A 72,089-nucleotide genomic window follows, 5' to 3' on the forward strand; every position below is an offset into this window, starting at 1 on the left:
CATAGTGTAGCTTATCGCACCCGAAACCATGAGGCCTCGGGTAGGGCCATTGTGTCTTGGACACATGTCTACATCGTACATGCAAACGAACATCATTTCCGTGCAGGCAGAAATTGCTTTCATCACTGAAGACCACGGTGCGGCATTCCATCTTCCAAGTGATTCTCTGACGAACCCAGTCGAGCCGCTGTGTGTTTGCCCATAGTCCCACTGCTAATAACCGTTTTGCAACAGTTCGTGTTGACACGTCTGGACCCACAGTCTAGTCTGTGCTGTGGTAGCTGTAAGATCTGCCATTGCTGTCCTTACGACGATCCTGGCGGGTTGTCTGTGCTGCATGGACATCCAAAACCTCGTCTGTGGGTGTAAGAATGTTCACGTGACCACTGATCCCAGCATCGTCGCACAACTGACGGAGCACGTCCAGCTTGTGCGACACTTCTCCTGAAGGACCATCCTGCCACTTGGAAGGCCGCAATTTGTCACCTTTCAAACTCGCTCAGTTGGCTGTAGGAAGCACGAGCCCGTCTCCGTAGCATGATCGGCTGTTTGCTTTATACTTGATGACAACTTCCAGTCTCGCAGGCATACGTTCAGTCAGGTGCTGGAAGATTTCTTGGGGAATGGCAGCCCGTTCTTCACGGGTTTCTGCACTGAGGAGCGGTATCGAGTCGCTCGGTGAGGCCTAGCACGAAGTTGGCGTTCCAAAACATCCCAAAGGTGATCTATAGGATTCAAGTCATGACTCTGTGCAGGCCAGTCCTTTACAGTGATGTTCTTGTCGTCTAACCACTCCGCCACAGGCCGTGCATTATGAACCGGTGATCGATCGTGTTGAAAGATGCAATCACCATCCCCAAATGTTCTTCAACAGTGGAAAGCAAGAAGGTACGTAAAATATCAATATAGGCCTTTGCAGTGATAATGCCACGGAAAACACCAAGGGGTGAAAGACCCTTCCATAAAAAACATGACCACACCGAAACAGCACCGCCTCCGAATTTTACTGTTGGCACTACACACGCTGCCAGATGACATTCGCCGTGCATTCGCCATACCAACATCCTGCCATTGGATCGCCACATTGTGTACCGTGACTCGTCACTCCACACAACGTTTTTCCACTGTTCAATTGGCCAATGTTTACGCTGCTTACACCAAGCGAGGCGACGCTTGGCATTTACTGGCGTGATGTTTGGCTTATGAGCAGCCTCTCGACCATGAAATCCAAGTTTTCTCATCTCCCGCCAAACTGTCGTAGACTTGCAGTGGATCCTGGTGCAGTTTGGAACTCCTGTGTTATGGTTTGGATAGATGTCTGCCATTTACACAGTACGACCGTCTCTAACTGTCGGTGGTCTCTGACAGTCAACAGACGAGGTCGGCCAGTACGCTTTTGTGCTGCACGTCTCCCTTCACGTTTCCACTTGACTATCACATCGGAAACAGTGGACCTAGGGATGTTTATGACCGTGAAAATCTCGCTTACAGACGTATGACACAAGTGGCACCCAGTCACCTGACCATCTTCGAAGTCCATGAGTTAAGCGGAGCGTCTCATTCTGTTCTCTCACGATGTCTAATGACTACCGAGGTAGCCGATACGGAGTACCTGGTAGTAGGTGGCAGCACATTGTACCTTATATGAAAAACGTATATTTTTGGGGGTATCCGGATACTTTTGAACACATAGTGTATAATTCTCGTACACCTTTGGTGTTTCTGGAGGGGACACTAAAGAACGCTCAGTACGTGATGAATGTTGTTAGACCCATTTTTCTGCCGTCTGCAACAGGATGGTGATTTCTTGCTCCGCCAGGATAATGCCCGCCCACACACTGCTGTGGAACTCAAAGTGCGCTGAAAGACGGGCAACAACTTCCCTGGCCAGTACGATTTCCGGATTTGGCTCCAATCGAGCGCGTACGGGATACTTTGGGTCGAGAAGTGATTCGCACGACTCGCCAACCAACAACATTTACAGAACTACGTGAACAGATCGAGCAGTTGTGGCATAACGTAGCCCAGGACAGTATTCGCCATCTGTACGATCGACTGGGTGCCACAGTCAGCGCCTGCATTGCTGCTCGTTGACGCTACGCCACGTATTTAATAATAGGTGTGCTGCAGCATGTGTCGATCGATATCTGGTACCTCACATCCGCTTGTGCTATTGATGTGTAAATGTAATCATTTCATGTACTATATATGCGCTGTTCAATAATAAATCTTGAGTGAACTGGAGACCTGCAGAAGTGTGTACTGATTTTTTTTCTGGCAGTGTATAATACACAAAGGGATGTCGTTGCTAGCAAAAAGCTCAAAAAGTTCTTTCGAGTTACTTCGCATTTTTACGCGATACTCTAATAAATTTTCGGAAGGACATAGACCACATATTTTACGAGCCGTGGTAGGGGAACAAGGGGGAAACAAATGGTAGCACCAAAATTTTTTCTTTAACAGGGTAGCTTTATTGGAGTGAACAGTAGACAATGACATTTAAACAACCACTTTCCACAAATATGGCTTCACAGGTAAGATTAAATTTATGATAGCAATTTTTTTAAAACAAAGCTTTCAACACATATCCCTTAATGCCTTTAGTAAAACAATAAGTGATAGGCCGAACGAGAAAGTGCAATCCACCCCAACATTTCCATAGATCATAGACATAGGTTGCACAACTTAACCCCAAGAATTTGCCAAGATAAAATTTCCCCAAAACGTAAAAGATAAATCATTACACTAAAATGCTGCATCAGTTATCAATATAAAAATTCACACGACGCCCAAGGCTAGATTTTAACATTTCTGACATCGCAGCAGTAGGCAAGATAAAATTAACTCACTTAACAAAATACAATTACACCAAAAGTCAAATGCAAGTTAAAATTTAACACACACGGCGACAACCGCCAGCTTACAATAGTTCAAAACATTATTCAATCTCATAGGTGCGCAGATGTCATCACCAAAGGGAGTGTGCGAACCAACTTGAAGCAACTATGACATGGCACAGACCAAATTACAGATTCGGCAGTCTATGCAGAGAAGTCGGCAAGAAACGGTAAACAAGTCAGGAAACGATCACCGTCGCCCACATACACACTCACGCACGGGCACAGAGGAGCCAACCTTAATCCAGGGAGATAGGACAGGCAGCATGCAAAAAAACAATTCGTCACGGGGCCCACGGAACCACTGGACGGGGACTATCAAAATTCACTCATCTTAACTTTACGCATGACGCCCGAGCGAGGAAACGGGAAATCGTAAGGGCACAGGCCAGCAAACCCCCAGAAAAACACACAGAATCCCATAAATTCCAAAACATAATTTAATCAATTATCCCCTAAAATCCCGAAACTTGGCACAAGCGAAATTACAGGCCACAGGATCCAAAGGCACTCTGCAGAAGAATAAGGAGGGAAATGTTAAACAAAGTTCTGCAACGGCATGATAAACGCCAAGGAAAACACACTGCCGGCCGGAGTGGCCGTGCGGTTCTAGGCGCTACGGTCTGGAACCGAGCGACCGCTACGGTCGCAGGTTCGAATCCTGCCTCGGGCATGGATGTGTGTGATGTCCTTAGGTTAGTTAGGTTTAATTAGTTCTAAGTTCTAGGTGACTGATGACCTCAGAAGTTAAGTCGCATAGTGCTCAGAGCCATTTTTTGAAAACACACTAAGTAAGGTACATCACCCCACAGAATGCCGAGAAACACGAACACGGGTTTGCCCACGATTCCGAACACAATCATAACAACGAAGATAATCTTCTTAGCCATAGCACGCTGAAACACTCAAACAGCACCAAACTTCCGAGGACGGAAAGGTACTCCCCTGTAAACAATATCCGAGAGCAGCACAGCCACAAGCTCCTGCCAAGGCGCGGTCCAGGGAAATCGCCGCAAGAAAGATGATCCAGCACGAGTATCGTCACCCAAGCCTCAGCAAGCGCAGTCAGACAGGGCAGGAAAGTTGGTGATCAGGCGACGACTCCGACCACCGACCCAGGGAGCAGCAAGTAACACCAGCCGCGGCCAGCGACAGCGCGGAAGGACCCACCGTCTGACGCAAAGGGCAATGCACGCGCCCAAAACTTCACTGCCCGCGGACACGCCAACGGGCCGACACGGCACCACCCGCCGCCAGGAGGCGCCCCGCAATGGAGAAAGAAACACCACTCGGAGGGCCAACGATCGAGAATCGATCGGGAATACCGCCGCCACGGCACATTTTATATGAAACATAATTATGTATGTAATACGTAAAGGAGAAACATTGCTACCAAAAAATCGAAAGTTCTTGACCTATTTATCTGAAATTTTCACACGGTGCTCTTATGAAATTCGGATAGACATAGACAGTATATTAGAACATATATTTTTATACAACAATGTACAGATTTTCTGTTAAAACCGACTGCGAGAACGAAAATGCTGTGCTATGAAAGTATGTGGTTTCGTTTTAACTTATATGGCAGGGCATTTACATCATTAGACAGATTCTTTCTTACACAAATATTTTTTATATACAATTCTGAACAAAAACCGTATACTGAACAATATGCTATTACAGTTGCTTCCTGACAGTCAGTTTTAAGAGGAAAGAGGAAATTTGTATTTATGGCTTATCGACTTATGACTAGAATACTGCTATGGAATACGTATGATCCGAAACTTCGTAATCTGACCAGCCACAGATTAAAACTTAGCGTTCTGCCTTACGGTCATGGGGGAAGCCTCGTCAGAGGGGTCCACAGCATGAGCGTCTAGGGAAGTGATTGCAATGGTGGTTTCCCGTTGCCTTCCACTGGTGATGATCAAATGATAATGAAGACAACACAACACCCAGTCCCTGAGCGGAGAAAATCTCCGACCCAGCCAGGAATCGAACCCAGGCCCCTTGGCGTGACAGACCGCCGCGCTGATCACTCAGCTATTGGGGCAGACTCACAAATTAAAAATATGAGAAATACTGTCACTGGAGCTAGTACCTTCAGATACCCAACAGATGGAGAGATCTTTCCTGCACCTCTTAGACTAATGATCCCTTCCGAGTTACCCATTCATTTTAAGTGATTTCATTTCTCAATCATGATTTCATTTGCGATGACAGTAACCAAGGCTTAAGGTCAAAGAGAGAGAGGGTAAGAGGAGATGGACAGAGAAACGAGTGAGGAGGAGATAGAGAGAGACTGGGGGGGGGGGGGGGGTAGAGGAGGAGATGGACGGTTAGACAGAAAAGGAGGAGGAGAAGATGGTCTAAGAGGGGAGAAGAGGATGAGATGGACAAAGAAATTGAGCAGGAGTAGATGGAAACAGAGACGGGGGAGAAGAAGATTAAGATATATACACAATTCCCATACATTCTTTTGCAACTGCGAAGCATCGCCGGTTTCGATAGTTGTTCACAAACAGTGCACACATTGCATTAAAAATATCAAAATAATCGTTAAATGTATGTATATGCGAGTGATGTCTGTTCTGTTGGGGATGTGCGATAGATCAAACATCACTCATGGTGATGCGGCTGGTACATACATGTAAATACGAAATGTAGGAAGGGAAAGAAAAGGTAAAGGATGGGTGCGAAATCGTGAAGACTATCCGCACAGGGCGTTGTGGTAGTGCAATAGCAAACGTGGAAAACGTGTGCCACATCGACATTTGAACCTGGATTTACTGCTTCTGAGGAGCAGTTGCTTTAACCGCTTCGGTCATCAGGACACTGTACCTGACCGACTGATCACACGCTCCAATGCAGCGTCCCCTGTTCATTAATCTCACTACTCTCAAATTCTGATTCCCGCAAGAGTTTGGACGATGTTTGTGCGTTCTCCCGAAACGAACGTTGAGGAGCGTCCGCTCTTTTTCAGAAATGTACAAACACAAACACACACGCGCGCATTAACGTTAATAAAACCAATAAACTGTAGAAATGGATTCCTGCTGACTGTAAATGGAGGATAAAAGGTCCTAGGAACATGTGTCCGGAAATGCATCGTTGTCACGGTAGATGGTTCTGACGAATGAAAGTTCCTCTGACCACTTGCTCTGGGTTCTTTGTGTGTTGCACTCTGTGTGATTGACGCAGTATAGTGTAAGCAGCAGAATGGTCCGGCCTTCATGTCGAGAACAGGTCGAAATGGTGTTTGTGTACCACCAAGCAGATATAAACGGTCAAAATGCAGCATGTCGATACCAAAACAAGTACACTAACAGGCACCAACCACATCACACAACATGTCAAGGGGTTTATGTGATCATGGGTCCCTTCAGACAAACTAACGTGCAGGGAGGCGGCAGACACTGCGTACATCAGATCAGGAGGACCAGGTTCTACAGGATATTGAGATGAAGCATAATGCAGACTCCAGGCGAGTGGCCCACCAACATTGTGTAAGCTAAAGTACCATTACGTATACCTTGTATGACAACCGCCACCATCCCTGTTGAATCCTCGTTAGCCGCTTTTACGTCGTCACGTTGTCTCTGTAGAGCTGTACCATGGCAAGCTAGGAGAGGATGTTGGTTGGTGGCCGCTATCCTCGTTCTATAACACAAACTGCACCCAATTATTAACTGGGTTCTTTATTCATAAACAAAGAGCTACTTAACTTAAGCTTCTACGTTCTGTGGTCCCCTTCATGGCGGATTTTGTACTTCAACAGCAGTGAGGATCATGTTCGCTACAGGCTGCCTGATTCTAAGCTAGAGACTGTGACTGCAGCTCCGTCTCGGTGACATGCTAGAACTTACACGGCGTACAGACTAGAGGTGGGCAAAGTCGTTCGTCCTTGGGAACTAGTTCACTGGTGATCGCTCTTTTTTGCGACCCGTCCATTTTTACTCGCTCACCATTCATGGTGCTTGGTACATGGTTCTTATGAAAAACTAAAAATTAGTGGCATAGGTGACTGAAGATGGAAGGCGCCAAGAGGGAGACTTGCCTCCCCCCTGGAGTACAGAGTTATTATTCATAACAGAATTCTCACACATTTGTAATTTTCGTGATGCTGCAAAATATCTCGTTTAGCCAACTGTAGCGTTTATGTGGCTGATCGCAGTGAAATAATATAAGATGGCGCACGAAAAACCGGCCCCGAGTACAAACTGCTCGCCAATTACGCACGATTTGTTGACGGCTACGAGCAGGATAGATAAACATGTAATAATTAGGAAGTGAAGAAATAACAAATAAGCTAATGCAAACAACTTCGAAACAATAGATGACGATTGGTAAGCGACAATGAGCAGTCTAGTACTTGGGGCCGATTTTTCGTGCGCCACCCTGTGTCACTGAAATAATATTGTAGGAGTTATCATAATCTCTTTACAGAATGTGACACCACACACTCGATTACGAAGCGCGGGCTTCATTCGGTTGTAAGTCGGTATGCTTTCCATAACAATGAACATGCTCCTTTACCTTAGACGTTGAATAGAATACGAAAAGAACCAGAAGTTCAGAGTTCAAAAAAGGTTTGAAACAGATCTAGAATGGGCGTGCGAAGCGTACGAAACAAACAACAACAACTCGATACTGAACTATGAGCAGTCGGCAGTCGAAATGCGAAGAGTGGCCACGCGAAGAAGGACGAGTCCGGCCGAGCGAGACCGAGACCGAGACAGACGGGAAAGGGACCGAGGCTGGAACGAGACCGGCTGACGTGCCATTGCGGGAACGAGACCGACCGTTTCGTGTTCCCCGGAACTATAAGTAGAAAGCCGTGACCGAAGTGAACTACGAAAGACCATTCCTTAGAATTCGTTCCTCGTTCGTTCCGTTCATCTTAGTGAACTGTTCCTTTGGACCCGTTAGTTCGCGAACGACCCATCTCTAGTACAGACTTATACTATTTCGAGCTAACTGGAACTAACTGAACTAAGTGGTCCTCCAGTCCGCGGAGGCGACCCTAAATACTGGTGGCCGACAGGGAGTTGGCGGCGCGTTTCCAGCAAGTCTGTCGCTGGCCTCGGTCGATCTTCTTGTGACCTCTATGCTGCATGGTGTGCTGGCGCCAGCTTAACGACAGTGCAATTACTATCCAACGGAGGCTTCTTTGAACATCTGTTGTGACATGGATGCAGTGCAGGTCTGTTTTGTGTTCTGGGATTATTTGTTGTTGTTGCACGTACACTGTCCATTTCCAGACACATGTTCACAGAACATTTTTTCCTCCGTTTCCAGTCATGAATCTGTATCTGTCCCTGCAGTTTGTCAGTTTTATTAGTTTTCACCTTCTCTGGAGGACATCTAACATCTCCGTCAGTTAGTAATGAGCCGAACAACTGCTTGCGTAAGGGTTGGATGGGGACGAAAGCGTTATTGACTTGCTCAACTTGTGAAGCTCCTTCTCTCGAATAAATCATCCAATTTTTCTGAAACTAATCGTTTGTTTGTCTGTACATATACTTCACGCATACCGAATTCCATCCCATTTGGAATATCCCTCTGCGGTGTGTCGTTTCTTTGTCTTACAGTGTGTTTACAGTTTCGGTCGCCTCTGACGTGAACCTCCTTCCCATCCTGCCCACACGCCAACCGGCTCCGTGCGCTCAGCTACGCATGTTCCCAGAGCCGCAGCCAGATGGAGTGCAGCCAGAAGGACGCAGTGTGGCCGCTGAGCGCCGTGGAGAGCGGCCTGAGGCTTCTGGGTCTCTGGTCCCCGTCCCAGGACCGGCGGCTCCCCCAGCTGCTGGCGCTGTGCTGCGTGCTGGCCGCCCACGCCTTCCTGCTGCTCACTAATAATGGCAGTCTCGTCATGGACACGCCGTCGGACCTGCCGCAGCTCTCCTTCACCGCCTACAACTCTCTCACCGTCATCGGTCTCACGGCAAAGGTCGGCCGCTGGAGCACTGCTACCTGCTACACGCCGATCACCTCTGAAGCAAAACTCTGCATTGGCGCCTAGAATTTTCTGCACTCTTTTCAGTTCTGTCAGTCTGGTCTTAGAGAACTATACTTTGATGCACGTGTTCTTACTCTGAGTGTCAAGTAAAGCACCAACAAGAAAGTACACTAAAGAGCCAAAGAAACTGGTACACCTGCTTAATGTAGTGTAGGGCACCCGCGAGCACGCAGAAGTGCCGCAACACGACATGGCATGGACTCGACTAACGTCTGAAGTAGTGCTGGAGGGAACTGACACCATTAATCCTGTAAGGCTGTCCATAAATCCGTAAGAGTACGACAGAGTGGAGATCTCTTCTGAACAGCACGTTGCAAGGAAACCCATATATCTCAATAATTTTCATCCAAAGTGCACTCCTGGAAATGGAAAAAAGAACACATTGACACCGGTGTGTCTGACCCACCATACTTGCTCCGGACACTGCGAGAGGGCTGTACAAGCAATGATCACACGCACGGCACAGCGGACACACCAGGAACCGCGGTGTTGGCCGTCGAATGGCGCTAGCTGCGCAGCATTTGTGCACCGCCGCCGTCAGTGTCAGCCAGTTTGCCGTGGCATACGGAGCTCCATCGCAGTCTTTAACACTGGTAGCATGCCGCGACAGCGTGGACGTGAACCGTATGTGCAGTTGACGGACTTTGAGCGAGGGCGTATAGTGGGCATGCGGGAGGCCGGGTGGACGTACCGCCGAATTGCTCAACACGTGGGGCGTGAGGTCTCCACAGTACATCGATGTTGTCGCCAGTGGTCGGCGGAAGGTGCACGCGCCCGTCGACCTGGGACCGGACCGCAGCGACGCACGGATGCACGCCAAGACCGTAGGATCCTACGCAGTGCCGTAGGGGACCGCACCGCCACTTCCCAGCAAATTAGGGACACTGTTGCTCCTGGGGTATCGGCGAGGACCATTCGCAACCGTCTCCATGAAGCTGGGCTACGGTCCCGCACACCGTTAGGCCGTCTTCCGCTCACACCCCAACATCGTGCAGCCCGCCTCCAGTGGTGTCGCGACAGGCGTGAATGGAGGTACGAATGGAGACGTGTTGTCTTCAGCGATGAGAGTCGCTTCTGCCTTGGTGCCAATGATGGTCGTATGCGTGTCTGGCGCCGTGCAGGTGAGCGCCACAATCAGGACTGCATACGACCGAGGCACACAGGGCCAACACCCGGCATCATGGTGTGGGGAGCGATCTCCTACACTGGCCGTACACCACTGGTGATCGTCGAGGGGACACTGAATAGTGCACGGTACATCCAAACCGTCATCGAACCCATCGTTCTACCATTCCTAGACCGGCAAGGGAACTTGCTGTTCCAACAGGACAATGCACGTCCGCATGTATCCCGTGCCACCCAACGTGCTCTAGAAGGTGTAAGTCAACTACCCTGGCCAGCAAGATCTCCGGATCTGTCCCCCATTGAGCATGTTTGGGACTGGATGAAGCGTCGTCTCACGCGGTCTGCACGTCCAGCACGAACACTGGTCCAACTGAGGCGCCAGGTGGAAATGGCATGGCAAGCCGTTCCACAGGACTACATCCAGCATCTCTACGATCGTCTCCATGGGAGAATAGCAGCCTGCATTGCTGCGAAAGGTGGATATACACTGTACTAGTGCCGACATTGTGCATGCTCTGTTGCCTGTGTCTATGTGCCTGTGGTTCTGTCAGTGTGATCATGTGATGTATCTGACCCCAGGAATGTGTCAATAAAGTTTCCCCTTCCTGGGACAATGAATTCACGGTGTTCTTATTTCAATTTCCAGGAGTGTAGTTTGGTGGCCAGCGGAAGTGCTTAAACTGTTCCTCGAGACACTCTGTAGCAATTCCGGAAGTGTGGGTTGTCGCATTGTCCTGCTGTAATTGCCCAAGTCCTTCGGAATGCACAATGGAAATGAACGGATGCAGGTGATCAGACAGGATGCTTACGTACATGTCACCTGTCAGAGTTGCATCTAGACATATCAGGGGTCCAATATCACTCCAACAGCATACTCCCAACACCATGACATCGCTTCCACCAGCTGGAACAGTCCTATGTTGATATGTAGGTCCATGGATTTATGAGGTTTTCTCCATACCCGTACACGTCCATTCGCTCGATACAGTTTGAAACGAGACTCGTTCGACCAGGTAACATGTTTCCAATCCTCAACAGTCCAGTGTCAGTGTTGATGGGTCCAGGCTAGGCGTAAAAATTTGTGTCGTGCAGTCATCGCGGGTACACCAGTGGGCCTTCGGCTCCGAAAGTCCATATCGATGATATTTCATTGAAAGTTTCGCACGCTGACTCTTGCTAATGGCTCATGATTGAAATCTGGAGCAATTTGCGGAACCATTGTACTCCTGTCACGTTGAACGATTCTCTTCAGTCGTCGTTGGTTTCGTTCTGGCAGGGTCTTTTTCCGGCCGCAGCGATGTCGGAGATTTGATGTTTTACCCGATTCCTGATATTCACGATACGCTCGTGAAATGGTCGAACAGGAAAGTCCTAACTTCATCGCTATCTCGGAGATTCTGTGACAAATTGCTCGTGCGCCGACTATAACACCGCGTTCAGACTCACTTAAATCTGGATAACCTGCCATTGTAGTAGCAGTAACCGATCTAACAACTGCGCTAAACACTTGTTGTCTTATATGGGGGTTGCCGACCGTAACGCCGTATTCTGCCTGTTTTCGTAGCTATGTATTTGAATACGCATGCCTATACTAATTCCTCTGACGCTTCAGTGTATACGATTTCTCTTTCCTTTTCACTCACTTATTTACAGACAAATGTCTCGGAAGTGTGCGAAAGACTTAACGCTTGTGATAAAAATGAGAAACGTAAGTCACCCAAAGTAGACATCACGCAATATCCCGCAATATCACGCAATACCTCCGCTATCGGGTGGAGAAATGTAGGGTCCCCCTGAATAGGTCAGGCGTGCACTACACGCCGGAAGCGGCTACAAGGGTAGCGGAGTACGTGTGGAGTGCACATGGGGGTTTTTTAGGTTAGAGAATCCCCTCCCTAGGCCCGACAAGACGCCCCCTGAGACGCGGCAAGATAGGAGTAGGCAAAATGCAACAGGGAATAACAATATTAATGTGCTAATAGTAAACTGCAGGAGCGTCTATAGAAAGGTCCCAGAACTGCTCTCATTAATAAACGATCAGAACGCCCATATAGTACTAGGGACAGAAAGTTGGCTGAAACCAGACGTAAACAGTAACGAAATCCTAAACTCAGATTGGAATGTATACCGCAGAGACAGGCTGAACAGTGAAGGGGGAGGCGTGTTTATAGCGGTAAGAAGTGCAATAGTATCGAAGGAAATTGACGGAGATCCGAAATGTGAAATGATTTGGGTGAAGGTCGCGGTTAAAGCAGGCTCAGACATGGTAATTGGATGTCTCTATAGGCCCCCTGGCTCAGCAGCTGTTGTGGCTGAGCACCTGAAGGATAATTTGGAAAATATTTCGAGTAGATTTCCCCACCATGTTATAGTTCTGGGTGGAGATTTTAATTTGCCGGATATAGACTGGGAGACTCAGACGTTCATAACGGGTGGCAGGGACAAAGAATCCAGTGAAATTTTTTTAAGTGCTTTATCGGAAAACTACCTTGAGCAGTTAAACAGAGAACCGACTCGTGGCGATAACATATTAGACCTTCTGGTGACAAACAGACCCGAACTATTTGAAAAAGTTAACGCAGAACAGGGAATCAGTGATCATAAAGCGGTTACGGCATCGATGATTTCAGCCGTAAATAGGAATATTAAAAAGGGTAGGAAGATTTTTCTGTTTAGAAAAAGTGACAAAAAGCGGATTTCAGAGTACCTGTTGGGTCAACACAAAAGTTTTGTCTCAAGTACTGATAGTGTTGAGGATCAGTGGACAAAGTTCAAAACCATCGTACAATATGCGTTAGATGAGTATGTGCCAAGCAAGATCGTAAGAGATGGAAAAGAGCCACCGTGGTTCAACAACCGAGTTAGAAAACTGCTGCGGAAGCAAAGGGAACTACACAGCAAACATAAACATAGCCAAAGCCTTGCAGACAAACAAAAATTACGCGAAGCGAAATGTAGTGTGAAGAGAGCTATGCGAGAGGCGTTCAATGAATTTGAAAGTAAAGTTCTATGTACTGACTTGGCAGAAAATCCTAAGAAATTTTGGTCTTATGTCAAAGCGGTAGGTGGATCAAAACAAAATGTCCAGACACTCTGTGACCAAAATGGTACTGAAACAGAGGATGACAGACTAAAGGCCGAGATACTAAATGTCTTTTTCCAAAGTTGTTTCACAGAGGAAGATTGCACTGTAGTTCCTTCTCTAGATTGTCGCACAGATGACAAAAGGGTAGATATCGAAATAGACGACAGAGGGATAGAGAAGCAATTAAAATCGCTCAAAAGAGGAAAGGCCTCTGGACCTGATGGGATACCAGTTCAATTTTACACAGAGTACGCAGCGGTGTACCGTAGGTCTCTAGAAGAGCGTAGCGTTCCAAAGGATTGGAAAAGGGCACAGGTCATCCCCGTTTTCAAGAAGGGACGTCGAACAGATGTGCAGAACTATAGACCTATATCTCTAACGTCGATCAGTTGTAGAATTTTGGAACACGTATTGTGTTCGAGTATAATGACTTTTCTGGAGACTAGAAATCTACTCTGTAGGAATCAGCATGGGTTTCGAAAAAGACGGTCATGTGAAACCCAGCTCGCGCTATTCGTCCACGAGACTCAGAGGGCCATAGACACGGGTTCACAGGTAGATGCCGTGTTTCTTGACTTCCGCAAGGCGTTCGATACAGTTCCCCACAGTCGTTTATTGAACAAAGTAAGAGCATATGGACTATCAGACCAATTGTGTGATTGGATTGAGGAGTTCCTAGATAACAGGACGCAGCATGTTATTCTCAATGGAGAGAAGTCTTCCGAAGTAAGAGTAATTTCAGGTGTGCCGCAGGGGAGTGTCATAGGACCGTTGCTGTTCACAATATACATAAATGACCTGGTGGATGACATCGGAAGTTCACTGAGGCTTTTTGCAGATGATGCTGTGGTGTATCGAGAGGTTGTAACAATGGAAAATTGTACTGAAATGCAGGAGGATCTGCAGCGAATTGACGCATGGTGCAGGGAATGGCAACTGAATCTCAATGTAGACAAGTGTAATGTGCTGCGGATACACAGAAAGATAGATCCTTTATCATTTAGCTACAAAATAGCAGGTCAGCAACTGGAAGCAGTTAATACCATAAATTATCTGGGAGTACGCATTAGGAGTGATTTAAAATGGAATGATCATATAATGTTGATTGTCGGTAAAGCAGATGCCAGACTGAGATTCATCGGAAGAATCCTAAGGAAATGCAAGACGAAAACAAAGGAAGTAGGTTACAGTACGCTTGTTCGCCCACTGCTTGAATACTGCTCAGCAGTGTGGGATCCGTACCAGATAGGGTTGATACAAGACATAGAGAAGATCCAACGGAGAGCAGCGCGCTTCGTTACAGGATCATTTAGTAATCGCGAAAGCGTTACGGAGATGATAGATAAACTCCAGTGGAAGACTCTGCAGGAGAGACGCTCAGTAGCTCGGTACGGGCTTTTGTCAAAGTTTCGAGAACATACCTTCACCGAAGAGTCAAGCAGTATATTGCTCCCTCCTACGTATATCTCGCGAAGAGACCATGAGGATAAAATCAGAGAGATTAGAGCCCACACAGAGGCATACCGACAATCCTTCTTTCCACGAACAATACGAGACTGGAATAGAAGGGAGAACCGATAGAGGTACTGAAGGTACCCTCCGCCACACACCGTCAGGTGGCTTGCGGAGTATGGATGTAGATGTAGATGTAAACTTAGAAATCGTTCCAGAATCAGAGACTATCTGGACTCCGGTACACCTCTTATAACCTGATGTTGATCACTTAACATCATGGAAATACACTGTCTGAAATTTGGCCATAACATGATATCCCAAGGTGGAGAATTGCCATAAAATCAACTATATTTTAAAAACTGATAACGAAAATGTGACGAAGGACTCCAAATCAAAATAAACTTGTGATTTATTACAAGAGTTCGACTTCATACAGAAGAAGGCCAACAGATTAACAATACAAATGTAACATGACAAACTATTAATCAGTACAAGTATGATGTCCAGGGAAGGACAATGGATTCAAGCTGCACATTCCCCCACTGTTGTGAATAAACCCAATGAATCTGAATTTTATTATGCAGTGGTTGGTTGTCCAAACTAAAATGGAAAGAAACTATCTTCTTAACTGCAATCTAACGGCACTGTGAGGTCGGTGTGCTCTTATAAAGTTGCAAACCCTCACCCAACTTGGCGGTGTTGCACAATATGGTCACCAATCTCTTGTCATCTCAATGGACGTGAAGATATGGGTCAGCACAACATCTGCACCAAGCCGGAATCTGCGGACCGCGCTAAGTCAGCGGGACGTTGTCCCAGCGCAGTACACCAGAATGATAGCCACTTCAACGTTCGACACGTGAAGCCGCCTCTAAGACGACCAATTCCAGAGTGTTCACGATCATGCGTTTCTGCATACGACTCCCCCGTCTGCGCCAGCACTGCTGTATACGCCGATCAGGAAGAATGATATTTACTTCTGTCCAATGACACGAAACTGCAGTGTTAAATAATTTCCCATCACGGAATATATCAACCAGGCACATTCTCCTCTAAAAGTCTCTTGCGGAAATTCCAGTTTGACGTCAAGATGCGATAGGCGAATCAGAACGTTGTACAATTCTAAATTTCAAACACGCCAAGCGAACGCGAGGGATCTCCGCCAGGTCTGGTCACCACAGCAGCAGGGCAGGCCTCTTCAAGAACAGTGAGTTCTCTCCAGATATTTTCAGGTGGTGGGCCAGCCATTAAGACCCAACCCTGCTAACCGGGCACGGGCAGTGCCTTACATTATAACACCGAAAATGCCGTCCTTCTTTGAGTGATGTGAGTGTCCTGCAAGCCTCTCTCGAGTGTCTCCACCACCCACGTAAGCCATGGACGTATCCTCTGAGTGGCGAGCGGACTGGCTGGTGCTGTGTGCCTCGGCCGTTCCCCAACTCCTGGTGAAACGAACTACAAGGTTCCCACAAATTCCCTCGGCTGAAGCCACATAAGTTCATATAGGCAACCCTTGCATTTTATATCAAGAACGGTAATCAGAGTTAAATAAAGATAATCATGTGTCCCACATATCTCCACTCCTGACAACGAGCAGACAGTGGTAGTTAATTAATGGCAGGAGTCAAGCCAGTCGGCTTGTAACCGTTCTCATCGACACTAATCTAAATAATGACCTCAATTTGGGGACGAAGAGAGTTCACTGGTTCCTCAGGTATGCAATACACATCTAAAACTTTTGATGATTATACACAGCCCGATCACTTCAATGTGACCACCGCCTAAGTTCGACGTCAACGTGCTATAACCACCCACAGACGACAGGTGGCAGCACTGGCAGTCAACATCGTATAAATCGTGTCTTGGGGACACGGAAAACAGTGCAGTCGTTGTCGTAATGTGGAAATGGAGTGATTTATCTGGCGTCCAAAAGGACACGATCATTTGCCTTCGGGCCAAGGATGGAAGAATTTCCGAAACGGCTAAGTTTTTAAACTGGTCGTATGTCGCCGTGCTCAAAGTATACCGTGCATGGCAAAATGACACTATCTAAAATTGGTGCTAAGGCAACTGTGGTTCACCATAGACGACAGGGCTGAATAACGGCTATGGAAATGTATATGGGCCAACAGACTGTTGAACAACTGACTGCCCAGATGAACCAATGGGCTATCAAAAGTATCTTCTCAACGACTGCTCAGCGAATTTTGCTGCTCATGGGCCTCTGCAGTAGGCGCCTGGTTCACGCACCCATGCTGACAGCTGTTTATCTGCGACAGAGCCTCGAATTTGCAACGCAGTTGGACGTCCACTGAGTGGCGAAAGGTGACCTTTTCAGATTAAATAGCTGTATTCTTCATCGGCCTGAAACACCTGAAAGCAAACACGCTGCAAGAATTGTCGGAAGGTTCCAAGCCGGATGAGCGAGCGTTATGGTCTGGTGAATGTCTGTGTGGCATTCCATGGAAGATCTCGTCGTACTGGAAGGCACAATAGCTCCAGACAAGTGTGCATCTAACCATGAGGACCAATCCACCCTACATGAAGTTTATTTTTCCTTGGAACAATAGCATCTACCAGCAGGACAATGGAACGCATTGGATGTGCTTGTTTCGAAGAGACCGAGGATGAGTTTACCGTACTCCCCTGACTGACAAACTCCCCGGATTTAAACCCAGTCACCGGCCGGTGTGGCCGAGCGGTTCTAGGCGCCTCAGTCTGGAACTGCGCGACTGCTACGGTTGCAGGTTCGAATCCTGCCTCAGGCATGGATGTGTGTGATATCTTTAGGTTAGTTAGGTTTAAGTAGTTCTAAGTTCTAGGGGACTGATGACCTCAGATGTTAAGTCCCACTGTGCTCAGAGCCATTTGAACCATTTTTAAACCCAGTCGAGAATCTGTGTAACTACCTCAATTGAACTGTTCATGCCATGGATTCTCAGCTGGAAATCTAGCACAGCAGGCCTCGAAAGAGGAGTCAGCACTGCACCAAATCCCTGTCGGTATTTCCAGAATCTCACTGACTCTCTTCCTGCACGTTCGCACTGCAAAAGGTGGTTATTCAAGTTTTTGAGAGGTGGTCATATTAACGTGACTGGGCGGTGCATCCCGTAGATCGACCACATTGTGGAATTGTCGATTTCTTTGAGAGAGTGCTCAAAATAATGCCTCCTTTCAAGATTCAGGTCGTTCAAATGGCTCTGAGCACTATGGGACTTAACTTCTGAGGTCATCAGTCCCCTAGAACTTAGAACTACTTAAACCTAACTAACCTAAGGACATCACGCACATCCTTTCAAGACAGTATCCATTCTTTTCAACTGCTCTTCCACGTCCTTTGCTGTTTTTGACTGAATTACAATGTGATCGAAAAACTTCAATGTTTTTGTACTTGTTACCTGGCCTTTAATTCCTATTACAAATTTTTCTTTGGTTTCCTTTACTGCCTATTCAATATACAGACTGAATAACATCAGCGATAGGCTACAACCATGTTTCGCTCCCTTCTCAGCTACTAGTTCCCTTTCATGTCCTTCGACCCTTATAACTGCCGTCTGGTTTCTGAACAAGTTGTAAATAGCCTTTCACTGCCTATATTTTACCCCTGTTGATTTTAGAACTTCGAACAGAGTATTCCAGTCATCATTGCCAAAAGCTTTCTCTAAGGCTACAAATGCTGTAAACGTAGGTTTGCCTTTCCTTAACCCATCTTCCTAGAGAAGTCGTCTGGCCATATTGTGTCGCGTGTTCCTACATTTCTCCGGAATCCGATCTGCTCTTCTCCAAGGTCGGTTTCTATCAGTTTTTGCTTTCTGTAAAGAATCAGTATTAGCATTTTGCAACTATAACTTATTAAACTGATAGTTCGGTAATACTCACGCCTGTCAGCACCTACTTTCTTTGGAATTGGAATTACTGTATTCTTCTTACAGTCTGAGAGTATTTCACCTGTCTCACCATCTTGCACATCGGATGGAAGAGTTTCGTCATGGCTGGCTCTCCCAAGGCTATCAGTAGTTGTATCTTCACTTCGTCCCTTCGTCTACGTCCTCAACCACTTCTATAATGCTGCCTAGCTGTTTTGCAATTCCAGACAGTTTCATTTTATAGACTCTTCAATTCCTTTTCGCCTGCCTCATTTACTGCATTTTTATATTTTATTCTTTCATCACTTAAATTGAATACCTCCTGTGTTATCCAAGGATTTCTACTAGGCCTTGTCTTCTTACCTATTTGATCCTCTGCTGCTTTGACTATTTCATTTCTTAAAACTACCCACTCGTGTTCTACTGTATTCCTTTCCTCTGCTCCTGTCAATCATTGCCTAATGCTCCCTCTGAAACTAGCAACAATATCTGGTTCTTTCAACTTATCCAAGTCCCATCTCCATAATGTACTAACTTTTTGCAATTTCTCCAGTTTTAATATACAGTTCAGAACCAATACATAGCGTTCAGAGTCCACATCTGCCCCGGTAAATGTCTTAAAATTTAAAATCTGTTTCCTAAATACTATCTTACCACTACATAATCAATAAGAAACCTTCCTGTGTCTCCATTTCTCCTCCACGTATAAAACCTCGTTTTAGGATTCTTAAACCTAGCGTTAGTGTTGATTAAACTATGCTCTGCACAAAATTATACTAGACAGCTTCCTCTTTCATTCCTTTTCCCCAGTCCAAATTCTCCTACTACACTCCTGGAAATGGAATAAAGAACACATTGACACCGGTGTGTCAGACCCACCATACTTGCTCCGGACACTGCGAGAGGGCTGTACAAGCAATGATCACACGCACGGCACAGCGGACACACCAGGAACCGCGGTGTTGGCCGTCGAATGGCGCTAGCTGCGCAGCATTTGTGCACCGCCGCCGTCAGTGTCAGCCAGTTTGCCGTGGCATACGGAGCTCCATCGCAGTCTTTAACACTGGTAGCATGCCGCGACAGCGTGGACGTGAACCGTATGTGCAGTTGACGGACTTTTAGCGAGGGCGTATAGTGGGCAAGCGGGAGGCCGGGTGGACGTACCGCCGAATTGCTCAACACGTGGGGCGTGAGGTCTCCACAGTACATCGATGTTGTCGCCAGTGGTCGGCGGAAGGTGCACGTGCCCGTCGACCTGGGACCGGACCGCAGCGACGCACGGATGCACGCCAAGACCGTAGGATCCTACGCAGTGCCGTAGGGGACCGCACCGCCACTTCCCAGCAAATTAGGGACACTGTTGCTCCTGGGGTATCGGCGAGGACCATTCGCAACCGTCTCCATGAAGCTGGGCTACGGTCCCGCACACCGTTAGGCCGTCTTCCGCTCACGCCCCAACATCGTGCAGCCCGCCTCCAGTGGTGTCGCGACAGGCGTGAATGGAGGGACGAATGGAGACGTGTCGTCTTCAGCGATGAGAGTCGCTTCTGCCTTGGTGCCAATGATGGTCGTATGCGTGTTTGGTGCCGTGCAGGTGAGCGCCATAATCAGGACTGCATACGACCGAGGCACACAGGGCCAACACCCGGCATCATGGTGTGGGGAGTGATCTCCTACACTGGCCGTACACTACTGGTGATCGTCGAGGGGACACTGAATAGTGCACGGTACATCCAAACCGTCATCGAACCCATCGTTCTACCATTCCTAGACCGGCAAGGGAACTTGCTGTTCCAACAGGACAATGCACGTCCGCATGTATCCCGTGCCACCCAACGTGCTCTAGAAGGTGTAAGTCAACTACCCTGGCCAGCAAGATCTCCGGATCTGTCCCCCATTGAGCATGTTTGGGACTGGATGAAGCGTCGTCTCACGCGGTCTGCACGTCCAGCACGAACACTGGTCCAACTGAGGCGCCAGGTGGAAATGGCATGGCAAGCCGTTCCACAGGACTACATCCAGCATCTCTACGATCGTCTCCATGGGAGAATAGCAGCCTGCATTGCTGCGAAAGGTGGATATACACTGTACTAGTGCCGACATTGTGCATGCTCTGTTGCCTGTGTCTATGTGCCTGTGGTTCTGTCAGTGTGATCATGTGATGTATCTGACCCCAGGAATGTGTCAATAAAGTTTCCCCTTCCTGGGACAATGAATTCACGGTGTTCTTATTTCAATTTCCAGGAGTGTATATGCCATATGTCTCTTACTCTTTCACACACGAATCCGTGTTCTTCAGTGTCAAGAAGGTTGCATGACGCGCACAAGGGCGAATTTGTTAGATGTATAGCATGCAATTTGGAATTAGTTGATATTTTCCTGTTGACTGCATTATACCAAGTTGCTTTCACCTTAGAGGGTAAGTTCCGATCGTGGATATTTTTCCAAATTGCAGACCAGTCGTTGTTGGGGTATTTTCTTTCAAAAATATTTCCTTCCTTAGCTTCCATCAATAATGTATAGATGTGCTTTACTCTCTTCAACTGCTGTTCAGAGAGCCTCGAGGAGATAACTGTACTCAACGAGAAAAGTTTTTAGGTGACAAAGACCAGCTGGTATATGCTTCACATCTATTGGCGGCTGCATGCTTGCTGGAGCAATTTCATTCAGCAAGTGGGCCGTTAAGCTGTCGGGCATCTGTTTCCATTGCTTGCACATTCGACACACATATAACGCTCGTGACCTGTAGCTGACATCAACAAGGTTTAAACCTCCTTTCCTTGATGGGTGTGTTAGTGTATAGAACTTCACTTTGAAAATGTTGCCTTGGCATACAAAGCTTCCTATCGCGGATAAAATTCTTCTGGCTGTTTCTAATGGCATCGGAAAAGCTTGGATAACATAGTTAAGTTTGGATGTTATATACACATTTACTAGTTTGGTTTTCTGTATCTCGTCCAGTTGCCTCATACTGTTTCCTTGTACAGATGCTCGTATGCTTACAAGTAGTTTTTTATAATTGACGGCAATAGTGTGTTGGATGTTGCTCCTAAATTCAATACCCAAACATTTCAATGTGGATACTTCCGTCAATTGTCCCCGATTTTGCATGCATATTCCTCTGCCTAGGTTCATGATGCCTGACTTCCTTTTATTTAGTTTGGCGCCAGAAGCAAGTTCATATGTGTGTACAATCTGAAGAGCTTTCGCCACTTCATCTTCATTTATAACCAGGACGCCCACATCATCTGCGTAGGCGTTGCACACTATTTTCTTGCCGTTTATACACAATCCTTGCAGGTGATGCGTGAGTGTCGCGAGGAGAGGTTCTATTGCTATTGCGAAAAGGGCCATTGACATTGGGCAACCTTGACGAACGGATCCAGTCAATTCAATCTCTCTATTTAGTTGTCCGTTTATCATTATTCGTGCTACACTGTTTTTCAGAATTTGTTGAATAATCTTCACAAATTGTGGTGGGAATCCCATTACTTCCATGATACCAAGGAGATACTTATGATCTACTCTGTCAAACGCCTCCTCGAAGTCTAATGACACTACAGCACATTTTATTCGGCGTACATTTGCGGTTGATATTATATCCCTATATTCGCATGTATTCTGATAGATGTTTCTGTCTTTGCCTACACATGTTTGGTACGTGCCAGTTACAGAGTTAATAACCATTTTTATTCTTCTTGCTAATACGCGGGCCCTAATTTTGTAATCACTGTTGAGTAATGTTACTGGGCGAAGGTTTTCAATTGCTTTGCTAAGTGAGTTTTTAGGAATTAGAATTATGATCCCTTCAGGGAATTCTTTGGGAGTGGCAACAGTGCCATTCATGATTTCGTTGTACATACATAGCAAGTTGCTTTTCATTTGTGACCAGAACACTTGGTAGAATTCCACGGGGATACCATCAGGTCCTGGAGACTTATTTTGAGGACTCTGTGCTATTGCGTCTTTCAATTCGTCCTCTTCTATTTCAGCCGTGAGATTTTCTACTTGCTCTGTACTAATTCGTCCTGATACGTGTCTAACAAGATCAACCCGCGCCTCGTCGACGGTAGGTTTGGTGGACATCATATCTGAGATATATTTATGAACAGCGTTTCGAATTTCATGCTGTTTTGTGTGCCTGGTCCCATCAGGTAACTTAACTTCTGTCAATATTTTTCTGTTTCCTCTCTTATTCTCACGTATTACATGGTACATAGCTGTTTCTTCCCCTTCTACAATGTTGTGTATTCTCGCTCTGACTTTAAAACCTTCTGACTGTCGCCGCTTCAGTGCTAAAAGTTTTGCTCTAACTTTGTGAATCCGGCTAAAGTTCTCCATTAATCGTGTGTCCAAGGTGTACAGGTCTCTAAGGCAGCTAAAATAAAATTCAGTCGTCTTTTTAATCCAGAAACTTTTCTGTCGTGAGTAATCGATCAGCATTGTTCTTATTTTAGGCTTCGCACATTGTAACCACCAAGCTATAGCAGAACTGTATAGCGGGAATCGTTTCTCGCATTCTTGCCACACATTAGTAAATGCTACGCGACATTCCTCATCTTGTAGATGTATAATGTTGAGTTTCCATATGCCCCTCGCTCGGTAAGTCGCTTGTTTTTCTAAATTTACTGTGGTGATGTACGCTGCGTGGTCAGAAAACATAGTGGGCCAGACCTCAGACTGGAGTACATGGTTCTTAAGATTGGACGAGACGTAAATTCTGTCTAGCCTGCTTGCTGAGTGACTGGTAAAATATGTGAAACCGACCTGTGCGCCATGGGTATGTTCCCAGGTATCGGTTAACTGCATTTGGTCGACTTTTCTTTCCAGTTCTAAGGACTTGTTGAAATTCGGTGTCTGGTCTTTCGTGCTAAGTACAGAATTAAAATCGCCGGCTAGGATTATATAATCTTGACGTGTACCGAAGAGATGAACGATTTCACTTTTAAAAAAATTCGCTCTAGCACGCCTGTTATTGTTGCCTGACGGTGCATAAACGTTGATGATGCGAGCATTATTAACAGTCACTGCAACCTCTCTGCTGTTTTCAATTTTTGCTATTTGTGTGACACGGATGCCTTCTTCCGTGAGAATTGCGGTACCCAGCTCTGCACCGATACCGGGGTTTATTATGGCGTTGTATCCACGTATCTTTTCTAATTTAATATCTGTTACTTCCTGTAACAGTAGTATATCAACGTCAGCTGCGTATAGAAAGTCTTGCAGATGTTGTAAATGCAGGGAGGAGCGTATCTTATTAATGTTCAACGTAGCGATTTTGTAGGCTTGTGCTGCGTTCATATTGTCCTATTCATTACCGAAGTCAATATTCGTCATACGAAGTGCTGTCGGAGGAAAATCCTTTTTCACATGTATGTTCCGGTAATGATGTATCCATCGTGTTCAGTTGATCTCTTGGGGCAGGAGTCTGTTCCGTTCCTCCAGTTTCATTCAATTCTTCGTCTTGATTCATTTCATCCGATTCATCAGCCCAGGTTTTGTGTTGATTAGCTTTCGATGTCTTTTTTTCTGCACTTCTAGTATCAGGGAAAACCTTGTCTGCATTGAAATTTGCTAGCAGCTTCAACCTCTCGTGTGACGAATGGTCCGTTGACATGGGGCATGGTGTATTTGATTTGGCTTGCAAGGGGTCAGGTGCCTGCATACTCAGAACCGGATTACTATGTTGTTCTTCATGCAGTTTGTTGCTAATCTGTTTTGCTTTTTCTCGCAAAGGCGGTGCCAGTTGTTCAGCGCCCTTATGAGCTAGTCTCCTCTTTTTATGTTTCCTTGGAGGACTGACTCTTGGGGAGGTTGCATCGTTTTCCATTACCTCTTGGGTTTCTTGCTCTCGGTCCTGTTCGCTGGCAAGTGATGGGTTGGTTTCCCTGTGGGTTTCTGGAGACTGCTCATTCTGAAGGACTATAACCGGTCCAGGAGTTTGTTCTATTTGAACAGATATATTTGGTTCTTTTTCTTGACTCTTTGGCTGTGTTGTCACCATCGAGTCGCTAACTTCCATTATCACTTCATTGTCGCGAGCTGCATCATCCTGAGTAGCGTCTCGAGTAGCGTCAGGAGCGCCACGCGTATGGAGTTGTCCAGCGGCTGCCGCTACATAAGTTAGAGGCAACGTTGACATGGCTGGGGGTCTCACTGCTTCGCCCGCACGTAGCTGGGCCACTCGGCGTGGTATACACTGCGAGCGGACACGGCCTGTACCGCCGCAAGACGCGCAGCTTCTTGGCTGCCCATCATATATTACTATAGCCCGATAACCACAAACATTTATATACGAGGGTATGTGCTTGTGTAAATCAAGTCGCAGTTGCCTGATACCATTCAAAACGGGGAACTTGTGAGCAGGAGACCACTTTTCTGCAAAATTGCTAATTATTCTCCCATAAGGAGCTATCACGGAATTGATCTGCTCAGCGGTGGTTTCAAATGGTAGCTCAAAGATACGGACAGTCCTTAATCCAAAGCCAGCATGCGTAACACGAACTTCACTAACATTGCCATCGTGATGTTTGAACTTAAATGTTCCGCCACTAGATTCAACAATTTTGTCACACTATTCCGTATTTTTAAGCTTGACATACACAATGCTACTCACAATTGAAAGGTGAATACCTATAATATCCTCAAACGAAATTTTCTCAACTTCCTCTAACCATGACTCAATTTCGAACGAATTCGGTCTCTGCCCTTTCTGGTCAAAAACAAAATTCAATGTGTCTCTTCTATTAGGCTGATCCATCTCTCCTTCTAATATGAATCCATCAAGAGTCTCAAATAACGCAGCTAACTACTGCAACAGGCGCCTGACTTACCGAGCGGAGCGCAGCAGACCGCAGCGCACAGCACACGCCGGAGGTCCGCACACCACGGCCGCCAAAAGCCGACTGACGCCCACTCAGCTATCGGGGCGGACATGTTTCATGTAATTAACTAATAAACATCAAATGCTGCGTTACAGGCTTTTAACTCGAAAACTGCTGTGAAATGCTGTTTTTAGGGACAATTATCACAAAGTTCTCCTACTGGGTCTCGCACTACATGCTCAGCCTCTGTGCCCACAGTTCCCTAAACCGAGCGAGGTGGCGCAGTGCACACTTAAGTTGCATTCGGGAGTACGACGGTTCAAATCACCAACCGGCCATCTAAATTCAGGTTTGCCATGATTTCACTAATTCGCTTAAGGCAAATGCCGGGATGGTTCCCTCGCAAAGGCTACGGCCAATTTCCTTCCCCATCCAGAATGAGATTTTCACTCTGCAGCGGAGTGTGCGCTGATATGAAACTTCCTGGCAGATTAAAACTGTGTGCCGGACCGAGACTCGAACTCGGGACCTTTGCCTTTGGCGGGCAAGTGCTCTGCTTGGGTAGCTCAGTTGGTAGAGCACTTGCCCGCCTAAGGGAAAGGTCCCGAGTTCGAGTCTCGGTCCGGCACACAGTTTTAATCCTTCCCCATCCTTCCCTGATCTGAGCTTGTGCTCCGTCTCTAATGACCTCGGTGTCGACGAGAGGTTAAACCTTGTTTGTCCGGTTTTTACAGATCCCAAATACAGCCCTGCGTTTAAGTGTCCATTAGACTTGGCGTTCCATCCAGAAATGTCCCACTGCTTATGTTGTAAACGCATGCTACCGCGTTAAGGTGTTGGCCAGCGACGCGCTGAGTTGGCGCCCTCGGCTGTGCAGGTGGTGTCTTTCCCGCTGGAAGGCGCCCGGCTGTCGCGGATGCTGCAGCTGCTGGCCGAGGCTCGCCGGCGCTTCCCCGACTCCGAGGGCCGCCGCGACCGCCACCACAACATGGCCCTCAAGCTGCATCGCTTCCTGCAGGTATTCCTCTCTCCTGCTGGAGCAGCTCAGCGACTGAGCTGGTTATACCCGTCAGTGCGGCTGTGAAGGAGCCGTGTACCTGCTTCATCTCTTTGGCCTTCCTGACACCTGGCAACTTTTTTTTTCTCGGAAATCTCTTGTAGTCCATTTCATCCTAACCAAAACGATACGCGTATTCGGTTTTTACTTTCTTTCTGCCGGGATGACTCACAGTTGCTTGCAACCGACCTGCCGGCTTGTGTTGCCGAGCGGTTCTAGGCGCTTCAGTCTGGAACCGCCCGACCACTACGGTCGCAGGTTCGAATCCTGCCTCGGGCATGGATGTCTGTGATGTCCTTAGGTTAGTTAGGTTTAAGTAGTTCTACGTTCTAGGGGACTGATGACCTCCGATGTTAAGTCCCATAGTGCTCAGAGCCATTTGAACAATTTTTTTGCAACCGACCTACAACGATTGCGCACGTTCAGCGCTATTTGCTTCTCTTGTTTACTGACACTCAGCGCCAATATGTCACAGAATCTGTAATCGAGTTTCAAGGCAAAAGTATCCACGCCATTGTCAGGTTAGCAGCTCGTAATTAAATTAAACTGCGCTGTGTCAGCGATGATGATGACGGAACGATTTGTAGTGGAATGATCATATAAAATTAATTGTTGGTAAGGCGGGTGCCAGGTTGAAATTCATTGGGAGAGTCCTTAGAAAATGTAGTGCATCAACAAAGAAGGTGGCTTACAAAACACTCGTTCGACCTATACTTGAGTATTGCTCATCAGTGTGAGATCCGTACCAGGTCGGGTTGACAGAGGAGATAGAGAAGATCCAAAGAAGAGCGGTGCATTTTGTCACAGGGTTATTTGGTAACCGTGATAGCGTTACGGAGATGTTTAGCAAACTCAAGTGGCAGACTCTGCAAGAGAGGCGTTCTGCATCGCGGTGTAGCCCTCTGTCCAGGTTTCGTGAGGGTGCGTTTCTGGATGAGGTATCGAATATATTGTTTCCCCTTACTTATACCTCCCGAGGAGATCACGAATGTAAAATTAGAGTGGCTTTCTGGCAGTCGCTCTTCCCGCGAACCGTACGCGACTGGGACAGGTAAGGGAGGTAATGCAGTGGCACGTTAAGTGCCCTCCGCCACACACTGTTGGGTGGCTTGCGGATTATAAATGTAGATGTAGATGAAAAGGCTGAAATACTAAACGTCTTTTTCCAAACAGTTTCACAGGAGAAGACTGCGTTATCGCTTCTCCTTTAAATCGCCACACGAACCACGGAGTGCCCAAGGGATAGAAAAGAAACCTAAAACGCTCAACAGAGAAAAGGGCACTAAACATGATAGGACATTAATTAGATTCTGCACAGAGTATCAGAAAGAACTTTCTCCTTTTCTAGCAGCAGTGTACCGTAAGTCTCTTGCGGAGCGAAGGGCTCCTAATGCTTGGAAAAAAGGACAGGTAATCCCCGTTGTCAAAAAGGCTCGTCGAACAGACGCACGAAAGTTTGATGTCGGCCTGTTTTCGAATTTTGGAACATCTTTTATGCTTCCGTATTATCACAAATCTCCTCTGTAGGAATCAACGTGGATTCCGAAAACAACGTGCAACCCAGCTCGCTCCGTTCCTTCACGAGAGCCAGAAAGCAGCAGATACAATCACCGAGGTAAATGCCACGCTCCTTGACTTCCGGAAGACGTTCGATACAGTTCGTCGCTGTCGCCTAATGAACAAATTTCAAGCGCACGGAGTATCAGCCCGCATCTCGTGGTCGTGCGGTAGCGTTCTCGCTTCCCACGCCCGGGTTCCCGGGTTCGATTCCCGGCGGGGTCAGGGATTTTCTCTGCCTCGTGCTGGCTGGGTGTTGTGTGCTGTCCTTAGGTTAGTTAGGTTTAAGTAGTTCTAAGTTCTAGGGGACTGATGACCATAGATGTTAAGTCCCATAGTGCTCAGAGCCATTTGAACGGAGTATCAGACCAACTGTGTGATTGTATTGAAGAGTTTCTCACAAACAGAACACAGTAAGTCATTCTGAACGAAGAGAAGTCTTCAGATGTAAAAGTGTAAGGGCCAGTCATATGATAACGAGACAGATTGAAAAAAGTAAGTAAACTGTTTGTGATCTGAAAAGTAAACGGCATACTTGTTGATACGTTAACTCCACTGTGAGACAAGCTGTTCCAATGCCCTCGTGTAAAAATGTTTGCGGTTGCCTATAGAAACATGATTGAACCCAGGTGTGCACCTCTTGGTCCGGGGCGGTACCTGAATAGTTTGCGAAAGCTGAAGCGCGCCAAGTCGAAACGCGCAGGAAAGTTGACGGACGGCGTCATTCCGTCGCAGGACAGTGCCCGCCCACGTGTTTCGAGAATTTATTCGACTACGCTGCCGAAGTTTCGTTGACAAGTTCTTACACATCCTCCATACAGTCCCGATCTCTCCCCATACGATTTCCATATTTTTGGAGCCCTGGAGGAAGATACTCGTGGCTGTCAATTTGCTTCAGACGAAGAGGTGCACATCTGGGTACAATCATGGTTCCGTGGGCAACTTCACACGTTTTTCCAGGAAGGCACTGGCCGTCTTGTATAGCAATAGGGTAAATTATTAAAAGTTATGTCGAATACTTTTGAAATAATGAACAGACAAATTACTTTTTTTCATGTCTCTCATTTTCACTTGACCGGCCCTTGTAACTTTGGGTGTGCCCCAAGTAAATCTTCTAGGACCATTACTATTCAAACTATATGTAAATGACTTGGTAGATAACGACAGAAGTTCCGCGAGGCTTTTATCGAATGATGCTGGTGTATACAGAGAAGTCGCAATGCTAGAAAACGATAGCGAAATGCAGGAAGATCTGTAGATAATGGACGCTTGGTTAAGACAATGGCCACTGATCCTCAACATAAACAGATGTAACGCATTGCGAATACGTAGACAGAAAGACCGTTAATTGCATAATAACGTCCGCAGCACGTGGTCTTGCGGTAGCGTTCTCGCTTCCCGCGCATGGGGTTCCGGGTTCGATTCTCGGCGGGGTCAGGGATTTTCTCTTGCTCGTGATGACTGGGTGTTGTGTCTCCTTCATCACTATTGACTCGCAAGTCGCCGCAGTGGCGTCAACTAAAAAAGGACTTACAATACGTCGGCTGAACTTCCCCGCATGGGGCCTCCCGGCCAACAATTCCATACGATTATTTCATTTCATTTTGTATAATAACACAATTGCAGGACAAACACTGGTCACAGTTACTTACATAAAATATCTAGGAGTAGGCTTACGGCGCGATTTGAAACGGAACGACCACATCAAATTAGTTGCGGGTAAGGTAAATGCCAGACTGAGAATCGTTGGAAAAATCCTCGGAACACGTTGTCGATCTACAGACGAAGTAACTTACAAAATATTCGTTCGACCAATACTTGTATAATTCTCGTTAGTCTGGAATCCGTACCAGATAGAAGAGCAGACCGTTTCGTTACAGGTTCATTTAGTAAGCCCGAAAGCGTCTCGAAGATGCTGAGCCAACTTGACTCGTTCCACATTATAACGGTCACCGTGAGAGTGATCAATGGAACACGTAACTAGCTAACTAACTCCAGTGGCAGAGTCTGCAAGAGAGCCGTTCAACATCACATTAAAGTCTCTTTCTCCTACTTACATATCGCTAAAAGACCACGAAGATTATATCGGAGAGATTCGAGCGCACGTGCAGGTTTACCTGCAAACGTTCCCGCAAACCATACGTGTCTGGAACAGGAAAAGGGGAAGGCAGACTGGTACACAAAGTAACTTCCGCCACGTACCGTGAGTTGGCTTGTGGTGTATGGATGAAGACCTACTGGGTATTGTTGTTTCGAAAGTACTAAATAATGTTAAGCAGTATATAATTACCAGTAATCTCACCTCTATTCTTAGCAGTTTTTTTGAAGCATGTATTTGCACGATTGTGCTGGTGGGCAAAGTTGTGTGCTCTCTCTATCTCGCTGATTTTTGTACAGCTTTTTATGGGAAGGGCTTGGTACTCATTAGCATGGTTGTATGTGGGTTTAACAGAAGACATATTCGTTCTCTCTTAGAAGATTCTGATTTGGATGACGTTTCGTCAGATACATTTCTGCCTTCTTCGTCAAATAATGACCAAGTAGGCAAAGCATTAGATAATGATCTTCGCGCCGAAGAAGTTCCTGAAGCGCAGAGATTTCACACTGTGTCACAGAAATCGCCAGACAAAAGACCAGAAAGTATATTGATCAATGTTGACGTTAAGCCAAAAAGTAAAGTTATCTGGTAGTGTTAGGAAGAGAATCGATACCTAGATGTACAATGTCCTTCTGTAATCCAAAATTACAGTGGCAACATGGTTGGAGTAGACATTCATGAGCATCAGCTTAAGTGTTACCGAATGTGGTTCATAACCAGAAAACGGGTACACAAATGTTTACTGCACTTCACTGATCTTTCAGTTGTCAACTGCTGGTTTCTGTTCAAGGAGCCTATTCGTGATAGCCAGTCCCAAAAAATATAAAAAAATAAATAAAAAGTAAATAAATTATGGATCTTCTGAAATTTAGATGTTTTTGGCAGAGGCTCTTTTGTTTTGTCCAGGCGTAAAGAGAAGGGCAGAAGAATTTGAGTCACTGTTATTAAGCACCTCAAAAAAAGGCAAATATATACGAACCTCATCCAAAAATCAGGCTTGGACAAGCGATACTCTGGGTACGATCTACAGTCCACAGCAGAAGAGATCTTGTCACAGGTATGTCAACACGAGCACTGCAGGAGGTGAACTAAAATACAGTGCATAAAGTGCAACCAGTACCTTTATCTTGGAAATGGAAAGGATTATTTCAAACTATTTCACAAAAAGTGAAGTAGTCTGCACCATGTCTTTATGATTAATAGATTTTTATGATATAGAACATGAGACGTAAATGGTGTAACGCTCTGCTAGCATTCCTAGTAAATAAAAACAGAATCAGAACAAAGTTTTATCTGTTACTGTTCCTCAAAATATCAGATATGTTACTAGAGAACAAATAAACTGAAATAAACTCTGACCCAGTCGATTTTATTAGAAGCTTTCCCATTAAATTTTTAGTGAAAGAATTTTTTATATATTTTCCATCATCCAATACGCCAAAATATTTAGAGAATACAACTTAAGTTAGCATTGTTTAGAAAAAAAATCAGAGGGAAAAGGGCTAGCACCTGGGGATATTCATAGCCACCGTAGTATCTCTTCCTTGTCTCACGTAAGGTTTCAATTCCGGAACAACGCAATCATGGTGGACAGCAGTGGAGCTACAGAAAAGATACTCAATCACTTTGAAGCTTGCTGTACAATTTGTTAGACTAAAATGCTGCTGGGATAACAGAAAGCACAGGCAAGAACTTCATCCTGTAGTGCCGGCACTATACCCCTGCTGCGTAACGAGCTATTATGAAAGTAAAAGTGCTTCGTTTCACTATTTACTACATACTTCGTGCACTGTTAGTGGCATATGTCATTTAAAACTCACAAATGTTTTTACTGAAATTGTCTTTATTGCAAAAATTAGTAATTATGTTGACGGCTTTCAAATAATAAGCTTTCACCACCAGAACTAAAAAATAGTACAGAAGAAACAGAATGCAATTAATTACTGTAAAAAATGAAATAAGAAGTGAAAATATATTGGAGAAAAGTCTACGTCTACATATTCTCCGCAATCCACCGTGCGGTGCGTGGCGGAGGGTACTCTGTACCAATATTAGTCATTTCCTTTCCTGTTCCACTCGCAAATAGAACGAGGAAAAAATGACTGTGTATATGCCTCCGTAGGAGCCCTAATTTCTTCTGTCTTATCTTCTCGATCATTACGCGAAACATACGTTGACGGCAGTAGAATCGTTCTGCAGTCAGCTTTAAATCCAAGTTCTCTAAATTTTCTCAATAGTGTTCCTCGAAAAGCACGTCGCCTCCCCTCCAGGTATTCACATTTCAGTTGCCGAGGCAACTTCATCATACTTGCGCGTTGTTCGAACCCACCGGTAACAAATCTAGTAGCCCGGGCCTGAACTGTTTCGATGTCTCCCTTTAATCCGACCTAGTGCCAACAAACCCATCCGGCTTGTTACAGAGCCACGTGGCACAGCAGTAACGCGTCGCAGTAATGGTCACGTAACACAAACTGCCTTTCTTGTTTCAGCGCCACGCTTATAACAGAGCGAGACAAGCTACATCAGTAGAGGGCACACGAGAATTTTTCCTATTCTCAGTATACCTACTCGATTGTGATAGTTCCAGTGTCGTGTCACATGTGGTCAACATGGCCCAGGTGAAGGGCGCGCTCTGATCGTATACACCAGTTTCATTGGCAATCTTTGGCAGGGCAGATAGAAATATGTGATGGGTTACAGTTCTTGATCACCATAAATTTGCGCAAACGATTGAGTTCTGTTGGTCTTTGCGGTGTTTCGTGGTGTGGGGGAATGAGACATGCCATCCCCAACGATATAAAAAAGCCTTCTTCACCTCAATGATTTACCGGTTCTTTCGTTTACCTTTGTCCGTTTATCAAATACGCAAAGGGCCCAGTATTTTAAAGCTGAGTGCAATAGCCAATGGTTTTCCTGTAAATGATATTATGCGTCCGTACAATTGACTAAATAAACAAAAAGCAAATAGTAGGCAAATGCACAGTCAGCCAGAAAAGAGCAATTATAAAGGAAGAATGAATACCATCCCAATGCAGTTTTACGGCATATGTCCCAGCAAATAGATACATGTTTCAGAAAATCTAAAGTTAGATGTGGTTTTCAAGTTAACAACACTCTAAAACTTCGCGTAAAGCGTAAGTTGAGAAGTGCACACGACAAATTTAATGGCTGTGGTGTACACAAGAGCGAATGTAGTAACTGTGACAAGTATTAGATCGGCCAAACCGGCCGCTCTTTTAATGTAAGTTTTAAGGAGCATTTACGGTCATTGGATTGCATTTTACTGACCATACCATAGAGAACAGTGAAAAAAGTGTGCGTATTCTCCACAGAGCGCAAAAGCCCATATTCTAGATTTACTGGAAGAGTCTGAAATTTACAAATCCAGAAAACAAGAGCCAGCTAACGTAATCAATGGGCAGCCAGACTTTGTACCCAATGCCTGCTTTGCTTTGATGTGTTACAGTATTTTTTTTTCTTTATTGCTATTTCATCCCCCCCCCCCTCGACCCATGTAGGAGGGGTGCGAGGAGGTAGGGTTGCGAGGGTGGGCTGGCAACGGTACAAATAACCCGCTCTTCAGCCAGTAGTCATTAATCTCAAACTTAGACGCTAAAACGAAAATACTTGGAGACATTTTTACTAAGAACAAAAATTATTTAAAAAGGTGATGTAAATGGGAGACATATAAATAATATAATGCTGTCTTAATGACTTATTTAAAAACAGTGACAAAAATGTGGACAGACAGCACAGTTAAAAACACTTGAGAAACACTAGAAAAAAACACTTGAAAAACATGGATCACGACAGAAGATACATTGACCATTAAAAACTGGACCGAGCGAGGTGGTGCAGTGGTTAGCACATTGGACTCGCATTCGGGAGGACGACGGTTCAAACCTGCGTCCAGTTATCCTGATTTAGGTTTCCCGTGATTTCCCTAAATCGCTTCAGGCAAATGACAGGATGATTAATGTGAAAGGGCTGAGCCGACTTCCTTCCCCATCCTACCCTAATACGATGGGACTGATGACCTCGATGTTTGATTCCCTTCCGCAAATCAACCAACCAACCAACGGAACATCATGCACTTTCACTAGGGCTGGAAAAGGACCTGCCCTGGGACGGTAGATTATAGATGGTCAGTATGGAAGTAAATAGAAGAGTGGTGGTGATGATGACTGGTAAGAGGTGGTGACGAGAGAGGGGTGACTGTGATGGACAAGGAAAGAGGGTTAACTGATATTGGCATCTATAGATGGCAGAGGAAAGTGTGGTGAGGGGTGATAGGAAAGAGGAAATGAGGAGGTATGGTTGGAGGAGAGGTGGTGGAGGAGGGAGCCTTTGGTGGGGGTTAGTAGGGTAGGGTGGATTCAGTGTTGGTAAGTCGGGTATGTGTGGAGCGGAGTTCACAGTCCAGGAGAGGGAGGCAGTTGAAATTTCTTTGGGAGAGGAATTGGAGGTTATGAGGTGAAGGGTTGATGGAATATGTAGGTAGAGACACGGCAGCGCACTAGGATTGGAAAGGAGAGGGGGCACAATATGATTGTTGGAGTCGAGTTCACGGATGGTGTAGGTTATTCGGAGGTGTTCAATGTGAGTGAACAGAGTTTGGGAATTTGACGAGATGGTAAAGGATCCTTGTTGGGGAAGGTAAGCGAAAGTGGAAAGCGAGATGGAGAGCTTGGCATGTAAGGATCTGGAGGGACTTATAGGACTTAGGAGTGGTGTATATCCATGCAATATATGGGTGGCAAAGAATGGTGTGGATCAGAGATTTGCACGTGTGAAGGATGTAGCCCTCATGTACAGCCAGTTAGTAGTTTTAGTCTGGTGTGGGTTTTCTGTTGGATGGTTAGTAGTTGAGTTTTCGATGTTAGTTGCCAGTCAAAGATCAGTCCAAGGTATTTTAGTGTGTGTTTGTTAGCTGGATGGGACATCGTAAGTGGTGAGGTAGAAGTCATGAGGACGGAATATGTGGGATCCTGCCCACTCGTCTAACTCAGAGTGCCTAGGAAGCTGTTTTCTTGGATATCTAGACAACATCCTAGCAAGTCATATTAATGGAGTTTATTGCGGTGCATTGTGTTAACAATACTTAACTTTGTCTTTTCGCAATGAAGTGTCGCAAGCAATTGTCGACATGCAAATAATCGCTGTCCTTTGATATATACAATTTCCATGCAAGCAAAACAAAAGTCACGATTAAAGAGTTAGGATGACGGCTCGTCTTCTAGTGCGGCTCTTCTAGTGCGGCCGAGGCTATCTGGAGCGGCGCTTAAATTCTCTTCGTATAAGTGCCGCTCCTGTCGTGGTGTCATCCTAGTCAGCGTTCTATTGGTTGACGTCGTCTCACAGCCTTCTCTGCTGTATCGTTTCGGGCCGATGTACTGGCGCTCGATGTTACGCCAGAACAGAATATGCGGGTAGTGCATCTTATAATCATTGTCTCGGTTTCGGAGGAGTTAATGTTAAGGAGCAATTGGTCACAACAAGAGGTAAACTGATTGAGGTTGATTTGGAGGGAACATTGGGATTTATGGAGTGTAGAACAGAAAGCAAGGAAAGTGGTGTCATTAGTATATTGGACGAGGCAGATGGGAGGAGGTGGTTTGGGGATATCAGCAGTATATAAGAAGTAAAGGTGGAGGGAGAGAATGGGGTAAAGGTGGAAGGAGAGAATGGAACCTTGGAGCAAACCTGCAGTGGGGTGGAAGATATGGGAATTGTCGTTAACAGTGAGATAGGATGGCGGTGGGAGAGGAGGGATACAATAAGGTGGACATAGTTGATTAGAAGTGCGTAAGTCTGCACTAGTCTGCTTTCCCTAGGTCAAGGGAGACAAAGATGGCGGATTTACGGTTACTGAGCTGTTGGGAAAGGAGATGCGTGAGGTTCAGGAATTGATCATCAGCAGAGGAGGGACAGAAGCGATACTGGGTAACAAGGGAGCAGATCATGCTGGTGCGAATGGTGATAGATGGTTTAAAGACCCTGCTAAACAACGAGGTGAGGCAGATGGGGGGTTTGTTTGGTGTGAGGAAAAGTAGGATTTTCGGAGGTTTTCTACAGGTCAGGATAGTAGCCTGTGGAGAGGATAGTGGTATACAGAGTCGCACAGATGATGAGAAGAGAGATAGGGCATTCTTTGAGGTGGTGACAGGTAATATGGTCATTACCATGAGACGTGTTGTGTTATCTGTGAAGTATTTGTTTTATGTCATATGCTGTGATTGGGGTGTTTAATTCTGTCTGGTATGTTGTTCAAGTACCAGAAGCAGGGATCCAGGTGTGGGACTGTGGTATTTGTGCATTCATGGACAGTAAGGAATTGGGAGTAGTCAAAGTGAGGGTAGTCAGCGATGGAGAAGACGTTGGAGGGATAGGATGCAAAGTGATTGACTTTGCTCAGGTCGTCAGGTATGGGGAAGGTTGTTGTAAAGGATCTGGTACTGAGTGCTGAGATGGGTGCCAGTAAGTCGATGGATTGCTTACCAGTACTTGGAAGAGTTAACTGGAAGTGTAGCGTTGGCTCTGGTGCATGTATGGTGCCAGTCCCACCCTTTTTTGGCAGTGAGTAAATTTCAAATGTGTCGCTGAATGTGCTACGGTGTGTGAATGTAATATGGTCAAGTTCGGAGGAAGGAGCAATATAAGCCATAGGATTCACCGAAAAGGAGTACAGCTTGTGGTGGGAGAGTGGGGCGATGTGGATATATGGCTACAGAAGGGATACAGGTGGAGATAACATGTGAGGTATGTTGCAGGAAGGCTATGGCTTGGGGGATATCGTCATGATGCTAGAAGGCTAGGGATTGGCTTCCAATCTGGAAGGTATTCCAGTTGGCACAGTAGAAGTCGTGGACAAATTTTGGACAGAGATTGGGATGGGGTGCATGGGGACACGATAGTGTGCAGGATGTGGTGAAGAGGACAGGTAGGTGGTCACTTTCAATTGGATCAAAGAGTTCTACAGTAAGGTGTCCAAGGAGGTTGGGAGATGTCAGGACGAAATTGAGGGTGGTGTTGCTTTAAGATCAGGTGTGCTGTGGGATGCAGATGACATCACCTTGGAGGTATTTGGTAGCTGCCACCACCACCGGGGTTCTGCAGCAGATCAACTATGAATGTTGTGATCAGAGGCAACAATGTAGGTGGCAAAGGTATGGGCAATGTAGGTGACAAAATCATAGGGGATGGGTAAGTACTATGGGACCAAACTGCTGAGGTCTTCAGTCCCTAAGCTTACACACTACTTAATCTAACTTAAACTAACTTACACTAAGGACAACACACACCCATGCCTGAGGGAGGACTCGAACCACCGATGGGAGGAGCTGCACAAACCGTGACAGGACAACCTAGACCGTGTAGCTACCCTGTGCAGCCGGCACAGGTAACAATGACGGTTTCGAAGAAGAGGCTAAGGGTAAAGTATTTGGTGGAACTGTTGAGTAAGAGTTGTGACTGAGCAGGGATGTTCCTGTGATGGCGATCTGCTACTCCATCCCTGGCCAGGGGGTAAGGGTTATCAGTTCAGTGGAGGATATAGGGAGAGGCATGGATGGTGTGGTTTGGGGAACATTACATTGAGGGTGAGGCATCGATGTTGTGTTGGGAAAAGGTATGGATAAAAAGGGACTTGGTGGGTATGGAGCGGATGTTGCTGTATAGGATGCTATAGTGCTGTTGTGCCTTGATGAGAGGCTAGGTAGCAGGTTGTGGGGTTTAACATACAGAGTTTTATACAAGGATGTCGAGACAGGTGGAAGCAAAATGTACCTTGTTCAGGAGTATGTGGCTTAGGTATTCAGGTGAAATACTGAGCAGGCAGCAAGGGAGATTTGGTAAATTTGTGTAGGCTCGATGGAAGAGGTGGATATTTTGTAGGATGATGGTAATGAAACGGATGATGTCCTCAACAGGTTAGCAGAGGGAGTTGTTGGGATGGGTCAGATGGTCTATAGGATGGACAGGGACAGTTAATTCAGGTTTGATGGATGGGAGTTTGACCTTGCACTTGGTGGAGTAAGTAGGCTGAGCATCATTGCATGTGTTGCAGGTGGGGAGGAGGGACCTAGGTTGGGACATTGTTTAAGGAAGTGGGATTGCTTACAGTTGGAGCAGGTGGGAAGATTCTTACTATGAGCATTAAGGTGATCGTTATATAGGAGGCATTTTTGGCATCTGTAGGATTGTGGGGGGAAGGGGGGATTTAGAGGATTAGATCTTGTGTCAATGCTTGCAGGTAAGTGCTACTCCCTGAGGAGGCAATCAGTGGTGGGAAAATGTTCTGTGATTACTCACATGAGGCAGGGGGGACCAGAGTCATTATAGATACAGCGGGCGGTGTGCATTTCTAATTTCTATAGAAGGATTGGAACTGAGTTCTGCTACCACCTCCTCTGCTGTTTTCTCAGGGCCAAGCTTCGTGATCATGAAAGGGTGGGGGGATGGTGAGGAGCCTGGGGTTGTTTGGATGGGTGGGTGGAGGGGGAGTGAAGGGAGTGAGATTGGTATGAGGATCAAAGGTAACATGAAGGAGTTTGAGGAGAAGGTCTGTGTGGAAATTGGGATTTGTCGATTTGATGTGGAATGAGCCTTTGCAGGGAATATTTGTGTGATAGGAATATGGGGGACATACTTTATGATTTCGTGTTTGAGAGATTTGGCGTTTTGGGATTGTGGGTGAGGAAGGGATAGGAGGAAGGAGTGGACATCAGGGGAGAGGGTGTGGGGGAGGGAGCAATGTGTATGTGTTCAGTTGTGTCGGGGTTGGTTTGAGCTTTCTTGGTGGTAGTTCTGGCTGTGTTGTCTGGACTGGGTCGCTTCTGGTGTTTTTGGTGACTATCGGATCGGGTGGGGTTTGAGGAATTGGAGAGAGTGGGTTATCTCACTAAGCTTGTCCTTCCAAATGGCTAGAGGCAGTGTGGACGCTGGTGGTTGGTGTTGTGGTGTCTGGCAAAGCGATAGTGACATGGTGAGATGTAACTTGTGTAGGTGTTGCAGGGGCAGTGGTGAGTGTAGGAAAGGTTAGGAGTGGAAGATATGCAAATGAAAAAATGGAGGGTAGGCAAGGTGTTGCAGGGAGGAGAGTGTAGTCAGCTGATGTGACTGCAGGTGGGAAGAAACTGTGGGGAGGGGGCGGGTGGACATATGGTGGTGGGCTAGAGGTAGCGCTTCACGTAGTGGTGTAAATGACGGAGATGGCTGGAATACCCTTTGTGTGTCGAGAGAATCAGGAGTTCGATGATAATTACCGGCGGCAGAGCGTCTCAGAGATGGTGGGGGATGGCAGCAGATGTGACGTGATGACTGCAGATGAGGATGACGACGACCGCGACGATGATGACGAAGACGGATTCGGAGGTGACGGCAGCAGCGAGTGGAATGCGGCGGTGGCGGTAGCAATGACGATGACGGCGACAGCAATAGCGATGAAAGAGGCGGCTGTGACGATGGAAAGTCAGCTGAAAGCGACCGCGACGGCGACAAGAAAACGATGACATGCAAGGAGACCATGTACACGCACAAAGACAGTTTCGACGACACATGTAAACTACGTAGATAAACAGACACAGACACAAAGCACAGGGGAGTGGTCCCTGCCAGTCTGCGCACAAGAGTAGCAACAAACGAAAGTTACAGGCAGAGATCTCTAGTCGGTTGGTGATGATGTGTGTAGTAATCACTGAACGCCTGCCGTATGTATATCTTGACTTACCGTTAACCAGTATAGACTGTGTAAGTAGGCTGTTTAGGTTCTTATATTGGTAACGCCAAGTAGCGCTCTGTATGAAAATCACTGGCTGTGCTGTGTGCAGTCTGTGGCTAGTTTGCATTGTTGTCTGCCATTGTAGTGTTGGGCAGCTGGATGTTAACAGCGCGTAGCGTTGCGCAGTTGGAGGTGAGCCGCCAGCAGTGGTGGATGTGGGGAGAGAGATGGCGGAGTTTTGAAATTTGTAAGACTGGATGTCATGAACTGCTATATACATTATGACTTTTGAACACTATTGAGGTAAATACATTGTTTGTTCTCAATCAAAATCTTTCATTTGCTAACTATGTCTATTAGTAGTTAGTGCCTTCCGTAGTTTGAATCTTTTATTTAGCTGGCAGTAGTGGCGCTCGCTGTATTGCAGTAGTTCGAGTAACCAAGATTTTTGTGAGGTAAGTGATTTGTGAAACGTATAAGTTAATGTTAGTCAGGGCCATTCTTTTGTAGGGATTTTTGAAAGTCAGATTGCGTTGCGCTAAAAATATTGTGTGTCAGTTTAAGCACAGTCATATATAATTTTTCTAAGGGGACGTTTCAACTGAATCACGTATTTGCTCCGTTTTCTTTTTTTTTACGTTAATCGTATTACTCTCGTGTTTGATTGTCCCTTCTCTGTTTATGTAATATATTTCATTAACAAATAATCTTGTCAAATGGCTGCTTCAATATTTTATTATACTGTGCTCGGATGATGATGATGTTCGGTTTGTGGGGTGCTCAACTGCACTGTCATCGGCGCCAGTAAAAAGTCCCAATTTTTACACAGTTCAATCTAGCAAAGATCACGAATGATGATGATAATGAAGAAATAATGACAACTCAAATACCCAATCCCCGGGTAGAAAAAATACCCAACCCGGCCGGGAATCAAACCCGGGACCACAAGATCCAGAGGCAGCAACGCTAGCCTCTAGATCCTTTTCTTGGAACGGTATATCGCAGGGTACGAGAGGCCCTGACAGTTAAGTTTCTCCGACTTCTCGCCTTTGTTGCATTACGGCGGTCTCGCCAACAGAGGGCACTGATTATATACTTCAGTCTTTGCTTTCTATCCATTTCGCTTCTTTCCCTGTTTATATTATTTTATTAGCTCCATAACCTGGTTCTAGTATATGTTATTATTTTTATCTAAAATGATCACAAAAGTGTCTCAGAATCACACTTTCTCACTTAACCAATTTTTTAACAGTTTCAAATTTAATTTTATTCGTGTTTTTAATTATTACATTTTATCGCTGTAATAACTTATACGCTTGCTAAGCCCACTATAGACTTTACCTATTCTATTCTTCATTTTATTGCATTCTGTACAATTTCATAATCGACGAATATGCGTACGTTTACAGCAAACGATATCTAACGAGTTTACAACACGAACACCTGTTGTGACTACTGTACTGCTGTTTATGAGCAGTAGTGCTATTAACAGTATGACTCCACCGGCACTGTGGCCTAGTTTACACCAAATTCTAAACAAGTGCGCCAATGGTAAGCTGATTGTGTGTGTGTTTTGTGACGATGCCACTTCAGCTTCATTCTATTAGGACATGTTGTACAACAGGTACAGCTCGTCATATTTTGAGCGCATGTTTCCACACTATACGAGTAATACTTTTCATTACGGCAGATTTTATTGTTTTAATGTGCAAACTGTAGACTAGTTTTGTTTCTTCATTTTACATTGTTTTGCTACAGATCTGAAGATGATCATTGCTGACCGATACCGGTAGTCTCAGACCACAAGTTTTGTGATCATTGACGTAAATAAAAAAGAAATTTATTCTAGGTTTTTTTAATCGGTGTTCATGTCAAGCTTGTTAATGGGACGCTCCTGATGGCGATCCGTCGGTCGATTGGGATTGTAAAGCTCGGAGGCCGTCTCGGCATTATTCGAGAGAAGTAAGCAGGCCACGGGTACTGGTTACTCCCTCTCTACACTCTTTATCACCGTCAACAACACAAACACAACTTTACACTATACACATACGCATTACAGTCACCATCATGAGACGGCTACACTCAATACACCTGCTATGAAATCGCCTGAATGGCATAATTAGAAAAGACTTACACCAGATCTTGTGCCACTGGAGTTCATTATCGCACAGCCCACAGTTGGCACCGAATGTTATCAATGCAGAGAAGAATGGAAAACAGTTAAGTGTAGGATCTGACTGAATGATGAGCTCTGTCGTAAATTCGTCGTAATTTAGCATCACAGCCACCAGCGTTAATGTGGCAGTAGCCAAGAGGCGAAACCAAAAGCGCAAACTGATACGGATGAACAAATAGTAGAAAATGAAACGCTGTTTCTCTTAAGTCTCACCGGGTACAATTTCATGCCTGCTGGTATCCCGGCTAGGGGTGCTGAAGACAGTTGTTACCTTAAATGATGGGCGCCTGTTGGTCACGACGAGATTTCCAATGACGCAGTTGTCTCACGTCAGCTGTCACGCACGGTTGCTGGCCACCACTCGTGCGAATTCATACCCCAGCAGTCTTCTAAACTTGGGAAAGCTGAACAAAGATACTCAAGCATGGGGTACGCGTTTCGGCAAAGGAGAAGTAACAGCAGTCAGCGCCTCCTGTACCAAACACCGTACAGTCAACAATTGTTAACATTATTTATCCAAAAACCGCAAAGAAACCTCCCTCGCAACGACACACGAAGGGAGAAGACCAACGAGCACACTGCGGATTGTTCCGTTGAAACCCGTTCGTAATTATCTTCAAAAAGATGGAGGTACATGTGTGATAATGGCGGAATTCTGACTTGGAAGAGAAAAAAAACAGAAACACGAAATTAACTACTCCCCCCACGAATTATAAAGATATCAGTTCTCAACTATCTGACTGCGAGATTTAAACTATCCGTTAATGTCTCCTAACAACTGTTCTGCAATGTGCCTGTACGCAACAGACAACTTACCTCGTCTTGCCGCAGCAACTGTGTGATCAGCAACAAGCCAAAATATTTCAAAAAGCAGTACTGCAATCCATGCAGAGTGCAATGCATGGACTAATTGCTACAATTACTGCCATACTTTTATACATAGAAATCGAATGATCAGGAGGGTTTAGTCAACTAACCTTAATCGATGTACAGAAAAATGAAAGAAAGCAATACAAACTTTTAATTTACTATATTTAGAAAACTGATGATTTAAACACCAACTTTACACAGATTTTTCACTATTCCGCAATATCAATACTCAATAAACACGTTTCTGAACACAACAAAGATACGACTATTACTCTGAGTGTATCATACACAACTCTGACAGAATTCCTCCAGTGCGTAAGCAACCAACAAGTAAGTGCAGAAAAAAAGGTTCAAATGGCTCTGAGCACTATGGGACTTAACATCTGTGGTCATCAGTCCCCTAGAACTTAGAACTACTTAAACCTAACTAACCTAAGGACATCACACACATCCACGCCCGAGGCAGAATTCGAACCTACGACCACAGCGGTCACGCGGTTCCAGACTGAAGCGCCTAGAACCGCACGGCCACAACGGCCGGCTTAAGTGCAGCAAAAAGGCAAATTACCAGAAATCCACAATTAATACCAAAGTCTCCTCCGACGCTACTAGCACGATCACGACAGGCTGAGACCTCTCACGTCGCGCGCCTTTCTCCACTACGACCTGCGTCCGACCACTTCCGACTCCCCTCGACAACTCCTCGTTCGCTACAACTCGCGACAATAATATCTCAGACTCAGAGTTTGTGTATGTACACAGTAGAATCAAAGACGTCCCACTTTCACCAGGATACTCTCAGAAATGCGTGGAATTGGCCGCCTGCCCCCATCTTAGGGAAAAGTGAAAAAGAGAGATTCTAGCCAATAAAACTGCATTTTTAATAGACAGTTCCCTTGGCGTCAGTCATAGGTGCTCCGATGATGATGATGATTATTATTATTATTAGTGTTTTAGGGCGCACAACAGCGAGGTTATCAGCGCTCGTGAACCTGTGATCGTCGATTGCAGTGCTGTAGAAATTTCATTGTGGCGCCTCATGTCTCCATAGTTAGTACTGGCAGTACTATACCTCTCCACTACTTTCAGTTTTTGTGCATTTCCTTTACAGAAGCTGTGTAATTTTTGTATAGCTCTTTATGCTCAAAGATGGATAATACGTAACTATCGAACTTTAGTGTTCGTTGCTTTGAATTTCCTTTTTTTCTGAAGATTTTTTCGATTAGCAGAGTCCAATACAAGCGTCCCTATGTAGGGCACACAGCCATCTCAAGTTTCAGCAGATAGGTGCTGAAAACTTGCAACGAGTAAAGGTGACGCACAAACTTTATGGCTACAACAACTTGGACACAATTACGAATAACCAAAACTAGCATCACAGACCGGATTTCCATTATAGTACCAATGCGCTTAGGTGTGTCTTACACGTTTTGTCACCATAAGCTCGGCAGTGTTATGGTCCTTGTGTACCGCGTTGCAGGTGTCGTACAGGATGAACTCGGCCATGTGGACCGTCGCTCCTATCGTAGCCGGCGCCATTGCCAAGGCGCGAGCAGACGGACGCCCGGTGAAGCGGGGCTTCATGATGCCCCTGTGGCTGCCGTTGGACACGCAGTCGTCGCCCACGTACGAGATCCTGCTGGGCGTGCAGGTGCCGTGCTGCTGGATCTGCTCGGAGACGTCGGTGCTGCTGGACTGCGCCATGCTGGCGCTGATGCTGCAGGCCGCCGCCGAGCTGGCCGTCCTCAACGACAGGCTCTCCGGCGTCGGAGCTGGCGGGGCCCCGAGTGCCGCGCTCCCCGCCTGCTACAAGGACACGTCTCCAGCAAAAGCGTCGTACAACTTTGAAGGAAAATCTGCCGCCGCAGCTGAGGCTGAGGCCCAAAGTCCTCTGTATTCACGTGATGAGATGTTCCGCAGCCTCGTGGAGAACATAAATCACCATCAGATCATTATAAAGTGAGTCTCCTTCCACGTGTACAGAATAGCCAAAGAAACTGGTACACCTGCCTAATATCGTGTAGGGCCGCCGTGAGCACACAGAGGTGCCGCAACAGGAAGTGGCATGGACTCGACTAATTTCTGAAGCACTGGGTGATCAAAAAGTCAGTATAAATCTGAAAACTGTATAAATCACGGAATAATGTAGATAGAGAGGTACAAATTGACACACATGCTTGGAATGACATGGGGTTTTATTAGAACCAAAAAAATACAAAACTTCAAAAAATGTCCGACAGATGGCGCTTCATCTGATCAGAACAGCAATAATTAGCATAACAAAGTAAGACAAAGCAAAGATGATGTCCTTTACAGGAAATGCTCAATATGTCCACAATGGTACCTCAGCAACAGCTGTAGTCGAGGAATAGTGTTGTGAACAGCACTGTAAAGAATGCCCGGAGTTATGGCGAGGCATTGGCGTCGGATGTTGTCTTTCAGCATCCCTAGAGATGTCGGTCGATCACGATACACTTGCGACTTAAGGTAACCTCAAAGCCAATAATCGCACGGACTTAGGTCTGGGGACCTGGGAGGCCAAGCATGACAAAGTGGCGGCTGAGCACACGATCATCACCAAATGACGCGCGCAAGTGATCTTTCACGCGTCTAGCAATATGGAGTGGAGCGTCGTCCTGCATAAACATCGTTAAGTTCCAGCAGGTGTTTGTCACCCAGGCTTGGGATGATGCGATTCTGTAACATATCGGTGTACCTCTAACCCGTCACGGTAGCAGTTACAAAACCAGAATCACGCATTTCCTCGAAGGAAAAAGGCCCGATAACGGTAGATGTGGTAAATCCAACCCATACCGTGACTTCCTCGTCGTGCAATGGAGTTTCCACGACAGTTCTGGGATTTTCGGTAGCCCAAATTCTGCAGTTAGGGCGTTGACAGACCCTCGGAGCGTGAAATGAGCTTCGTCGGACCACAACACGTTGCTCAACCAATCGTCATCTTCCGCCATCTTTTGAAACGCCTACACCGCAAATGCCCTTCGCTTCACTAAGTCGCCAGGTAACAGTTCATGATGCCGATGGATTTTGTACGGATAGCATCGGAGGGTACGCCTCAGTGTCAACCAAACAGTAGTGTATGGAATGCCGGTGCGACATGCGACTGCACGAGCGCTGACTTCCCCGTGCATAGACGAACCCGCTACAGTCTCCATTTCTTCCTGAACTGTCTCAGCAGCATTACGCCTTGTGCTCGGTCGGCCACTATGGGGTCTATCGCCTAAACAACCCGTGGCTTCCAACTTCTAAATCATTCTCGCCACAGCTGCATTTGTCAACGGACCTTTACCCGTCCGAATCCCCTTCCTATCGCGATAGGATCTTAACGCTGAACTAGCACATTCCCCATTCTGATAATACATCTTCACTAAAAGCGCCTTTCCAGGTAACGTCAACATGCTGCGACCGCTGGCGCAACTGATTCTCTCTCTCATTACAGTTCCTTTTATACACGATTGTCGTGCGCAGTCACTGACGTTTTGCTGTCCAGCGCCATCTGTCGGACATTTTGTGAGCTTGGTTTTTTTTGTTCTAATAAAACCCCATGTCATTCCAAGCATGTGTGTCAATTTGTACCTCTCTATCTACATTATTCCGTGGTTTATTAAGTTTTCAAATTTATACTGACTTTTTGATCACAAGGTATATATAGTTATATGGATATGGACACATAACATCTTTTCTTTATTTGTGTGTGAGGAATGCTTCCTGAAAGTTTGGCCGTACCTTTTTGTAACACCCTGTATATCAACGGGGACATGTGAAAATGTGTGCCCCGACCGAGACTCGAACCAGGGATCTCCTGCTTACATGACAGACACTCTATCCATCTGAGCCACCGAGGGCACAGAGGGTAGTGCGACTGCAGGGACTATCTCGATCACGCCTTCCGCGAGACCTACATTCTCACCTTATACGCCCACACACTACATTCGTAGTGACCCTACCCAATATACTCATTCCTCGTGGAAGACATTCTTACCAAGTCCCGTAAGAGTTCGGGTAATATGTGGGCATCCGCACAGAAGAAAGTCACGGCCGGTATTGCCAGAACTATATACTTACATGGATATGGTGTTTGTTCTTTCGGGACTTGGTTAGAATATCTTCCACGAGTAATGAGTGTGTCGGGTAGGGACATAGGCACACTACAAATGTACTGTGTGGACATACAAGGTGAGAATGTAGGTCTCGCGGGAGGCGTGCGCAAGATAGTCCCTGCAGTCGCACTATCCTCTGTGCCCTCGGTGGCTCAGATGGATAGAGCGTCTGCCATGTAAGCAGGAGATCCCAGGTTCGAGTCCAAGCCGGGGCACACATTTTCACCTGTCCTCGTTGATATATATCAACGCCCGTCAGCAGCTGAAGGTATTAATATACACTCCTGGAAATGGAAAAAAGAACACATTGACACCGGTGTGTCAGACCCACCATACTTGCTCCGGACACTGCGAGAGGGCTGTACAAGCAATGATCACACGCACGGCACAGCGGACACACCAGGAACCGCGGTGTTGGCCGTCGAATGGCGCTAGCTGCGCAGCATTTGTGCACCGCCGCCGTCAGTGTCAGCCAGTTTGCCGTGGCATACGGAGCTCCATCGCAGTCTTTAACACTGGTAGCATGCCGCGACAGCGTGGACGTGAACCGTATGTGCAGTTGACGGACTTTGAGCGAGGGCGTATAGTGGGCATGCGGGAGGCCGGGTGGACGTACCGCCGAATTGCTCAACACGTGGGGCGTGAGGTCTCCACAGTACATCGATGTTGTCGCCAGTGGTCGGCGGAAGGTGCACGTGCCCGTCGACCTGGGACCGGACCGCAGCGACGCACGGATGCACGCCAAGACCGTAGGATCCTACGCAGTGCCGTAGGGGACCGCACCGCCACTTCCCAGCAAATTAGGGACACTGTTGCTCCTGGGGTATCGGAGAGGACCATTCGCAACCGTCTCCATGAAGCTGGGCTACGGTCCCGCACACCGTTAGGCCGTCTTCCGCTCACGCCCCAACATCGTGCAGCCCGCCTCCAGTGGTGTCGCGACAGGCGTGAATGGAGGGACGAATGGAGACGTGTCGTCTTCAGCGATGAGAGTCGCTTCTGCCTTGGTGCCAATGATGGTCGTATGCGTGTTTGGCGCCGTGCAGGTGAGCGCCACAATCAGGACTGCATACGACCGAGGCACACAGGGCCAACACCCGGCATCATGGAGTGGGGAGCGATCTCCTACACTGGCCGTACACCACTGGTGATCGTCGAGGGGACACTGAATAGTGCACGGTACATCCAAACCGTCATCGAACCCATCGTTCTACCATTCCTAGACCGGCAAGGGAACTTGCTGTTCCAACAGGACAATGCACGTCCGCATGTGTCCCGTGCCACCCAACGTGCTCTAGAAGGTGTAAGTCAACTACCCTGGCCAGCAAGATCTCCGGATCTGTCCCCCATTGAGCATGTTTGGGACTGGATGAAGCGTCGTCTCACGCGGTCTGCACGTCCAGCACGAACGCTGGTCCAACTGAGGCGCCAGGTGGAAATGGCATGGCAAGCCGTTCCACAGGACTACATCCAGCATCTCTACGATCGTCTCCATGGGAGAATAGCAGCCTGCATTGCTGCGAAAGGTGGATATACACTGTACTAGTGCCGACATTGTGCATGCTCTGTTGCCTGTGTCTATGTGCCTGTGGTTCTGTCAGTGTGATCATGTGATGTATCTGACCCCAGGAATGTGTCAATAAAGTTTCCACTTCCTGGGACAATGAATCCACGGTGTTCTTATTTCAATTTCCAGGAGTTTATAATTCTAATATAATAATGTCTGAAGTCGTGCTGGAGGGAACTGACACCATGAATCCAGCAGGGCTGTCCACAAATCCGTAACAGCACGAAGGGGTTGAGATCTCTTCTGAACAGCGCGTTGCAATGTATCCCAAATACGGTGAATAATGTTCATGTCTGGGGAGTTTGGTGGCCAGCAGAAGTGTATAAAATCAGAAGAGTGTTCGTGGAACCACACTGTCGCAATTCTGGACGTGTGGGGTGTCGCATTGTCCTGCTGGAATTGCCCATGTCCGTTGGAATGCATAATGGACATGAATGGATGAAAGTGATCAGACAGGATGCTTACTTATGTGTACGTATATGCCACCTGTCAGAGTCGTATCTAGACGTATGAGGGGTCCCATATCACTCCAATTGCACGCGCCCCACTCCCTTATAGAGACGCGTCCGACCAGGCAACATGTGTAAGATGGCTATAATTTCGCACCTTGCAAGTACTCACCTACATACTTTGCCGTTATTTACAACCGCAATTTGGTATCATTTGATAGGTTGTGTATCGTATATATAAATATTTAAAGAAGACTGACATTGTCACGTAAACCTTGTAAATAGTTATTAACGCTTATTGCATGAAAAATGACGGAGTGTCTTTATTATCAAATCGGCGTAATGAATGACTGCTTATACTAGTAGAGGTTGGAACGCCAGTGGAAATGAAACGGTAGGCGTAACTCAAGCCCTGGGTGAAAAGCCCACACAGGTGTGTTGGTCCTGCTTCACACTGGAAGTGTCAAGACGGACAGTCTGGACACCTGATCTCGGAAGCACAATACAGCGGCGGCCGGCCCGTATTGTAGCGGGGCCTGGAAAAAAAACCGGATAATACTTCGGAAACTCTGAAAATCTTGGACGTAGCAGAGAGAAACGAGGAAGCGTTACCTCGGAAATCGCAGTCTGGGTTATCAGGTTTTGTTGGTACAGACGGACTTGCTGTCTTTGCTCTCAGAGATTTTATAGTTAAAACTGTTAGGCACTGTACTGTTTCGAACTTATACGATTCTGGACTTCGCCTCTGGGTAGGGAGTCGTCGTTGAGTACGCAGCGTTCAGTGATTGAGAGCACTTCTGCCTATAATCACATTGATACGTTACCTGAACTCCGCCTTTGTGGCTGGGAGTTCGCGTTTCTCGTCTGTAGAACACAGAGAGGAGAAGACAGTTTTAGAGTATACTAGTCAGAGGACCGCCTTCTGCCATTCTAGTGTTTGAAAGAATTTATTTTGTGGCAGGAGTTCTTCCATCGTCGCAGACGTATACGAGAACCGTCACTCCGACACACCGGGTGCAGTACATACGGTGATATTGCTAATTGTTTCGGCTTATTAGGGCTATAAGGCTGCGATCACGTAAGTTTTATTTCCACTGAGGTTACACACCATTGTAGATCATCTTTGAAAGTAGTGTCTTCTAGTGTTTGGTACGTAGATGATGACAGTTATGTCGCGTTATTTATATTAGATCGCGTAGCCATAAAAAGGGGCAGATTTGGGCAATTGATCACTGATATTGACTAGGAAATTCATTTGTGTCTCTTTATGTCTATTAGACATTGCTATATTAACATTTGTAGTATATAAAGGGGCTTTAATCTACAATAAATGTACAAGAAGAAACAGCATTTATCATTTTATAGTTACTAGTTCCTTTAATCATTCATTTATGTTTATGTTGTAATTTTTATGTTAAAGAGCAAGGAGGAGATATCACCATTAAGAGATCCTAAGATCTGCTTCAGGGGGTAGTCAGACAGGGCCAAATCTCCATTTTCGCGTTCAGTTTTTCCGTTGCGCACATTCATTTTACACCCGCCTGGAGTAGCATCTTGGACATGTTTCAAGTCATGAACAGTTTAATATCGGTTTTGACGGGCCCAGGCGAGGCAGTCATCAAGGGTACACGACTGAGCCTTCGGCTCCGAAAGCCCATATCGATGATGTTTTGTTGAATGGTTCGCACGCTGACACTTGTTCATGGCCCAGCATAGGAATCTGCAGCAGTCTGCGGGAGGGTTGCACTTCCGTCACGTTGAACGATTCTCTTCAGACGCCGTTGGTCCCGTTCTTGCAGCATCTTTTTCCGGCCGCAGTGATGTTGGAGATGTGATGTGTTACTGGATTCCTGATATTCACCGTACACCCACGAAACGGTCGTACGGGAAAATCCCCACTTCATCGCTACCTCGGAGATCCGTCACGTTGAACGATTCTCTTCAGACGCCGTTGGTCCCGTTCTTGCAGCATCTTTTTCCGGCCGCAGTGATGTTGGAGATGTGATGTGTTACTGGATTCCTGATATTCACCGTACACCCACGAAACGGTCGTACGGGAAAATCCCCACTTCATCGCTACCTCGGAGATGCTGCGTCCCATCGCTCGTGCGCCGGCTATTACACCACGTTCAAACTCATTTGAATCTTGATAACGTGTCATTATAGCACCTGTAACCGATGTAACAACTGCGCAAGACACTTGTCTTATATAGACTTTGCCGACCTCAGCACCGTATTCTGCCTGTTTACACATCTCTACATTTGAATATGCATACCTATACCAGTTTCTTTGGCGGTTCAGGGTATTTCCGATGTAGTATGTATCTTTCGTATGTCAAGATTACTAGTCGGTATCCGAAACCGGTCGTGAAAATATTTGATATTGCGAATGAAATATACTTCTAAAATTATGGAACGCACTTGATTTTTACAAAAATCGTGGGCAATACCATTTGTCTTGTTATCATTTTATGAATCTTTACTGTTTTAAAAAGGGGTTAGATTCTTTTTGGTGGACAGAAACACAACAGGTAAATGATACAGAAACTAACTGAACATGAGAAGTTATGTAGCCCGTATGGATTAATAGATTATACATGTTTAGTTCATCAAACAGTTTTTGTGAATTGATAAACAAATGTTTAGAGCATCTACATCCTGACGTCAATGAGCTGAAAGGCGTGTGGTTTTGGTTTGCTTCCAGTTACATGCACCTGCTGCAGATGCTTCTCAGTCGCGGGATATCTGTGTTACTCATCTGCAACACCATCTCCATTTGCTTCCACATCGTAGCGACAGTGGCAGTAAGTAGAAAGGATTAGAAATTGCAACACAATTACAAGTGCACATAAAATACGTTTACCAGGAGAAAATTTCTTTGCCAGGAAGTGGAAAACCACTCCTTTCAGGTCAAAAAGCACGTACTTCTCTAATTTATCCCCCGTCGGGTCAGTGAACTTAGTGCAACAATATTCAGTAAGTATACTACCTGCCCCAAAGTGGGCTTTTCCAGGTTTACAAACCACCCTCTTTTGTACTTCGTCCATCCGACTCCTGCTTGCCTGTGGTAGACGCGGGCAGCCTAAACATCAAATTGCACCTTCCGTGTGAGTGAACTGTCCTGAGTAGGGGGTACCCTCGTTATGTCGTAATGCAGGAATTGGCTGCAATGAGAAGAATTTCATATGGCTGGCTTCAAATGGCTCTGAGTACTATGGGACTTAACATCTGTGGTCATTAGTCCCCTAGAACTTAGAACTACTTAAACCTAACTAACCTAAGGACATCACACACATCCATGCCCGGGGCAGGATTCGAACCTGCGACCGTAGCAGTCGCGCGGTTCCGGACTGAGCGCCTAGAACCGCTAGACCACCGCGGCCGGCTAAGAATTTCGTATGTAGAGGCCAAGACAGATTACAACCTCATGTCAGTATCTATCTCCTCAACATCGTTTGCTTAATCAAGAAGAATACAGATTTTCGTATAAATTTTTCTATACCTATTTTCTACTCAGTGGCAGCAGTATTGGATTCTGCAAGTGTACCTGCAGGGGGGCTCCCACGGAAAAGTCCACAGTTCTACTAAACCAGAAAACATTGCAAGATCATGCCGAGAATGTTCTATAGAATCAGTTAGTCTCCAGACAAGTTGCAAGCAAAACTAACACGCCTACACATAGAACCATAACTGTAACCCCTCACCGAAGGAGGTTGTAACCAAGTCTAAAAACAGAAGATGAGGTGGCTGTTCGCTTCGGACTCAGATCATTCATACAGTCAGGTTTTGATAATCCTTCACCAATAGCGCAAAGTATGAAACTTGATCCAGACCAATGTTCCTGACAGCCAGAAAATCTTACAGCCACTCCATAAATGATCACAGTCACTCCACCTGAATGAAAATAAAAGAGAAATTTAAAAATGTAGTCCACTTCTGAGCTGGGTCCATTCTACCTTTGTACTAGAACCAGTCTGTCTGTGCACTGCTTTGGAGTGACTTAAATCATCGATCAATAAAAATGTTGTAGTGTTACAATGGGTAGTGCTAGATGGCTTTGACTGAGTCTGTTATTTAAAAGTCAGGGTAATTTGGTGTTTGAATGTAAGTCAACCATATTAGTTCCACCTACGTAACAATTCTTACACAACGTAAAAACGAAGTTACCTCCACTGCATTTCAAGTTCTCTCAGCCGAGATACCTTTTCCTACAGGAGCATAGAGGTTGTATCTTGCAATATTTCCACATCTAAATACGTCAGAAACAAAAACACATACACACAGATATATCTATCAACATTACTGCGTAAAACATAACCGTGAACTCTCAAAGCAAATCCCCAACGCTATTTTCATGCCTAAATACACTCCTGCAAATGGAAAAAAGAACACATTGACACCGGTGTGTCAGACCCACCATACTTGCTCCGGACACTGCGAGAGAGCTGTACAAGCAATGATCACACGCACGGCACAGCGGACACACCAGGAACCGCGGTGTTGGCCGTCGAATGGCGCTAGCTGCGCAGCATTTGTGCACCGCCGCCGTCAGTGTCAGCCAGTTTGCCGTGGCATACGGAGCTCCATCGCAGTCTTTAACACTGGTAGCATGCCGCGACAGCGTGGACGTGAACCGTATGTGCAGTTGACGGACTTGGAGCGAGGGCGTATAGTGGGCATGCGGGAGGCCGGGTGGACGCACCGCCGAATTGCTCAACACGTGGGGCGTGAGGTCTCCACAGTACATCCATGTTGTCGCCAGTGGTCGGCGGAAGGTACACGTGCCCGTCGACCTGGGACCGGACCGCAGCGACGCACGGATGCACGCCAAGACCGTAGGATCCTACGCAGTGCCGTAGGGGACCGCACCGCCACTTCCCAGCAAATTAGGGACACTGTTGCTCCTGGGGTATCGGAGAGGACCATTCGCAACCGTCTCCATGAAGCTGGGCTACGGTCCCGCACACCGTTAGGCCGTCTTCCGCTCACGCCCCAACATCGTGCAGCCCGCCTCCAGTGGTGTCGCGACAGGCGTGAATGGAGGGACGAATGGAGACGTGTCGTCTTCAGCGATGAGAGTCGCTTCTGCCTTGGTGCCAATGATGGTCGTATGCGTGTTTGGCGCCGTGCAGGTGAGCGCCACAATCAGGACTGCATACGACCGAGGCACACAGGGCCAACACCCGGCATCATGGTGTGGGGAGCGATCTCCTACACTGGCCGTACACCACTGGTGATCGTCGAGGGGACACTGAATAGTGCACGGTACATCCAAACCGTCATCGAACCCATCGTTCTACCATTCCTAGACCGGCAAGGGAACTTGCTGTTCCAACAGGACAATGCACATCCGCATGTATCCCGTGCCACCCAACGTGCTCTAGAAGGTGTAAGTCAACTACCCTGGCCAGCAAGATCTCCGGATCTGTCCCCCATTGAGCATGTTTGGGACTGGATGAAGCGTCGTCTCACGCGGTCTGCACGTCCAGCACGAACGCTGGTCCAACTGAGGCGCCAGGTGGAAATGGCATGGCAAGCCGTTCCACAGGACTACATCCAGCATCTCTACGGTCGTCTCCATGGGAGAATAGCAGCCTGCATTGCTGCGAAAGGTGGATATACACTGTACTAGTGCCGACATTGTGCATGCTCTGTTGCCTGTGTCTATGTGCCTGTGGTTCTGTCAGTGTGATCATGTGATGTATCTGACCCCAGGAATGTGTCAATAAAGTTTCCCCTTCCTGGGACAATGAATTCACGGTGTTCTTATTTCAATTTCCTGGAGTGTAGGTACAAATAACATGCTAAGCAGATAGTTGACATTTCAGGTTGGGCCTAACTGGAGTGATGTGGCAAAACTAACTTGACCAAGCTTGTAACTGAAGAGAGCACATGTCGGCTAAAATACTGTGCTTAGAAGGCAAGCACACAAACACACAGACAGTCTGAATAACTGACAGTTACTTGAGGAATGTAATTAATTCCATTTTTAGGACTACACTTGGCGTAAACCACAATTTACCCTCAAATATTTCCACATCTAAATTTTTCTGTGATGCTTGTCAAGTGCTTCAAATCATATCCACGTCTAAAGTACATAAACTATATTGACATTTCAGTCTGAGTCTATGTTATTGGTGGTTCATAGAATAAATGCTATCAGCTGTTTTTTTTACAAGTTTTTCAGTAATGTTTCACGTTATCAGTCACCATTTTAGGGGGAAGAAGATAATGCCAGATGTTCCACTCTAGAAAGATTATAGTCAATGATACTGATTGGCAATTATTGCTTTTTATAACAAATGATTCAGGCGCACTCGCCGTTATGTACGAAAATAACTTTTAAACAAGCTTGCAATATTCACCGATCGGAACTTTAGTGCCAAGTCCCGTTAAAACGTTTACAGACCAACTGTGCTATAAGCAACCACTAAATAGTATCAAAAATCTAAGCAAAGAATGCGATTTAAAAACACACAATATAGCCAGAGGCATACAAACTCACCAAACAGCGTTTTAGGAAGAAACAAGCTGTTTTGACGAGATCTTTATTCCAATGTAACACTTAAATTGCATATTTTTGTAATACACAAAAAGGACTTCATAATACTACTTTCTGTAGGCCTATAAGACGTGACCCTTGCTCTGCCAATGACCTTGTCAAAGAGTGTAGAGAAGCAGACAGAATTTCACAGCGACCTCTTGCCTTTGACGTGGGAAACTGCCCCTAAAAGGCGGAAGAATCAGGGATGATCAATGATATAAAGCTGTAGACGACAATGGAAATCTCTGCATTAAAGGCACATAATGTGTATCTACAGGAAATATGGTCTGTAATTGAAGAAGTGTCATGATAATCTCTCCACTGACAAAAGGTTCCAGATTAGTCTCCCTTTCGGATATCCGGGAGGGAATGCCAAGAGGTAGGTGAGGACGAGAAAAAGATGGAATAACCAACGACGGGATAACATTCTACTAGTCGGAGCTTCCATGATCAGAAGCCTGGACGTAGTAGAAAAGCTACAATATCTGTAAAGGAAAATGCAAAGGCTGAATCGACGTACAGTGGGCGTCAGTGAAGTGAAACGGAAAGAAGGTAACGGTTTCTGGTCATACGAATAAGGGTAATATCAAAAACAGCAAAAAATAGTAAATCATGAGTAGGATTTGTTGTACAAAAGAAGGTAGCGCACAAAGAGAGAGAGAGTTACTGTGAACAGATAAAGTATATAAATATGTGGAAGGGATGATTCGGGATGTAAAGGAAAATGATCAACTAACAATTATGGGGGATTGGAATGTGGTAGTAGGGGAAGGAATTGCAGAGAGATTTAAGGGAGAATATGAGCTTGACAACAGGAATGAGAGAGAGGAGAAAGCCTAACTGAGATCCGCAATTAATTTCAGATGATAATAGTGAATAAACATTTAAAAATCACAGGGATTTTTCCTCGAAAAGGCCTGGAGACACAGGAAGGTTCCAACTGGATTTCATTAGAGTCAGACAGATATTCCAAAATCGGATATTATATTTTAAGGTGAACCCGGAGCAACTAAAGACTTGGCTCACAATTTGTAATAATGAAGAGTAGACTGATGTTTAAGAGAATCGTTCGGAGAAATAAGCGTGTAAAGAAAAAGGATACTGAATTACTGATGAATCACGTGATGCATTTGATGCTCTTTTACGATGTGGATAATGATAACAAAACAACTATGTAAGTCACTTAGGAATAAAGTAAAAAGCAAGTGCAGGAAACACAAGGCAAAATGGCTGCTGGAAAAAGTGAATAAATCAAAAAATAAATTATTGTAGAAGGGACTGATTCAGTATATAGAAAGTTAAAGCAACCTTCGGTTAAGTTAAAAACAAGAGAATCAACTTTACAAGTGCAACTGGAATTCCTCTGTTAAGCACAGAGGAGAGAGCGGAGAGTTAGAAAGAGCACACCGAAGAATTCTACGAGTGGGAGGACTTATCTGATGAAGTGATAGAAGAAGATGTAGAATATGTAGGGAAACCAACAGTAGAGTCCGAGTTTAATAGAGTTTAACTTTGGATCAAATAAAGCAGAAGAAATAGATAGCATACCTTCGAAATTTCTAAAAGTTATTGGGGTAAGAGAAAACCGAACTACTATTCAATTTAGTCTTGCAACGGTCCGCCCATTTCGACCGTTCATATGGTTATCTTGCTCCTCTAATTTACAGTAGAGCTAGAAGAACGTTAGAATAAAAATTCCAGAGCAACAAGAATAAGTCACATATGAAGCATAAACCATATATTAAATTGTTCTAAACATGTTGGAGAACCAACTGTTACGACGCCACGTAGTTGTCGGAAGCGCTTGGGAGTGAAACACTCGGCCATATGTGCTTGTGTGACAACAGCAGGTCGACAATGCACTAGCCACCAAGAAGCACTGTGGCACCATAGCTGCTGTTCAAGAAACTACGTATAACACCAGTCGTTGTTCTGTATAATTTGCTGACTGATGTAACAGTCTTATGATGCGCCATGCCAGCTCATTTACTGAAGATAATGTTTAAAACTGATTGAATATTTAAAAGGATGGATAGGAAAAAGGCAAGGACGTTACATGTATAATGAAAAGTTTCAGAATATATTTAAAATATGTTCTAGTAGTTCTCTGTTGTTACTAGTAGATTGAGTTTGGTTGTGTGTCCGCCCCCGGTAGCTGAGTGGTCAGCGCGACAGAATGTCAACCCTAAGAGCCCGGGTTCGATTCCCGGCTGGGTCGGAGATTTTCTCCGCTCAGGGACTGGGTGTTGTGTTGTCCTAATCATTATCATCATTTCATCCCCATCGACGCGCAAGTCGTCGAGGTGGCGTCAATTCGAAAGACTTGCTACAGGCGAACGGTCTACCCGACGGGAGGCCCTAGTCACACGACAGTTACATTTACAGTTTAGTTGCGTGATAGTAATGGACAGTGATTATCCGTTTGAAAAATGATACGAAGTGAAGTTTTTGATTAATTTTGAATTAATTACGAAAACTAAAGATCCTAGTAATTATTTGGAACTGGCAGAAACTCTGAGAATGCTCAATTTAACATTTCATGTTGTCTAAGCACGCAGTCAGATGCAGATACAGGGCCAAAACATTGGCAGTTCTAATTAAATATCCATTGGCTTATTCGGCGATTTGACTGATAAGATCCTGTCGAAATTTTTTTCATCTGAGTCTTGCTCTTTGTGCGCTTAGTATCGGGAGTGTCGAACCAGACAGACAAAGCCAGATAGTTTAAAATTTATTTGCACCCCCAAACAAAAGAAACGCACAGTCTGTAGAATATGAGACTGGAGAATCAGACTTTTAATACATAATGGGGAATTTATCGAGATGGAGATGAGATATTGCAATATGTTTGGATAAAAGTTGTAGGCGGCAAAAAAGGTTCACGCACTACTACTAATCGCCGTGACCTTAAACGTGATTTTTCAAGGTGATTTGGAGGTTAAATTGATTTTTTCAAAATGGCAATCTCAACATTTTATTCAAGATTTGAAAAGAGTGACAAATTTTATATATAACTTACAGGTCATGGCAAGGTTCGATTAGGACAAATAAGTAAATACATTTTTAGTTCTCGAAGGGATTAACTCGGAATAGAGGAGGGATACAGCAAAATACAATGTAAGATACAGATTGGAAGGGGCATAAGGATCACGTATCACTACCAATAATTATGATTTTAAATGTAATTTTCGAAGGTCAATGGAAGATTAAGTTTTGTTTCATGGAAACCCCTATTTGTGACGTCGAATTTGGAAAGTTTTAATTAACGTGTTTATTGGCAAAACTAAATGTGTCACAGCCTTTAAATGATATTGTGGCATTTGCAAGATACAACGAAGATAAATAAAATGTAGATCATTGATTTACAAGTCGTTGAATGAGTCATCTCGCCTCTCATGCCTCGGGATGCCCTTTCCAGTTTGTATCTAACATTGTATTTTGCTGTATCTCTCCTCTATTCTAATTAATCCCTACTAAAACTAAAAAGATATTAGCTTATTATCTTCACTGAATTAGCCATGATCTTGAATAACGTATCATTTGCGCGTAAAATTTTCCGTTCTTTTCAAATCTTGAATCAAATATTACGGTTCCCATTTAAGAAATCACTTCAACCTAGAAATCACCTTGAAAATCACTTTCAAGGTCACGGCTATTAGCAGCAATGTGTGATCTTCTTTACCAGCTACAACTTTTATCTAGACCGTTTTGCAATGCCTCATCTCCATCCCGAGTTATTCCCCATTATGGATTAAAATGATCCATCGTACGTATATATGTATCAGAAAGTAAAAAAATTGCATGTAAAAACAAGTCCAGTAACAGCTAATTTTTTTTTATTTTGAGCACTGAAATTTAACTTCGTGGGCCCACAGTTCAATCACATCACCGTTGTTTCAGTATGAAGTCAGCAATTTGCACCAGCCATTTCCAGTGTAAGACTCATCAACGGATGGTTGATTCGTTGTGTCCAGAAATATCGTGTCAAGATATCGATCTCACCTGGTTGCAAGCCCAAAAAGCCATAGAATTAATTTATGAAGCTGTATTTAGATGATAGATCCCAAGAAGATATATCAGAATGGGTCTCGTTTTGGCTTAGAAGAGCTGTCTGTTGCAACCACTGCCTGGACTGTTCCCTATACAACGTTCGTTAGGGAGCAACCAGGCATCCTGGATGCGTGTGTTCTCGCGTCTTAAGGCGAAATTGTAGATCAGCCATTATTTCACAATCCCTACACTCCTTCAAGGTCATTCGTCACCGAACACACTTGCAATCACCAACTAACTGCCTTGAGGTCCATGGCGAAACCCCAATGTCATCATTGCCAAAAACGATTAGTCCGTTGCAACATAAATGTAATCCACTGAGGTTTATTTTCACCTAATTGTCGATTTAGAAGGTTTATGTAGGTGGGACACATCTTGTGGCATCAATGAATAAATTTGCTAATGGAGGTACGTGTGGAGACTAAAAATTGTACAACAATGGCAAGATTTAAATATAGTGAGCAGGTTCAATGAACGTACACCACACCTCTCTTCAGACCGTAGACTACAACAATGTCAATCCTGTCAATACTATGACGGAGATGTTGAGCCACAGAAAGGCACAACAAATAAGACGATTAGCATGTAATCTTTCGGCTAAAAGGCCTTCTTCCAAATTAGACAATATAAAACACACATTCACGAAAACGCAACTCTTACACCTGACAATGGCTGCTGAGACCAGACCCAGAGTCAGCACCCATGTGTGTGTGAGTTCAGTTTGCGTGAATGTACGTGTGTGTGTGTGTGTGTGTGTGTGTGTGTGTGTGTGTGTGTGTGCGTTTTGTCTAACTCGGAAGGCCTTTTGGCCGAAAGCTTACTTGTTAACAGTCCTTTTGTTGTGTCAACTCTCATCTGGTCCTCGCACGATGGTAGCCAGTCACGCATTGCTAGTCCTGTCTTTGACTTTTGGCACTTAGCATTAATGGCATACACTGATTAGCCAGAACATTACGACCACCGACCTACTATCGATATAGACCGAACCAAGCGATTGCATTGTCACCTGGTTAGGAATGACTGCTAGTCAGAGACACGAACGGTGCATGTAGCATCAGTGAGCGTGCTGTCTGAGGTTAGAATAGGATAGGCGCGATCTATTCGAGTTTGACCGAGTGCAGATTGTGATGGCCCGTAGACTCGACACTAGCATTTCGGAAACTGCACGACTTGGGTGTTCGAGGAGCACCGTGGTGTGTCTCTTCAACACGTGGCGAAAACAAGGTGAAACCACGTCCAGGCCGGCTGCGGTGGCCAAGCGGTTTAAGGCGCTTCAGTCCGGAACCACGCGGCTGCAGTTTCGAATCCTGCCTCGGGCATGGATGTGTGTGATGTCCTTAGGTTAGTTAGGTTTACGTAGTTCTACTGATGACCTCAGATGTTAAGTCGCATAGTGCTTAGAGCCATTTGAACCATTTTGAGCCACGTCCAGGTGCCGTGAGGTTGGACGGCTGCGCTTCATTACAGATGTCAGACGTCATAGGCTGGACAGACTAGTAAAATAGGACAGGCGGCGAACTGTGACGGAACTAACATCAGACTTTAATGCTGGGCAGAGTAAAAGCGTGTCTGAACACACAGTGCACCAAACACTCCTAACAATGGGCCTCAGCAGCCGACTACCCAAGCATGTGGCAATGTTAATACCATGACATCGGCAACTACGATTGAAATGGGCGAGTGACCATCGCCACTAAAAGTTGGCGCTGTGGCAGAACGTTGCATGATCTGATGAATCCCGATACCTTCTTCATGATGCCTATGGGAGGGCGCGAATCGGTTGTCTTCCAGAGGATTAGGCCCTTGACACCTGTACTAAGTGACGGACACAAACTGGCGACGGCTCCATTGTGCTCTGGGGAAAATTCACGCCGGCATCCATGGTTCCAGTGGAGCTCTTGCAAGGCACTGTGATGGCCAAGGAGTATCGTAAAACTGCTTGCAAACCACGTACGGCACTTCATGATGATCATGTTTCCCGACGGCAGTGGCATTTTTCAGCAAGACAATGCGCTATGTCAGAAGACCAGGAGTATAATGGAGTGATTCGAGGAACACAGTAGCAAGTTCCAAATGATGTGCTGCCCCCTCAACTCGCCAGATCTGAACCTGATCGAACATATCTGGGATGTGATAGAGCTCGTCAGCCCCCTCCCCTAAATTTAAAGGAATTATGTGACTTGTGTGTGCAGAGGTAGCACCAACTTCCTCCAGCGACCTACCAAGTACTTACTGCTTCACTGCAACGACCGGGTCTCCGCTATTATCCGTGCCAAAGGTGGACATACCGGGTGGTAGGTAGGTGGTCATAATGTTCTAGCCGATCAATGTACTTAGTTGAATAGGAAAGCAAATTTGTTCTGATGCCTCGTCCTTTTATGTCTACCAATATAGCATTCTTTCCTGCTTATTCTCACAGCCTGAGATAGCTCCTTCTACCTACTTCATCGACATCACTGTATAGCATATAAACCTGCTGACATGATGAAGTAAATGTTTGTTGCACTTCAACAATTAGAAAAGCGTTTCCCCATGGAAAGCAGACAGATTCGTTGTATGGACGAATTAATATAAATGCCATAAAAATATAAACTTTCTGATTGGCAATTGCATTAAAATACCTATACGAAATGAAACGTAAAAAATTAGCACACGTAAATTATGCAGATTCATTCACTTCGGATATTGTTTGGGACTGCAACAGAGCAACAGGTTTGTGCCAGTCTTTCAATGAAACAATACATTTTAAAATAATTTATACAGAAAATGTTTTATAATTCGGAAAGGGACCTTTGATGGTGAGGTAACACTCGTCTGTGATACAGTTGTAATATTAACGTAATGGCAAAGACAGTTAAATGTCTTCTTGGTTCATTTACTGAAAAAACTCCTCAAAACTACATCAGATACGAACAGATGTGAAACTTTTCTTCATACTCTAATCACAAAGACAAGTATACGACGTCGTTGCACTTCCAAGCCATTCATTGATGACGGGATGCTTAACGTACAAGCTAATTTGCTGAGCAATTTGTACATCATAACACACGTACAGAGTACTGAAATGTATAGTTTTAAAGTCTGGCGTTAGAAACCAATTTTATTCTTTTCAGATAAAATTGCCACATGCGGTAATTGTTTCAGTTGCTGCAGGAAGATATTGAGCCTGTCGGGATGACAAAGATGGTGCTGGGGTCGACCCTCTATGCTTACCAGACAGCGATTTTGTGTCTGTTGGGGCAAAGGATCACTACACAGGTCAGTGCGAAGCATACGAAATTTGCTATAGCCGTGCGATGCCTGAAGCGAAGCACACTATTTCATCTCTCAATGCGTACTAGCTCAATGTTATTCGAGTGCTTATTGCCGTGAGACAGCTGGAGAAAGGTCTGGGCTCGTTATTCATCTAGTACATGCTTTTGATCTGCGCCACTGAGCTGCGTGGGTAACGCCGTTTGTTTAGTTTGTGAAACTTCCTTGCAGATTAAAACTGTGTGCCGGACCGAGACTCGAATTCTGGACCTTTGCCTTTCGCGGGCAAGTCCTCTACCAACTGCGCTATCCAAGCACGACTCACGCCCCGTCCTCACAGCTTTACTTCTGCCAGTACCACGTCTCCTACCTTCCAAACTTTACAGAAGCTCTCCTGCGCTTGTTGATGGCGGTTGTGAGAATTATGTTCTAACTGGACTGATACGTAACAACTGGAGTGAAGCTTTTATGGACGATCTCACTCACTGACATCTGTATTCATACTGCAGAGTCATCGTGCCATCATCGTTCTTTGTCATTTACGTTTCTTTTCTCGAAAGGTTCTAATGTTTTAATGTCTGTGAATATTCTATTCTATTTGGCATTTCTCACGAGGAAAAAATCTCTATCCTCTTATATATCGTTATTGATCACCTGTGAAAAGTTCTTTGGCCTATTAAAGTGGCCGGCCGTGGTGGCCAAGCGGTTAAAGGCGCTACAGTCTGGAACCGCGCGGCCGCTACGGTCGCAGGTTCGAATCCTGCCTCGGGCATGGATGTGTGTGATGTCCTTAGGTTAGTTAGGTTTAAGTAGTTCTAAGTTCTAGGGGACTGATGACCTTAGCAGTTAAGTCCCATAGTGCTCAGAGCCATTTGAACCTATTAAAGTGACGGACAGAAGTTTTGCTGTTGCGGTTGTATTCAGTTTAAAGTTATGGTTGTGTGTACAGTATTATGAGCATAGTATAAATGTTGTATTCTCTGAAAAGGAGATTAGTTTGATGAAAGATGTAACAAGGCAGATATATTGAGAAAGTTTGTTCAATTCCTCTGGAGTTTCATGAGACGACATGCTAGATTAAAGCATTCAACGGAATTCTACGATAGATGTAAGGGCGCGCTTAAACTAGGCCTCTAATGCCTAGAACAACCGGAAAGTATCAAATAGCATCTGATTACAAGATTAATGGTGAACTCGTTGAGCACGTCTTTCCGTAGAAGCCAAAGAAGTTTCGTACTCGAGGATTGAGCGAAGGGTATCAAATGCAGGAATCGTGCATTGCTATTCTAGGCAAACCTCTCGTGGAGATGGTTTGCTGTTGCCTTCCTTCGACATGTCACTCAGTGTCAAATGTGTATCTGCGTCGTGTGGATGACTGCGACGTGTGCTTTACAGAGTAGTGTTGGAATTGTGTTGTTATGGGTGAAGGAAGCGAGAGGGTGAAACTCGGTGCCAGCAAGGAGCCCACTCCTCTTGAATAACACCAATGGAGCCACCAAGCTTAACGTCCCCATCCGAAGGACGGATCATCATCAGGAGTGTCAGATGCTCTAACTTCGCTGTGGAGAGGTTTGAAATTTAATCGAGGAGTATTAGCGTAAGGACTGGTGATCAGGAACTTCACATTACCACCTGTTCTCTCCTTGCGGCCAAATACTGGCAGGGAAAATTTTCGACGACCAGGATTCGTATTGCTTACCTCCGCGTCGAGCGCCACAGTACAAGTGTGCGTCAGCGACGTCGGCTACGTATCAGGTTACCGTAGGACATACACTCCTGGAAATGGAAAAAAGAACACATTGACACCGGTGTGTCAGACCCACCATACTTGCTCCGGACACTGTGAGAGGGCTGTACAAGCAATGATCACACGCACGGCACAGCGGACACACCAGGAACCGCGGTGTTGGCCGTCGAATGGCGCTAGCTGCGCAGCATTTGTGCACCGCCGCCGTCAGTGTCAGCCAGTTTGCCGTGGCATACGGAGCTCCATCGCAGTCTTTAACACTGGTAGCATGCCGCGACAGCGTGGACGTGAACCGTATGTGCAGTTGACGGACTTTGAGCGAGGGCGTATAGTGGGCATGCGGGAGGCCGGGTGGACGTACCGCCGAATTGCTCAACACGTGGGGCGTGAGGTCTCCACAGTACATCGATGTTGTCGCCAGTGGTCGGCGGAAGGTGCACGTGCCCGTCGACCTGGGACCGGACCGCAGCGACGCACGGATGCACGCCAAGACTGTAGGATCCTACGCAGTGCCGTAGGGGACCGCGCCGCCACTTCCCAGCAAATTAGGGACACTGTTGCTCCTGGGGTATCGGCGAGGACCATTCGCAACCGTCTCCATGAAGCTGGGCTACGGTCCCGCACACCGTTAGGCCGTCTTCCGCTCACGCCCCAACATCGTGCAGCCCGCCTCCAGTGGTGTCGCGACAGGCGTGAATGGAGGGACGAATGGAGACGTGTCGTCTTCAGCGATGAGAGTCGCTTCTGCCTTGGTGCCAATGATGGTCGTATGCGTGTTTGGCGCCGTGCAGGTGAGCGCCACAATCAGGACTGCATACGGACGAGGCACACAGGGCCAACACCCGGCATCATGGTGTGGGGAGCGATCTCCTACACTGGCCGTACACCACTGGTGATCGTCGAGGGGACACTGAATAGTGTACGGTACATCCAAACCGTCATCGAACCCATCGTTCTACCATTCCTAGACCGGCAAGGGAACTTGCTGTTCCAACAGGACAATGCACGTCCGCATGTATCCCGTGCCACCCAACGTGCTCTAGAAGGTGTAAGTCAACTACCCTGGCCAGCAAGATCTCCGGATCTGTCCCCCATTGAGCATGTTTGGGACTGGATGAAGCGTCGTCTCACGCGGTCTGCACGTCCAGCACGAACGCTGGTTCAACTGAGGCGCCAGGTGGAAATGGCATGGCAAGCCGTTCCACAGGACTACATCCAGCATCTCTACGATCGTCTCCATGGGAGAATAGCAGCCTGCATTGCTGCGAAAGGTGGATTTACACTGTACTAGTGCCGACATTGTGCATGCTCTGTTGCCTGTGTCTATGTGCCTGTGGTTCTGTCAGTGTGATCATGTGATGTATCTGACCCCAGGAATGTGTCAATAAAGTTTCCCCTTCCTGGGACAATGAATTCACGGTGTTCTTATTTCAATTTCCAGGAGTATATATAGGCGGAATACTATGGCTGTATGAAATGGGACAAATAAGGAAATCAGTATAATGGAAGGCGAATAGAAGGCCAAGTTTTATTGGAAAAGTTCTGAGGGACTGCAATGCATTTGTAAGGGGAATTGCGTACAGTATGTAGTATCAATAATTCTTGTCCCAAACAGGTGCAGCAATACTGCTCCACTGTTATGGTAGTTTTCAACTAGGCATGATAACAGACACCGAACAAATTCAGAGACGGGCTGTTGGGACTGTAGCTTGTTGGAATAGCCTACATGAAAAAGTAAAACAAATGCAATGTATCCGGTCCTCATAAATCCGGATCTCCTCATCTGGCTTCTATTTTTTTAGCATACCAATTGTACATTATTTGATACCCCAGAAGTAATAGCAACAACAGTCGACGACGTCGATCATTAAATTTAAATTTAGCCAACCGCCATACACGGAACATACACTATGTGATCAAAAGTGTCCGGACACCCCCAAAAACCTACGTTTTTCATATAAGGTGCATTGTGCTGTCACCTACTGCCACGTAACTAGTGCTACTTAAACATCGATCAACTACCGATTAATTGATAGCATATGCACTATCGTCTCCATCGGTAGTCTGGTTTAACTATCGATAGTCCTATCGTTCATAATGTAATTCTTTTTGAATTGGCGCCTGAAAAATTGTCGGTTCATAGTAACTCCATGCGTTTGCAGTGCAGAAGGAAAGTAGCTTGTATGGAGGTATTTAATCAACAACAAATATGGTGGCACCTTAACCAGTTTAAATTGTTTATAAACTATGTTGTTAATAGATTGGTCGCTGTGGGGGAGGGTTCGTGAAAGAGGGAATTTTTTTGTTTGTTTTCCAGTGATGACAACTCACGGTCGCGCACATCTCGTACCGATCAGATGCTTACGGTAAAAACTACACACGCAAATAACATGGATTCATGAATGTGCATTACACAGATTTTCATCTTCAAATGTATGAGCTTGCTTACCTGTAGCATGGAATACAAATGTAAATAAGGGTGTTGTAATACAACGCTGTTTGTAGAGGTAAAAATGACATTTTAAAGATTTGTTCAGTGTTTCTGATTGTACTGTATAATGCATCCTAAAATAAATACAATCATTGTCGTTATTAATTAAACACAGCTGCTACTCTCCTCTTCTGTTTCTGAGTCCTCATTGTACTTACAAGTGTTTATAGTTGAACATGTTAATGTGTAAAGCGATTCGAAAACACTGACGCAATCCTAATGCCCCTGCGTCACTTCCGATTTTGCAGAAGCACAAATATCATTCGTATGTTGGTTGCCCGTGTAGTGGTCGATTAGCGGAGCTTGTTCCTGCAAGTACACACCAGCTCCCGCAAAACTTAATATAGCAAAAGTAAAACCCGTCAAATGTCAAACTTTTTTATTTGCATGGTGGCTGGACATAATCTTTAAAATATACAGCTGTTTTTACATGCTATCTGCTTTCGCAGTATTGCAGTGCATATTCATAAGTAATTCGGGCGAAATGTTAATGTTTCACTGGATGTGAGAGAAAACTAATCTCTTCTTGCCAAGAGTTAACTGTGAATGTCCAGGAATGTTTTTGCAAAACTCAGTGTCCTGTAGATATTTCTTAAGCTCTTGCCCGTTAATGCTGAAACCCCTTGTTTGAAACTTTTGCACCGGGTGAATATGATCACCATCATTTTTTTTTCATTTTTTCGAGTTTACATCATTCTGCAACCTGATTAATAATTTTTCGAGCATCACGAGGAAGAATTCTGCGTCTAAAGCTTCTAGCTCTACGGGGTATCGTAGGAGGTGACTTCAATGAGCCAACAGTATCTTCTTCGTCACTCAATTCGTTATTTAAATGGCAGACAACAACAGGATTATTCTCCATCACGCAACTATAGTGCCACAACTGTTGAATCGATGTTGTTCGCAGCAGTGAGACAAACAACAGAGTAGCGAAGAAGTGTTCCGAATGGTGCCGACAAGAAGCTATCATGCCACCGATAGTCTCTGTTGGCTGAGTAAAATCCGCCCTTCCAAGATTATTTTGTTTATGTAAGAGGTGCGTAAATATAAGTTTTTTATTATTGTTTTGAAAATGAATTGTAAAAATCAATCATCTGTTGAACTTTTTCAAGAATGTGGTTGATAGTAGTCATTTCGTAAGGTGTATCATCTGCATTAAAGATTACAAACATTGCCGGGAATATGAGTTATTTAAGAGACCACTAAAATGAGCATGGTAAAGAACTAGGAATTAGTAATAGAATTGAAAGGCGAGGAATCAGTTTGTGAGATAGAACAAGTGCAAGAGTTGAAACCAAAAGAGTCGAGAAGCTCTATAAAAATTATTTTAACACAAGTCAGTTCAAGTGTAAGAAAAGAACTTGATTCTCTTTATGCACAAATGATTGCTATCGATATGCTAATGTACAGAACTTCCGAACATCAAGGATTGAAAAATTTGTTTTTGCCTTAGACAGCAGATACGAATTGCCAGGTAAAACCACACTTAAATGTTTACGGATCTCAAAACTATAGGAAGAGATAAAAAATATGTTAGAGAAAGCCGCCAGAAAATGTAATTTTTTTAGTGTTATAACTTGCGTGAGGTAAAGCAACGCGAATGAAGGCATACTGCCACTGACTTGCCGCTTTATTAAAGACGAAAAATTAGTTTCACCCGTGTTAAAACTGACAAAAACTTTAGGTCATCACAACGCAGAATCTAGGCACATGTAACTAACGTTTTTTAAATGTTTCTTTCTTTAACTCTTCAATGCATGCTGAGTTTCGTTTCGTCCTTGTGATCGGTTTAAGTCAAGTCGGCGTAACTTGTAAGGTATCAAGGTTGCTACATAAGGTATTACTTGGCAGTTTCGTCCCTCCCCTCCCCGCCCCCACTGCCTCTCACCCATCTTATCGATAGAAATCTGAAGCCATCGTGTCATTTGTGTTCTGTTTACGAACACTGCCAACCCTAACAAATCACTGAATAATTGCGTTACAGCAGGCTTAATATATTTTCTTATTCATTACTATTAATAAACAACACATTTGTACATAGATGTCTCTATGATGTGCTTCCTCAACACATTGTTACTTCCGCGACCAAAGCTTTCATTTGTTTGCGCTATAGCAGACTAGCAAGTGAGAAACGAACGCGAACCCCAATACCGTTTGAACCAAAATTAATACAGCACAGCAAAATCAGTTGCCAGTGGCATTACAATTACTGTCTACCGAGTATGTAAACGACTTGCTTTTGTGGCGATTTTTGCGGAAGTGCTTCCATTGTGTTAGCGAATCGGAACAGAATTAAAATTTTCGGTGCTTATAGAACAGAGTCAATATTAAAGCATATATTTGCCAAAAAAGACTAACCATAGCAAGTTGTACATATATGCCTTAGTAACCGAATCGGAACTTTCCAGTGGTAATGGAAAACTCTCAGCTATTGTGTAATGGAAGCTGTTGTATCGCCACTGCAGTGAAGACGACGAAACGCCATATATCAGTTTCTGTCAGGTGCAAACTTGAGCGCGCGGGTATATTACAGGAATATATTGATATGATGGTATGCTGTCCCTCACCGCACCTTTCCTTATACTTCATTAATACCATATTGTGTTCTTTATACCGCTTCGTGCGCTTCCCCCGACGAAGGGGAAACACCCAACACAACTTCTACAAGCTACACACTTAATGTCGACTGCACTAAGATAACAAGTGCTGCCGGTCTCAGCGATGTCGGTCTGAGGCGCTGCAGTCGTGGACTGTGCGGCTGGTCCCGGCGGAGGTTCGAGCCCTCCCTCGGGCATGGGTGTGTGTGTTCGTCCTTGGGATAATTTAAGTTAAGCCGTATGTAAGCTTAGGGACTGATGACCTTGGCAGTTAAGTCCCATAAGATTTCACACAAGTTAGAACATTTTTTTTCTCAGTGATGTAGCACCTGTAGCACTGCAGTAGAGTGATGGCCCTTTTGTTTTGTACTGAGTGTCAACTCAACTGAGAAAAACATAATGAGTGAAGAAGCCACTCTTGATCTCTTCAATGCAGTCTCAATCTTGCTATTGCCATGTGCAGTTTATACCGTATGTGCGGCAGTTCTTCAGCAAGCTTGCACGCCTGAAGGTAGCAGCACTGCGTGGCAGACCAATAAACACTTTGCCTCTCGCATCCCTATTCCTTATGGTACCTTCCTCTTTTCTTCTTCTTCTTCCTGCTTTTCCCATGCTACTAAGACGCTGAAGCTCAACGTAACATCGACAAGTAACATATTGGCCCAATTTTTTTATATGTGAAAGTAATTTTTTCAGGTTACAAAACGTTGAAAACGGGAATTTTTTGACAATATTGTGCAAAATTTCGGATATATTGGCAGGTTACTTTAACGTTGCATTTTTTTCAGCTCGTCAATCAAATCTTATTAGAATACAATATCTGTGTTAAGACAGTAGTAGTGGGTTACAGACAATGCTGCAGTTACGAAAAACCAGCCTAAATCTTAAGAATTCGACATTCACCCTGATTAGCCCACTGCATCAACTTAACAGTACAAAATTGAAACTTCCTGGTAGATTAAAACTGTGTGCCCGACCGAGACTCGAACTCGAGACCTTTGCCTTTCGCAGGCAAGTGCTCTACCAACTGAGCTACCGAAGCACGACTCACGCCCGGTACCCACAGCTTTACTTCTGCCAGTACCTCGTCTCCTACCTTCCAAACTTTACAGAAGCTCTCCTGCGAACATTGCAGACCTAGCACTCCTGAAAGAAAGGATACTGCGGAGTCTTGGCTTAGCCACAGCCTGGGGGATGTTTCCAGAATCTCATTCTAGTACAAAATTGTTTCAAGGCAGAAACATTTTTCAAAATTTTATTGAAAAGAAAGACTATTGTGACTTTCTTTCCTAACTCTACACTTGCCAGTGACATACTGCGCAATGTTCAAAAAGAGCAAACAAAAAAGAACTGAGACTGATAAACGAGGGGCCGGCTCGGTGGAACAGCTCATTCCACACACTCAAAAGAATTTTGGAAGTACGAAGTGAGCTTAAGATTGCGATCAATGGAAGTTCAAAAGCACTACCTACCCTCACAGCAGAAAATTACTTAGCTACACAAGAGATAATAGATCTTTTTGAACCTTTCGAAGTAGCAACAGCAACGATCTCAGGGGAGCCATACATCACCATTTCTTTAATTACCTCTTATACGAGGTATTTCTGCAAAGTTTTCAGACTCGTAAAGTACCTAAACAACTAATGAAGGACGAAGTGTTCTGAATTCCTTGATTAAATCAGTCAATGAAAGAGTGAAACAATTTAACACATTGACTGTTAATATGCTTGTGACATTATTAGATCCTAGGTTTAAAAACTTGTTTACGATATTTCAAGAGGCAGAGAACGCTGCAAGAATATTTCACAAAGAGTATCCTACTATCATCGCATCAACTACAAGAATAATACCTGAAACAAAAGCATCCATTAGCTGTGATTATACGTTTACTGATACGTCTAACAGTTTTAAACCGGATGATCTACTTTTTTTGCCCAATTAGTAACAGCGTAACGTCGATGTCGTTTCACCAGTCAGTGATCCATAATTGCCCTGCATCAAGATTTTGAAAAACTTGTAATAGACAAGCATGCTCTTGTATTAGAATATTGCGCAAAATCTATAGTATGTTGCGTGTAATGGCCTTTAAATTTCTGCGGTGTCCAGCGACTTCAGTTGCTGCAGAGAGGGTTTTCTCCATGGCAGTATAAACAATTACTTAGAAACACAACAGACTAAAGGAAGGAATTTAAACACCTTAAGTGTATCTTTCAGTGACGTATTGTAAACAACAGACTGAAGGACAAGAATTTAAATGCCTAACCCTTTATTAAACAAAATATGCATATTTTCTATTGTTGTATTCTAAGCAATAAAAATCCGTGGAAAGGTATTTTTCATTTCAAATACCTGCTCGTCGCTACCGATAGTTAATCGATACATCGTTAGTTTTTAAAAATATTATCGATAATATCGGATGCGTCAATCATTGATGTTTAAGTAACATTACAGGTAACCAGAGAAATCAGGGCTCGTTGTTCCCGCGCGCCGTTCGAGAGTGGAACGGTAGAGAAACACTTGAAAGTGG

At 45.3% G+C, this 72,089-nt stretch overlaps 1 protein-coding gene across 1 annotated transcript; it reads left to right on the forward strand.

The window, feature by feature from the left end:
- Positions 1 to 8,595: 8,595 nt before the first annotated feature.
- LOC126101311 (uncharacterized) lies at positions 8,596 to 44,710 on the forward strand. The gene is made up of 3 exons (XM_049911987.1): positions 8,596 to 8,847; positions 26,149 to 26,289; positions 44,228 to 44,710. Exons 1-3 carry the CDS (start codon positions 8,596 to 8,598, stop codon positions 44,708 to 44,710), a joined length of 876 nt encoding a protein of 291 aa, XP_049767944.1.
- The last annotated feature ends 27,379 nt before the right edge of the window (positions 44,711 to 72,089 follow it).

Source organism: Schistocerca cancellata, chromosome 9, assembly GCF_023864275.1.
Source record: "Schistocerca cancellata isolate TAMUIC-IGC-003103 chromosome 9, iqSchCanc2.1, whole genome shotgun sequence".
In the NCBI taxonomy this organism is placed as follows: Eukaryota; Metazoa; Arthropoda; class Insecta; order Orthoptera; family Acrididae; genus Schistocerca; species Schistocerca cancellata.

Bases quoted from the DNA above. Each gene is read 5' to 3' on its own strand.
- LOC126101311 (XM_049911987.1), top strand. From the start codon at position 8,596: ATGGAGTGCAGCCAGAAGGACGCAGTGTGGCCGCTGAGCGCCGTGGAG. The intron at 8,848-26,148 runs GTCGGCCGCTGG...TCGGCTGTGCAG, and splicing joins TCATCGGTCTCACGGCAAAG to GTGGTGTCTTTCCCGCTGGA. The intron at 26,290-44,227 runs GTATTCCTCTCT...ACCGCGTTGCAG, and splicing joins AGCTGCATCGCTTCCTGCAG to GTGTCGTACAGGATGAACTC.